Below are 64,760 nucleotides of genomic sequence, written 5' to 3'. Positions count from 1 at the left end.
CCCAAAAGGGCCAGAGGAAAGAACTAGCGGCTGTGAAATGCTTGTTATGTAAATAGTAAATGAACTGCAGTTATAATGTGCCTTACAGAGTTATACAAAGTACCATGCAAGACCACTATGCTACTCCACTATTCTACATCGGATCAGTCTGATCTCATCTTAATCCACCATGAGCAGAGCACTTTGCAGCATTTAGCAAGTTACAGTGGCAAGGACAAACTTCCTTTAACAGGCAGAAACCTCCAGCAGGACCAGACTCATGTTAGACCTCCTTCCTTTCTTTCTGCTTTCTTTCTTTCCCTCTGTCTTTCTGTTTTCCTTACTTGCTGTCCTTTCTTTCTTTCTTTCTTTCTTTCTTTCTTTCTTTCTTTCTTTCTTTCTTTCTTTCTTTCTTTCTTTCTTTCTTTCTTTCTTTCTTTCTTTCTTTCTTTCTTTCTTTCTTTCTTTCTTTCTTTCTTTCTTTCTTTCTTTCTTTCTCTTTCTTTAAGTATTTTATTTTGAACTGTTGCATTAATAAAGTAGTTTGAAAGTCAAAAGTCCTTCTTTCTTTTCTTCTATCTTTCTTCACTTCTCTATTTTCTTTTTTCTTGTTTCTTTCTTCCTTTCTTTCTCTCTTTCTTTGTTCTTTCCATTTTTCCTCATCCTTTATGTCTTCTTTTCTTATCCCGTCCTTTCCTTGTGTCATTCTTTCACCATTTATTCTCCTCTTTTTCTTTCTTCTGGTCTCCCTCTCTTCTCTCTTTTCTTCAGCTCTTAGTTATGCTGCTATAGGCTTAGACTGACACACTGGGATCCTGTCTTTCCCTCTCTCTCCTCTCTCTGCCTGTCTCTCACTTTAACTCTTCCTGTCCCATTAACGTTACTAACCATAGACCTTTCTGGAGTCCCTGAGCTCCCTTGTCTCGTAGGTTCCTCTGGATCTCTGCTGTAGATTCCTTTTTGGGGTCTGTTATTCATCCTTTCTTTCTTTCTTTCTTTCTTTCTTTCTTTCTTTCTTTCTTTCTTTCTTTCTTTCTTTCTTTCTTTCTTTCTTTCTTTCTTTCTTTCTTTCTTTCTTTCTTTCTTTCTTTCCTTGAAATGCTTGTTATGTAAATAGTAAATGAACTGCAGTTATAATGTGCCTTACAGATTTATACAAAGTACCATGCAAGACCACTATGCTACTCCACTATTCTACATCGGATCAGTCTGATCTCATCTTAATCCACCATGAGCAGAGCACTTTGCAGCATTTAGCAAGTTACAGTGGCAAGGACAAACAGCAGCAGAGATCCAGAGGAACCTACGAGACAAGGGAGCTCAGGGACTCCAGAAAGGTCTAAGAAAGAGAGAAGAGAGGGAGACCAGAAGAAAGAAAAAAAGGGGAATAAATGACAGAGGGACAGGATGGGATAAGAAAAGGAGACATAAAGGATGAAGAAACATGGAAAGAACAAAGAGAGAAGAAAGGAAGGAAGAAAGAAGAAAAGAGAGAAGTGAAGAAGGAAAGAAAGAAAGACAGAATGAAAGCAAAAGGGAAAGAAAGAAAGAAAGAAAGAAAGAAAGAAAGAAAGAAAGAAAGAAAGAAAGAAAGAAAGAAAGAAAGAAAGAAAGAAAGAAAGGATGAATGACAGACCCCAAAAAAGGAATCTACAGCAGAGATCCAGAGGAACCTACGAGACAAGGGAGCTCAGGGACTCCAGAAAGGTCTATGGTTAGTAACTTTAATGGGACAGGAAGAGTTAAAGTAAGAGACAGGCAGAGAGAGGAGAGAGAGAGGGAAAGACAGGATCCCAGTGTGTCAGTCTAAGCCTATAGCAGCATAACTAAGACCTGGTCCAAGCCTGATCCAGCTCTACCTATAAGCCTACTCTTAAAAGTACTGTGCTATAACACCCAGCACAACCACCCGGCCACCACATGGTGATTCTTGTCATGAGAACTGCTCAGGGTAACTGTCCCCAGGGTAGGACTGGAACTGGAACAGCTCTGGTTTCTGATTCAGCCCAGACCACAACAAATTGGTTTACCAGAGCTCCTGCCAGCAGTGATTTAACTCAATGATATGATCTTTATTTATGATAGGATCCAGGAATCACAATACCACTGATGTTGACTGGATGTTGCGAGCAAACTACAACTTTCAGAAGTACAATTTAACCAACCCAAGAGTACAATATGTGGTTGGGAATGAACTATCTGACTCTGAAGTATCACTTGCTATCACACACAAACCACATGTTTTCATCATTCAACCATGATCATGGAGAAAGCATGTTGATAACAGAGAGCATCACACTGCTTGGGTTTTGTTAACTCATCGTGGATTCCTCTGCAGTGACTGTGGGCTCAACACAGGCTGCCTTGACACTTACTCACCGCCTGAGTCCGCCCTCATCTTGGCTCATGTCGCTCTGACTGTCTTCCTCCCTCTCTCCTCTTTGTGATGACAGTCTCAAACAAATCAATTATATTCAACCAGATAAGGACACACATCAAGATGGAAATCAAAGAGAGAGCGTGTGACATATATAAAAGGAAGAAAGGAAGATCTCTTAAATAAAATCAGGAGTCATGGGACAGGAGAAGCTGCCTTGGCACTGTCACTCTGTAGTCTTGGATACCTGTCCACATCTCTCTCTATCCTCTCCCTTTTTGTGCTGTCAACCAAAAAATAACCTAACACAGAATTAACAGGAAGTAGAACTTTAACCATATCAATTTGTGACACTTAGTTTGTCTTTTTAATATTACACTCTTGTTGGTAAAGCAGTCAGGTAACAACATACTTGTTTGATTCTCTTACCAATTCTATAATGCCAAGCACATCATATTTGAAACATCAGTTTTTGAGACCTCTACATCATCAGTGTGATATATTTGTTCTGTAAAAACCTGATCTATACGATCAGATACATGCAGTGCACAGATAATCCACCAGGTGTGAGTAAGTCATGCACCAGAAGGACGTCACCTGAGACATCCAACATGTCAGCTGTGGATCAGAGACCCCCTCCAGGATTCTCAGGGATATTTTTACCAAGTTGAAAATGTGTGCATCAAAATTGATACAGCAGGTATATAAGGTCATTTATTTACAGATCTGTCAATCATCATGTTATTAAATTTCATACATTATTCCATAAAGCAACATACAGTCTTTTTATTATTTAAGAACATGTTTAAATGACATCATCAGGTATATTTAGAGGAGAAATTTAGATATTTATAATGTAAACTCCATGAGCTCCCTTGTCTCGTAGGTTCCTCTGGATCTCTGCTGTAGATTCCTTTTGTGGGTCTTTCTTTCTTTCTTTCCTTTTTTCTTTCTTTCTTTCTTTCTTTCTTTCTTTCTTTCTTTCTTTCTTTCTTTCTTTCTTTCTTTCTTTCTTTCTTTCTTTCTTTCTAACTTTCTCTTTCTTTCTTTCCTTTTTTCTTAATTTCTCTCTTTCTTTCTTTTTTCTTTCTTTCCTTTTTTCTTACTTTCTCTCCTATCTTTCTTTCTTTCCCTCTTTCTTTCTGTTTTCCTTACTTGCTGTCCTTTCCTTCTTTCTTTCTTTCTTTCTTTCTTTCTTTTTTTCTTTCTTTAAGTATTTTATTTTGAACTGTTGCATTAATAAAGTAGTTTGAAAGTCAAAAGTCATTCTTTCTTTTCTTCTCTTTCTTCACTTCTCTATTTTCTTCTTTCTTGTTTCTTTCTTCCTTTCTTTGTGCTTTCCATTTTTCCTCATCCTTTCTTTCTTCTGTTCTTATCCCGTCCTTTCCTTCTGTCATTCCTTCACCATTTATTCTCCTCTTTTCTTTCTTCTTGTCTCCCTCTCTTTTCTTCAGCTCTTAGTTATGCTGCTATAGGCTTAGACTGACACACTGGGATCCTGTCTTTCCCTCTCTCTCCTCTCTCTGCCTGTCTCTCACTTTAACTCTTCCTGTCCCATTAAAGTTACTAACCATAGACCTTTCTGGAGTCCCTGAGCTCCCTTGTCTCGTAGGTTCCTCTGGATCTCTGCTGCTGTGGACGTGTCAGACTCCAGCTGCTACAACTACTACTATCCGTCTCCCCACTATCATCTCTCTCTCTCTCTTCACCTCCCTCTATCCCTCTCTCCAACACGGTCTCAGCAGATGTGTGTCTAACATGAGTCTGGTCCTGCTGGAGGTTTCTGCCTGTTAAAGGAAGTTTGTCCTTGCCACTGTAACTTGCTAAATGCTGCAAAGTGCTCTGCTCATGGTGGATTAAGATGAGATCAGACTGAGTCCTGTCTGGAAGATGGGACTGGATCTGATCCGGTCTTGATGTTGGGTCTTTGTTAATAATAGAACATAGAGTACAGTCTAGACCTGCTCCGTTTGGCTCTCTTCAATCCTTCTGACTTTGGATCATTGAAGATAATTAACATTTGATCCATCACAGTGTTAGTTAATAAGTGTTCTGGCTCTTCTTCTGGACCTTGGTCTTGGAGTGTAACCGGTTTCATGAAACCACAAAATGATCGAATAAAAAAAAAGGAGTCATTGTTTTGTTTTTTTCCCCAAACCTTTTATTGCAGGTAGCAACAGATTGTTTACAGAGAATCGTGACACTTCATGACTGCTTTACACAATCCATCATTACTTCACAATAACTTAGTCATCATAAGCATCTACAGGATGTCATTCCACCTGTAGACAGCACTGTTAGGCAAAGACATGGGTAGTTTTTCACCATCAATATTACTTCCCCCCCATAGACCGGTGCAGGCCCGTGTGCTGCACAGATCCAGTTCGGTGTGTTTGGTAGAAAAATCTGTCCATTTCATTACAACCCCTTCCCGAACATATGCATGACTTCTGTTCGAACGTTGGTAAGAAGAAGAAGCACAAACATCTGTCACCGGGGCCGCTCGGCTGCTTTTTGAGTGTTATTGCTCTTCCGTTTTCATTCCTTGGAGAATTAAGTGTTTCCTGAAGTAGCACTGCCTCTTTAACCTGCCCGGCACAAACCGTGAAAGCTTCACAGAAAAGCTTCGAATGCAAGAGTTGTTTTTTTTTTTTGTTTTTTTTTCCTCGAGTCCTTTTTAAAAATGTTCCTTTTCAAAAAATCTAGGTTATTGTCTTGGTTCTTATTGAAATCTTAGATCTTAAAAAGCTTTTACAGTTCACATTGAATTGAAAAGTGTGAAGAAGTAGAAAAAGACTAGCTATCATTACGTAGGAAACAGAGAGGACATCTTACAAAGAGCTACCGCACAACACTGGAATGTGTCACATCCCTAAAGATATCTGGTGGAGACAGTATGTCAGGGGGGCGAGAGAAACACACTAGACCTGTTCGTCCAAGTGATTTCATTTTACAGTATGAGGAACTTCTTCTTCTTCTTCTAACTGTAGTGTTTTCTTAAATCAGATCTATTTATAGTATCAGAACAACATCCACCGTGTTGCACCAGTTGTTCCAAAACTGTGTGTGTCACATGTAAATACACTCTTGGAGAGTGAAACCTGCACGTTTTTGGACATCATCTTCAAAACAACACACAACATGGGTGTCGTCTGACCTTCAGTTCAGTCCTGTGATAGATGAAAGATGATCTGATCTATGAGCCTGCAGGAGGAGGAGGAGCTGCGACCACGGATCAATGTTTACAAAAACAAAACAGAAAAAAAAGACACCAAGACGCTAAAGAGATGAAGCAGAACGTATGGGAACGAGTCAGCTTAAGTTTCCCTTTGAGACAAGAACAACAGGTAGACGTTTTATCAGAGGGAGTGGAGCTGTGGAGTTTCACCACTGAAGAGGAAAACAGGAATCAGAAGTGTGTGGAATTTAAAAACGCCTAAATCTGTAGGACTGGATCCACGCGTCGCTGGATTATCAGAGAAAAAAAGAAACGTTTACACCAGAAATGATCAGCTTCCTCTGTTCATGGTTCCCTCATGTATGTCACAGCTTAAACAGACAGAGCTGAAGTTTCAGTGAAAGACTTCAGTTCAAAGTTCTGACTAGTTTTCGATGGTCTTAGTATTTGTATCTGAAACTAAAAAAAAAGAAAGTAAAGAAACAGCTAGGAATCTACAGAACACAAACACACTGAGGTACAGATTAAAGAACAAAAAAAACAACAACACTATCTTTAAACTGGACACGGTATCTACGGCTCACAGAGTTATTATTCAGCAAAAAGAGATTTCAGAGTCACACGTTCGCACCAGAGGGAGCGCTCTCATTGAAGGTTACACACACTCTCAAACACACACACACGTAAACACACACACACACCAGCTTTATCTGTGAAATTCAAAAAAGGTAGTACGTGGCTCATTCAGGAGTCGACACATACGAGTGGTAAGTAATAAACTGGCAGACTGAAGGGTGGAGTCGGGGAGAAAGGGGAGAGGGGGGGATGATGGACATCAAGACAGCTTTGCATAGCTTTAACAAGACCGAGCAGAACTCAAGGGGGAAGGTGGAGGAACTTCTTTGTTCTAAAATAATGTTTGATACCTCAGTGGAGACCTGATGCACTGTTCAGAGCAGGACTGCCTCTGAACCTGCAACGCCAGAGACGCAGCTCAGGTGTGAGCTTTGGGCTTCAGTACTTTAAGCTGGAGAAAGCAAAGCTACGTCACTAAAAGACTTCAAGGTTCCAGACTGGTTCAACGTTTCAGCTCTTGCAAACTCAAGACCCTGCTGGGGTGGCTGCAAGACAAAGACGAGGGGAGGAGGGGGCAGTCGTACAAGCTGTCTGGAACCAAACGAGCGCTCCAGGTGTGGAGCGAGAAAGGTCAGAGGGTGGAGGGTGGAGGAAACCGGGGGTAAAGGTGGAGGACTTATGGACAATTCATCATCTCATTCATTCATATCAACAGAAAGTTTAAAGGTGTGAAAACATGAAGAGGGACAGAGAGAGAGAGAGAGAGAGAGAGAGAGGGGAAGTCAGAATGACTCAATCATTTTTCAGGAGATGGAGAGGTGCATCATCGCTCTGAGTGTCCTCAGGTGGTGCAGACGATGCAACATCAGTGGGTCCCTGCTCCGTCACCATGACGTCTGCAACAGCCTCTACGTTTCTGAGAGGGGGGGGGCAGAAACACAAGGTTTAGACTTTACATCATGAAGGTGTCTGAAAGTTCTCAAAGACATTAAAGGATCATCAGGATTTATTACAGCACTGCTCCTTATGATCAGAGATTCATCACTTTCAGATCTCAGCCTGACATTACACCAACATGGTATCAAGACCCTGACCATCATCTGGACTTTAACAGACTCCTTATCTCCATCTCTCATCTAAAACTGACCAGCTCGATCCTCACTGCTCTTTTAACATCTCCTTTGTGAAGGCCGTGGGAGTGAGAGATGAAGATATATAGACCATCTCAATAAGCGTTACATTTTATAAATATTAATAAGTATCTGAGCCACTGAAACTACTGAGACCAGGGAACATGAACGATAGCAGAAGTTAAGTCTTAGTTTCTCAAAATCGAGAGGAGAAGAGAAATGAATTAAGGGAGAATGGAAGAGAGAAATAACAAAAAGATGAGAATAGAAAAAGGAAAAGGAAAAGGAGAAAGGGAGAAAAGAAAAAGAAATAAAAGGGACAAAATAATTTAAAAGAGGAAATAAAAAGACAAAAAAAAAAGAGCCAAAAGAAAATAAAAGTGAAAAATGGAGAAAGGAAAGACAGAAAGGGAGAAGAAAAAAAGAGGGAGAAAATAAATAAATTTTAAGAGAAAATAAACAAAAAAAAGGAACAAGAAAAAAGAGAAAATAAGTTAAAAAGAAGAAAAAAGGGAGAAAAGAAAAAAAAGGAGAAAAGAAAAGAGCAAAAATAAAATAAAAATTGGGATAGGAAAGACAAAAAAGAAAGGGAAAAAAAGAAGAAAATGATTAAGAGAAGAAAAAAGGGAGAAAAGAAAAAAAAGAGAAAGAAAGAAAACAGGGAGAAAAGAAAAGAAGAAAAAAAAAGGTAGAAGAAAAGTGAAAAAAAAGAAATCAAAAAAGGAGAAAAATTTGAGAAGAAAAGAAAGAAAATGAGAAAAGAATCTACAAGACAAAGAAAAAAAGGAGAAAATAAAAGAGCAAAAAAATAAGAAAAGAGAAGAAAAAAGGAGAAAAGAACAGACGTCATGTGACTCGTGTGTTCAGGGCAGAGTTTGGGATAGACACTGATTGTCATGTTTATTAATCTTGAACCTGAAAACTTTGATTTAAAATTTAAGAAGAAACTAAAAAGTGAGAGAGAGAGAGGAAAACATTTTAATAACCTTTAATCTCAGGATTATTTATTCAAAGTTTAATGAACCAACAGAATAATCATCAAACTGGAACCTTCATCACGTTATTATTATGAAAGTTAATATTGCTTATTAATAAAATATCAGACTCTGGTTATATTTCCTGATCTACAAACATTCATACTTGTTTTGGGACGTGATGTTAGGATCTGATCAGAGTTAAGTCTTCTGGTTTTGTTTTGATGAATGGTGATCAGTGCAGATTTAAAGTTCTGTGTAATAAAAACACATTACTACTTTGAAGCCGTGCGTCCTCTGAAGGTGGTTTACCTTCCCCGCTCACTGATGCAACTCCTTGTGTAATTGATAAAGCTTCAGGGAACTTTAAGAAAGGTTAAAGCCCGGTTACAGATAATGTGTTCTGAAACGCTGCCAAAGTGCAGCTGATAAGCAAATACACACAGACTAGAGCAAACATCCTACTCACAGACGGCCACTCTGGCCATATGCCATAACCTCTGGATTATATAATGTTTCATAAGTTTTTTAAACATTGTAAACTAAGTCCTTTTAAAGTATGTAAGAGAACATGTTTACCTGTGGGCTCATCCAGAATCTGTTCCATTGTCTCGGCAAACTCTGCTGCTACTGCAAAGAGAAACACAGACCCAGGTTAGAGCACCAGATCACACAGAGCATCACCTTATCCCTTACAAACCTCACCATGCACAGGGCATCAACTGGAGACCTGAGACCTTCTGAGTGTGTGTACACATCACAAAAAAACTCCTGCACTGTTGTTGCAAAAGTAGCATGTTCTGCACTTCTGTATATACAGAAGGACACTGCCGAGGTGCCTTTGAGCAAGGCATCAAACCCCTAACTGCTCTGGGTGCGCTGGTTGATGGCAGCATCCTCACTCTGACTTCTCTCCTTAAGTGCATGTCCACTGCATGTTTGTGCATAAAATTGTCTATATACTGTATACCAAACTATGTGTAGCAGGACCAAAAATGAACACAAGTGGAAAAATTGAATTTCCCCCATGGGGATTAATAAAGTACTCTTCTTCTTCTTCTATACTTTAATATTTGATTTGATTTGATTTGATCTTTATTTGATTTGATCTTTATTTGATTTTATTCATATGTAACTTATTGGATCTTGATTCTATTTTAATTTTATCTTTATTTTATTGGACCTTTATTTAATTTTATTCATATGCATATCTTATTTTATTTGATCTTTATTTTATTTGATCTTTATTTTATTTGACCTTTATTTTTATTTTATCTTTATTTTATTTTATATTATCTTTATGGTATTCTATTTTATTTTATTTTTATTTTATTCTATTTTATTTCATTTTTATTTTATTCTATTTTATTTGACCTTTATTTCATTTTATTCATATGTATATCTTATATTTTATCTTTATTCTATTTAATGCTATTTTATCTTTTTTTTATTTGACCTTTATTTATTTCATTTGATCTTTATTGTATTTTATATTATCTTTATTTTAATCTATTTTATTTGATCTTATTCTTTTCTATTTTTTTAACCTTTATTTTATTCTATTTTATTTATTTGTGTCTTATTTTATTCCTTCTTCTATTAATATCTAACTTTCTCACATACTGTTTATAAGAGCTCTGTAATGACTGAATTTCCCTCCCTGTGATAAATAAAGTATTTCTGATTCTGATTCTTATTTCCCTGATGTTCGGTTTTAAAAGTATAAACTCCATCAACCTGTACTGTGAACAACATCCAACACAAGTCCTGTCATAAACCATAAAACATAATCATGAATGTCAACGACAGACCACATGATAATTATGGATTGTACTGGGCTGTGTACCTGCTGTGTAAGAACATGTGTACACAGTGGTGTGTGTGTGTGTTTACACCAACACCTGTGTGTTCAGAGAGGTTTGGGCGGTACCCAACCGACCGCTTTACTCCTTCAGTCACTCAGCCAGGCAGTAATAACACCAATATGAGAACTTCTCTTCACAGTGGTTCACTTAAATCTGCTCAACTAGAACTTCTGTTTGATTCCTCCTCATCACTGGATGATCACCAGGACTCATCAGGCTCAGGGGGTTCCTACTTTTACTCTTGATTTTTAAGTTATTATTTCTGACAACAGGGCAAAGGATATTAAGAAGAAGGCGTCAAACTTAAACTTTGGACAAGCCTTCACCTCATAGAGAGTCCTCCTGTATTAGACCAGGCTACCAGGCAGCCCTGCAGATGCACAGAGGCACAGTCCTGGGTGCTCGTCAGCGCTGGCAGCATCATTTGATTGAGGATATGAGTCAAGAGATATCCTTCTACTAGAAGTCACATGTACACACACACTGACTGTAAATGGAGTGTAATAAAGTGATTCTGCACTGGGAGGATTATCTGATATCAAATATGAGTCTATTATTATTTTTATCCTTCCCTGAAGTCTTTAAAGTTTTTTAGTTTGGTACCCACCTTCTTCTGCTGCCTCCTCTTCCTCTTGTGTGTCTTCTGTTGAAACAAAACAAATAAAACAATTAAAATAATAATAATAAATAAACAGTCTGAACTTTCCTTTAACATGTCTGAATATTTCATTCATTCATTGTGTGTGAGCTGTTTGACTGGAGGAGCAGCGAGTGGTGGAGATGGATTTAAACCAACAACCTCAGCACCACGGTGACTCCTGAATATCTCCACAACACCTCCCCGGATGTCTCATGTTTCATTCTGCTCGTGTGGCTCTGAGCCTCTCACATCCAGCAGACATGAGACACAGGTTACACACATCTGTTGAGGTCAAGTCTACTTTTGCATGACTTACTGTTTCTTGATATTCAGGCCTGACCCTCTAACTCAAGATACTGAACCTCAGGTCTACAGACTTCCTTGAGGACTCTAATGAAGTGTTCTTCCTCCTTTAGCATTAGTCCTCTGTGCTTGTGTAAACAAACTGATATTTGAACCACCTTTCCTTTCCCTTCTATCTTTGAATCCTGAATGTCGAACTTTTCCTTTAGACTGTTTGTTTCGACTTTGATCTGAACTTTCAAACAACCTTTAAACATTTCTAACATCCTTCTCTCGTTACCTGCTGCTGCTTCCTCCTCTTCGGCGGGCTCCTCAGCCGCTGCTTCCTCCTGTACGTCTGAATCCTCAGCGGGCTCCTCTGTAGCTGCTTCCTCTTCCTCCTCTACTACTTCTTCGGCTGCTGCAGGTTCCTCTAGTGTTGCTGCCACCTCTTCTACTGCTTCCTCTACTGCTTCCTCTACTGCTTCCTCCACTGCTTCCTCCACTGCTGCTGCCTCTTCTTCTTCTGCTGCTGCTTCCTCTTCTGCAGGAGCGGCCTCTTCTTCTTCTGCTACCACTTCAACAGCCTCCTCTTCCTCAGCTGGCTCGACAGCGTCTTCTGCAGGAGCAGCCTCCTCTTCCTGTGCAGCCTCCTCTTCCTCAGCAGGTGCAGCCTCTTCCTCAGCAGGTGCAGCCTCCTCTTCCTCAGCAGGTGCAGCCTCTTCCTCAGCAGCTTCTTCTGTAGCAGCAGCAGCCTCCTCTTCCTCAGCTGGAGCCTCGATGGCTTCTTCGACAGGAGCGCTCTCTTCTGCAAACAACTCCTCGGCGACCTCCTCGATGGCCTCCTCGACAGCCTCCTCGACGGCCTCCTGGATCTCCTCCACTGCCTCCTCAGCAGCTTCCTCCTCCTCCTCCACAGCCTGCTCTGCTGCTGCTTCCTCCTCCTCCTCCACCTCTTCTGGAGCTTCAGCTGCTGCCTCCTCTTCAACTGGAGCAGCCTGAATCAAACCACATTTCCATCAGTTATTCATTTAATACTTTTCTTTTTGACAGACTCGCACTCATTTCAAACTTTGATGATGTGTCGGCCGTGTTCCAGTGTGTTTCTGCTCGTGTGAATGTGTGACTGGTGTGCTGTTTGGTTTTTATTCCTGCTTGTTTTTAGAATAAATTCTCTGATGTTTTTTTACAGATCCTCACAGTGAAGCAGATGGTTTTGAGTTCCTATCATTGAAGAGGAACAGACTAGATTCTCCCTGATCAGTCTTGTTAGACGTCTTGCTTTGAAAACCATCGACTGTCACATCCCGTCATGGAGAGCATGATCAGATGTTCTTAAACTCCTGCATTGTTGACTTTAACCTCTTGATCAGGGTTTCATACATTAGTATCTTTTAGATCTGATTGAAGCGATTCTTTATTTTCAGGCTGCTTCAACGATACTCCAACACCTCTCGACACTGCAAACACTTCATCCAGAGATTGTTTTCCCCTCCTCTGTGGAGCTCCTACATTTATATTCCATCATAGCTAATGCTAATTTACAAACATGACACGGTCTCATTCATAATAAGGTGTTTTGTGTCTCTTCACTTCTCTTTCTGTCCTTCTTCAGATAAATCTGATCCATGACTCCAACCACAACTGCTGCTTCATCTGTTATCAGTGGTCTTGTTATCTTCACCTCATTATCATCTCCTCTCCTGGCTCTCTCTTACTACAACCATACAACCTTAAACCAAGAATGCCTCATCTAAATGTGGACTGATGATCTGTAACATGCATGAAAGTAACTCCACTGATAAACTTGTTCTTTTAGCTGATGGTGTGGAGGTATTTCTGCAGACACAGATCCAACAGAGCAGCTTTAAAAGGTGACATATCATGCAAAATGGACTTTTTAATGGTTCTCTACCTGAAATATGTGTCCCTGTCTACAAACCCCCCCAGAATGAAAAGAATCCATTCTGCCCCTGTTCTGATTTCTCCACCTTTCTGTAAATGTGTGTGAAACGAGCCGTTTCAGACTTCCGTGTTTTTGTTACGTAACAACAATATCCGGTCTGTCACGGAGTCAGAGCTCGGAGCTTGTTCAGCCCATAGACTGTATAAAATACAACTCAACCCCTCCTCCGTTTTTCATTCCCTGCACACATGTGTGCTAACAAGGAGCTTAGGAGGGAGGCATGCTAGTTGTCTAGCGCTAGTTAGCATAGCTACATAGCTGTAGCTGTGTACCAAGACACACGTCTACATGCTGACAAATAAAACAACAAGAAACACTAAATCTGTGACCAATGGTTCAGAAAGGTCCTGCTGCAGGCACCTCTCCGTCAGGATCAGATTCTGGATCAGATTCAGAGGGTTGAAGTAACGCGGGTCTGTGAGCAGCCGTGTATATTCAGCCAACATGTAAACATTAGATCAACGTGCCGGAGAGCCGAGGCCACATCCACTTCCTGAGGGGGCGTGGTCAGAGAGAAAACAGACTGTTCTGAGGAGGACTGAAGAAGAGGGGTTTTCAGGCAGACCAAAATCTGATTTCAAAGTGTTTTTTTGAGCATAAACTTTAAAGACATGTTTTGGGGACCTCTTAGACTGATATATATTGATGAAAAAAGCGTGATATGTCACCTTTAAGTGGTGACTAAAGTTTCATTCTGCAGAATGTTTTTTCTCTGTGAAGGGATAAAATCCTAAAACTCTCGACCTGATCACTCATTTCAAACTTCACCTCGTTTAAGAGAGACTAGATCCTTAATAATTCAGCAACAAACCTGCACTCATGTCTGATGCTCTGTATGATTCTTCACAGCCAAATGGGGTTAAATGTATCTTGCTGTAATTATCTCCTGTAAAAGCACATCAGGTATCCTTCATACACTGCTTTTATTCTGCTTTTAGGCAGGATTTTATATTTAATCTCTAATCTCTAGTTTTTTTTGTATTCTTCTGACTTTGTTTTATTTCTTTTTATTGAAATTGTTGTTGGTTTTAGCTTTTTAACCTTCTTTAAATTTGGCTTTTATGTTACTCAATTCCCTGCTGTTTTAGTTTAATTTAATTAATTTATTATATTTATATTATTTAATATTTTCATTTTTTTCTATTTTGAAATTGTACTTTAATTTATTATTTTTTTAACATTATTTTGTATTTATTAATTTTTATATTTTAATCATTGTATTCCTCACATTTCTCTTTATTAGTTGAATTTTCCCTTCATTTTTCATGTGTACAGCACTTTGCAACCCTGTTTTAAAAAGTTCTACATAAATTAAGTTTATTTTTACTATTAATATTTTATTAATTTGAAATGTATTGCTTCACTTTTGTTTTAAAGTCCCTCTAGGAACGGCTGCTGCAAATTAGCATTTGCTACAAACTCTCTGATACCTGCATGGGACGGCTGTTCTCAGTTTGTAATATAAACCATAAATAATAAATAAATAAATGTAGTCACTTTCATAACTATTCTAAATCTTATTCTAAAACCCAGTTCACACTTCCTTTTGATATCCGTGTCTGATGAAGCTGAAGTTCTACTCATCTTTTTAACTGGACTGAGTTAGAGGCCTTGTTGATTCCCTTACCTCCTCTGTGGCTTCCTCGCTTGCTGCCTCCTCCTCCTCCTCCTCCACAGCTGGAGCTTCTTCCTCCAGCACCTCTGGATCCTCCTCAATCACCTGAAACAGAAATCATCCCTTCAGTGTTACTACATGTGAAGTGTGTCAGGATTATGTTTGATGAACATTTGATTTGAAAGTTTAACTTCCTGAGGTTAAAAAAAGACAAACAAAAGTTTTTTAAATGTGTACAAACCTCAGGAGTCTCCTCGGGCTCTGGTTCAGCCTCAGGTTCTGGTTCTGGTTCAGCCTCAGGAATCACCTCTTCAGGTTCAGGCTCTAGAAAGAGAAACATGTTGGAGTTTTACAGACTCTCCATGAATCACAGAGTCCATCCTGCAGGACAAGTTCTGATTTTGCTCCTCGTACTGAGCCCAGTCCTGTCTGCTGTTTCACACAAACAACAACACATGAAGCATCCAGAACTAAGACTCCAGGCAGCTTGTTGGATTGAACGGTTAGTGGTCTGATGTGAATGCACTAGAACATGAAGGTGGAACACTGAAATACTAACGTTCTACTGTGACTGGTGAATATATGACTTCTGCAGAATACCATGTTTAGGTGGGTCTGTGTTTACCAGAACTTTAATGTCTTTGAGTTCACAGTTTGCTGTTAGATGAGGATCAGATCTGCCTCTGGTGGAAATAATGTAAACGTCCTTAATGTAACATAAAACCCAGATTTTGAAAATTTACTTTGATTTAATCCCATGTGAGTTATCTTTGACTGAGCTCACTTTAAGAACATCTCCGTTATGAGATATTAACCACTGCATAAACACAGAACTGACGACCTCGTTGGACCTGCTCTGTGTCACTTTGGCAGCAGAATCAAATCCATTCAAACGTTTAACCACAGAACTCCACGTGTTCCCGTTACGGCTCGTTGACATTCCTCTGACACAGTACGGGAGAACAGACGAGCATGTTTCAAGATTCATGTGGAGTAAGGAGAGACCAGGGGGGAAATATCAGAGAGATCAGACTGTGAAGTGGATCTGCTGATTTTATATAAACACTGTAAGATGCTAATGTAGAACAGAGCTCTGTCTGGTTTCTCTTCTTTGTGCAAATTAAAAATATGTTATTAAATTGGGTTCAGTTGTTCAAGAAATATGTCTCATGATTGGCCGGAAACACTTAAAATAGATATTTACAACTCAGGAAAAACAGCCCCACAGCGGACTGTATCCTGCATTTCTGCATCTCTAAATGATGCAACACTGACCTGGAATAATAAGATAATATTAGACTCTGACCACTTTTAGATCCAGACTAAAAACAATCCACTTTTATGCTGCTTACTCTACTCTCTCATGGAAGCAAACAACATTTTAAACCCAAGTTTTTATTTCTTTACTTACAAAGTTTTGCCATTTTTCATAAACTCAAGGATTTCTTTTAACAAACTGAGTTCTAATTTAATTTAATTTCATGTTCTTTCTTGATCTTACATTTCAAAAATATAAATATTTTATGCTTTAATGCTAATGTCTGTTTATTTGTCATATTTTAATCAAGATATTTTACAATTTAATGTCATTTTTAAAATGAGATATTTTAAAGTTTTGTCATATTTCAAATTAGATATTTCACAATCTAATCTCATATTTTAAATTAAATATTTTACAATTAATTGTCATATTTTAAATTAGATATTTTTGAAATTCAATGTCATATTTTAACTTAGATATTTTAAAATGTAATGTCATTTTTTAAAATTGGATTTTTTTCAATTTAATGTTATTTTTAAAATAAGATATTTTAAAGTTTTATGTCATATTTCAAATTAGATATTTTACAATTAAATGTATTTTTTTAAGTTACATATTTCACAATCTAATTTCATATTTTAAATTAAATATTTTACAATTTAATGTCATATTTTAAATTAGATATTTTAAAATGTAATGCCACATTTTTTATTTTTACAATTTAAAGTCATATTTTTTAATTGGATATTTTTCAATTAAATGTTATTTTTAAAATAAGATATTTTACAATTGAATGTCATATCTTAAATTTAATATTTCACAATTTAATGTCATATTTCTAAATGAAATATTTTACAATTTAATGCCAAATTTTAAATGAGATATTTTTACAATTTAGTGTCATATTTTAAAGAAGATATTTCATCACTTACTGCCACATTTTAAATTTAATATTTCACAATCTAATGCAAAATTCTAAATGAGATACTTTTCAATTCAATGTCAGAATTTAAATTGGATGTTTGGCTGTCTGGCACCCTGCGGGGTGTCAAGAGGTCTGAGCCAGCTTCAGGCTGCAACTCAACACTACAGATTCAATGTGGGAGTCTTAATCTTGGGAAGATTTGGTTTTTGTTGGTTGTTGATTTTGTTTTTAACTCTGTAAAGCACTTTGAATTGCTCTTTGTATGAATGATGCTTTCTAAATAAACTTGCCTAAATCATTCACACTCTCTTATTCTCTCTGGTTTCTGCTTCAACAATGAATCAAAGTCACTCAGACACATTTACCATCTGCCTGTATCAATGAAGCGCACACAGTTGTCACACTGTCCTGTCGAATGAAAGCAGTTACATGCATACACACCTGGTGGAGATGAAGCAGTGTCATCTGCTGCAGCAGCTTCAATCACTTCTTCCACAAGCTCTGGTTCAGGCTCAGCGATGTCTGACGGGGAAGAGGGTGATGCAGGAGAACAAACGGGCGGTGAAAAATCTTCTTAATGTTTCTTTTTTATCCATCACAGGAGAGAGTTAGATTAAGACGCTCACGGTTTGATCACCTGAACACTTTCAGTAACACAGATTCTGAATCTTTCAGTCTTTAAAGCTGCTTTAAGTGAGAGCTGAATACGTCTCCTGAACTTGTGCAATTTCTAGTTTTGCTTCATCTCATCAGAGTGACTTTATGTTCCCATGTGCTCCTGTGGTGCAGTGACACTGTGAAGAAAGCGTGTGAGGTAATGTGTGTAACAAACGTTAGTGGTACCTTCCGGTGTCAGCTCAGGTGCAGGAATCTCCACGGGGGCGGCGGCTTCTTGAGATCGGGAAGTGACCACGACAGCTTTCTCTTTCAGTCCTACATGAGACGATGCACAAGGTGTTGGCAAAGGAACGTGTGTTTTGCAGGATGCGTGTACACACCCAAGTTTGTGACAGAGTTTAGGATAAATCAAACAAGATGTGAGCTTTATTTGATATACAAAGAGTGTACATCAGAAGGGAAGAGAGTTTGACCTCCTGCACAAATTAAAACATCATGACATCTAAACAGAGGCATGGGTTCTTTTGCTGACTTACAAGTTTCCCAGAGAGTCATTTAGGATCCATAATTTAGAAACAACAAATCACATTTTGTTGATTTGTCACATAAAATGTACAAAAAAGTTGATTTCAGTCATCCTAGTAAAATCCTAAACACAAGAGATGAAACCGAGGATGGTCTGAAGAAGAAGAAGACTCGTGACGTGGTCTACTTTCTGTTAACCTCACACACTCACACACACACACACCTGAACCCACGTCCGCATGCCAGAGACGACACACTAACACAGATCCATGAACTTTATTGACAGATCACAAAGTTGTATTTATGATGACACAGATATTCCTAAACTAAAAAGAGAGAGAGAGATGATTTCACGTCTTCAAATACTTCATTAAGCTCGCCCTTCTGTCGCTCACACACAGAGATTTCATTTAAAGGTAATGAAGCGATGCATTTACTGATCAATGATTGTATTGTACCAGAAAGAGAGCTCACATGATCACACCAATTTTAAAGTCTCTGCATTGGCTTCCAGTATCTTTTAGAATAGATTTTAAGATTATTTTATTGGTTTTTAAATCTCTTAATGGTCTTGCTCCTTCTATTTTATCATATGAGCCAGTGAGAGCCCACAGGTCTTCAGGTAGTGGACTTTTAATGGTACCAAAAGTAAGAACTAAGACTCACGGTGAGGCAGCTTTGAATTATCAAGGCCCACACATGTGGAACACCCAACCTGAAGATCTGAGGGCTGCACAGAGCTTAAATATATTTAAAAAGCAAACTTAAGTCCGACCTTTTTAGTCTCACTTTTAACTGAGTTTTATTTTTATTCTTAATAGTTTTATTTATTTAAAATGTATTCACTTTTATTCTACTTTATTTATTTATGTACTCATTTTGTTTTTAAGTATAGTATCTTATTTTCATTTAATTGTTTAATATTTTAGTGTTTTATTATTTTAGAAATGTATTTTATTTTGGTGATTTTAATTTCCTGTGTTGAGATTTATTTTTATTCTTAATATTTTTATTTATTTATGAATTATCTATTTCAAATGTATTCACTTTTATTCTACTTTATTTATCTATGTACTTTTTTTTTTTTTTTAAGTATTATTTTCATTTAATGGTTCAATATTTTAGTGTTTTATTATCTTAGAAATGTATTTTATTTTGGTGAGTTTAACTTCCTGTGTTGAGTTTTAACATCTTATTTTACCCTCCAGTGTTTCCTCATTAAGATATCATGAGAGCGTTTTCTCAACTTCTTTTTTATTTGTATTTTTTTATTTTATTTGTATTATTTTATTATTATTATTGTTGCATATATTGTGTTCTTAACCTTAGGATTGTGTTTAAAATTTATTCTATTTTAAGTTGTTTTTATTTACAGCACTTTGTGTTACAATGTCATTGTATGAAAAGTGCTTTATAAATAAAGTCTGATTGATTGATATTGATAGAAGCTGCACTATATAATCAAAGACCAAATATGGGCGTCGTTTTAACCCTTTAGAGACTGAGCTGACGATTCATTTGATGCATCACATGGAGAAATGGTCAGAAACCTGAAGTAAGATATTAGATTAAGAGTCTGATGTGTGATAAATTATTAGATTAAGAGTCTGATGTGTGATAAAATATTAGATTAAGAGTCTGATGTGTGATAAACTCTGATATTGATCACCTGCCTGATAAGATATCGTTGTTTGACGCCCTCAAGTTGAAGCCGGACAACACGCCCTTCCTTTAACTCCCCTACGCCTCCCTCACTTCTTCTTCTTGATGCCTCCTCGTTCAGATTTATCAGCCCTCCCTCTCTTCTTCTTCTCCTTGGCAGACTCTGTCCCTCTCCCTTCGTCTTCCTGCTTCACCTTCTTTCCCTCCCCCTCCTTCTCCACCTTCTCCTCGCCTACACTCTTCATCTGCTTCTCCCCCTCCTTGTCCACCTGTTTTGTTTTCTCCTTCCTCAGTTTTTCCAGAGCCTTCTCCATTTCTACTTTTTCTATCTGCTCCTCTTCCTCCTTCAGCCTGGCAGCCACTCTTTCCTTCACCCTGGATGTCATTTCCTTCCTCCCCAGCTCCAGCTCCTTCTCTTCCTCCTCTTTCTTCAGCAGCTCCCTGACCTCGAACAGCGCCAACTTGGCGAGCTTCCTGGCCTCCACGCGCTCATGGATGACGGCCAGCTGCTGCTTTAAAGCCTCGCGCAGCTTCCAGCCCACGTCTTTGGTCGAGGAGGGTTCTGGGATGAGTAAGCAGCGACATTGTTTGATGCTTTCACCACTTAGTGACTTTTAGGGAACGTGCGAAATCCACTCTGTTATCAGATGTTACCACACATCAGTCAGGCGTGTGAGTGAAGACATCCAGAGCATACTGAGCCACACTTACATCACGCCACTCTCATGATAACATCCAGGCTGTGAGTAGACTGAGCTCATCTTCTCTACTTAGTTTCAAACAACACGACCTGCATTCATTAGATATTTTACTATTTAATGACATATTTAAAATGGAGGTAATTTAAAATGTAATGACATATTTTGAATTAGATATTTTAAAATTTAATTTTGGATATTTTACTATGTAATGAAAGATTTTAAATTGGCTATTTTACAATTTAATGTGATATTTTGAATTAGATATTTGACAATTGAATGCCATATTTTAAAATCTGTTTTTTTTTTTTCAAATTTAATGATATATTTTAAATTAAATATTTTATAATTTAATGACATTTTAAATGAGATATTTTTCAATTTAATGTCATATTTTAAATTGGCTATTTTACAATTTAATGTCATATTTAAGTTTGATATTTTATGATTCAATTTCATTTTAAATAGGATATTTTACAATTTAAAGTCATATTTTAAATGAGATATTTTACAATTTAATGTGAAATTTTAAATTAGATATTTGACAATGTAATGGCATATTTTGAATTAGATATTTTACAATTGAATGCCATATTTTAAAATCAGTTTTTTCAAATTTAATGATATATTTTAAATTAAATATTTTATAATTTAATGACATTTTAAATGGGATATTTTACAATTTAATGTCATACTTTTTAATTGGATATTTTATGATTTAAATTCATTTTAAATTGCATATTTTACAATTTAAAGTCATATTTTAAATGAGATATTTTACAATTTAATGATATATTTTAAATCAGTTTTTTTCAAATTTAATGATATATTTTAAATTAAATATCTTACAATTTAATGACATTTTAAATTCGATATTTTTCAATTTAACGTCATATTAAATTGGATATTTTACTATTTAATGAAATATTTTAAATTGGATATTTGACGGTTTAATGTCATATATTTTAATTTTGATATTTTACAATTTAATGTCATATTTTAAATTGGATACTTTAAAATTTAATATTGTATTTTAAATTGGAAATTTAACAATTTAATGACATTTTAAATGAGATGTTTTACAATTTAAGTGATATCTAATTCAAAATATGCCATTACATTGCAAAAAAAACCAATTCAGAATATTATAAAATGTAATATCATATCTTGAATTGGATATTTTACAATAGAAGTCATATTATGAATTAGATATTATAAAATTTAATTTCATATTTTATCATCTAATGTCATCCAGAGCACCGAGCCACACTTTAATCACGCCACTCTCACAATAACGTCCAAGCAGTGAGTAGACTGAGCTCATCTTTACCACTTAGTTTCAAACAACACGACCTGCGTCTGTCTAAAGATCCCTGACGTCACTCTGTCACACTTTATGTCTCAAACACACGCACACAACACAAGGCCAAAGACCATCGAGTCAGATCAGACTGTTAAAACAAGCCCACGACGTATCCACAGAATGATGTCAGTCATTATTTAAAAAGAGAAACATAATGAATCTCAGTTAGAGAGAGAGCGACTGTAAGAGTTAGTCCAGTCCTCACTAACACACAGCACAGCGTCATGCACGGTCTGCACGCTGATACCTCTCTTAAGTCCCGGCCCGGCTGAATCTCGGGGTTTCTCATCTGATGTTTCAAACAAAGAAGACAGATGTTACAACACCGCTCTCTAGCTTTCTACACTGCACCCACGACTCACAAGCTATCATTACACAGCTGAAGATGTGGTGCAGGGAGAATCTTAGCTGGAAGCTGCAGTAAGCCAGCTTGATCTCTGACTGTAGATGTTACGTCTCTTTCTTTAAGAGTGAGAGCGGAGAGTTCTGCAGAGAGGAGGTGTAAATCAGTCTGATGTGTCGAGTAGAAACACCGCAGTGATGACATCCAGACCTCCAGTCAGCGGTGAACTGACAACGAGCTATCTCTAAAAAGTGTGTTGACACAGTAACAACACAGGCTGTCACAAAGGAAATAAACATGGGACGAATAAAAGGAATATCTGATCTGATGTTAAAGCTGGGGTTGGTGTTCAGATTTAGATCCACTTTTTGTTATACTGGTTAAAATGATCTTTATGTTCTGATGGTAATCAATACATAATGTGTTCCTAAAAAAGAGTGAAAAAAAGCTGCTATCTACAGCCGGAGTAAACCTGGGAAAACACCAACCAATCACCGTTTTTGGGGTCCAAAATTTTAAACCAATGAAATCCCATCCTGCCGTTCTGCCCGCCTCCTGCAGAGCATACATTTCCCCGTCCCCTGCCTCTGCTTCCCCTGACTCTACTAGGGATGGGTACCGAATTCGGTACTTTTAAAAAGGTACCGACCGAATTCCGCCGGTACTACCGAGTACAGACTCACGTAAAATTAAACGGTTCCATGTTTCGGTACCTGAACGCATCCCTGTGACTGTGAGGGAGTGGAGGAGTAGGTGATTTTCCATACTTTCACCCTGTAATAAAGTCAGACTGACCGGGTGGACGTCTCTGCTCTCTGCTTTCTGCATCTGCACGGGAGCACGCCAAACGGAGCCTGCAGCTGACGGGCGCACGCACTAACCGCGAGTCAGAACTTCATGAGGATTAAGTTTATTTTCTACAGTCTATGGTTGAGACTGACCCTCTCGCTCCGACTACCTGCCCTGTTTTTAACCGTTCCTGTGTGCGTGAATGCCCAACAAGTAAGTTTTCCGTCTGCAGGCGTTCACGTGTGTTCATTGATAAACTCCCGATAGAGCAATTAGACGCCACAAGCACGTGTCAGCTAATATATCTAATCACCTATATAATCCTGTTTCTGAGATTTTTTTTTAAATTAATATTTATTACTACATAAAAACACAAAAGTACCGAAAATTGGTACCGTTGAGTACCGGTACCGATTCCCAGGTACCGGGTATCGGTACCGTATCGGTTTGAATGTGAAAGGTACCCATCCCTAGACTCTACTGACTGCCCCTCTCGCTCCACCTCGGGCCTGTCCCCTCTGACCCGATGAGGGGCTTTGCTCAGGACTGTAGTCCGGATCAGAGTCTAAAAAGCTCTCACCATGGAGGCTCTGACAAGCAGAAGAATTAATGACATTTTGGAATAAGAATAACCGGTCACTGTCGGCCGTGATCACGCCAACCAACAAAGCAACAATCAATGTTTGAATGAATGAAGAACTTCTCCTCTTGTCTCTCCTCTCTCCCGCTCACACACTCTACACCTCTCCTGATGCCTTCACTGACTGTCAACACTGTAGGAATTAAGAACATCTACACTGAACAGGTTTAACAAACAGTAGAGCTGTTACAGTGTTATATATGTGTTATAACTTTTCTCCTGATATCGTGTCACCAGGACAACTGGATAATGTTAGCATCACAGTTGTGAGTGCTAACAGCAGCCATGTTTGTTTGTGTTTTTAACTTTCACTATGAGAATGTTTTGGTGAGGACCGGTTTTGAATCAGTCACCATCATGTGGTTACAGCGGGGAGGGGAGGGGTTAAACGGAGTCCTGAGGAGATGCTACATTCAAATTCATGCTAGTTTTCAGAGACTACCAACCCTAGCTTTAATAACTGATGCTGCATGACATGATATAAAATTCTGTATTTTTCATAACCAAATACACAAAGTAGAAATATTGCATGTCAGCATTTTCCAAAAAGGTAAAGCCCAAGTAGGGGGCAGTGTCCTATGTTTTCTGAATGAGTACTTCTTGCAATGCATTGTGCTTTCTGTCTTCATCTGCCAGAGGGAATGTGCTGCAAGCTCACGGCTCTACATGTGGATTGAATGAGTACACCTTTAATCCTACAGGAAAGACTTGATGCTCACTGCACGGGTGAAACAGGATGGGTGAAAATAAAAGCTCAAAAGAGGTATAAAGAAAACATTCCAGCTCATCCCTTCCCCTTCTTCTTTGTGCTCCATCACGTGGACTCATTCTTCTAATACTCTGAGCTGGAATCTCTCCACGGCGGAGCAGGAAGAGCCTGTTTTTAAATCAGGTGTCATCCATGCATTTCAAACAGCTCATAGCTGCGTTACAAGCCAGTTAACAAAGACACACACATACACACACACACACACACACACACACACCCTCCACTATAGTCCTGTTGATGATCTCAGTCTTGTAAACTTGTAGTAACAATTAAGAAGACTGGGGCATAACGATTCAACGTTCCTCTGGTCTGAATCACCTCTCACAGCGGCTGAACGCACGCAGCACACTTTTATTTGGCACTTCTGTCTAAGCTCCAGAGGAAGACGAACAAAGCTGCTCAGTCAGAAACCTAACACAGCATTTAAAGAACGCTGGAGGCTCCTGATATACCCGTTTAATGCTTTCAGGAAACACAGTCAGTAAAAAAATGAAGGTTGATTTCAAAAGGAGCATTAAAATCATGAACAGGGCCGAGTGTGGGCACAGGTGATAGAAATGTTATGGCTTTGAGATTCCTCTGTCACCTTATATTAAGATGCAATCAGTCCCTTCATGCATTACGTGTGTGTTGACATCTAGGCTTCGTTGTCAGACCTGATAATCCTGAGTGTGCTTGCAATGTGATCAGATTTCGACAAGCTAGTTGGAACCATATTCTTAAACAGTCTGCACACGTTGAGAAGCACGTTCAAGACCAAAACAGTTATCCTTAAACTATTAAACCCTATCCTCAATCCACAACTTCAACTTCTCTTCATTTACAATGTAAGGCTGCATAAACGGACAGGATCGAGATACAAGATGACGACAGAGGCATCGACTATAAAACCAAGACAAGCACTGAGAACACGAAAATGTAGTAAAGGTTTAACATCCAGGCTTTCCCTGACACTGAGGCGATCTGACACTAACACGAGACGTCCACCAGATCCGCTGCAGTCCGGCACCGTGCTCTCTCGTCCCTCAACACCCACCGGATGCGTTTTTGGAATGCAGCACGGAGCAGGACCGCCGGACAGCTGGAGTCATGTGACCGAGGTTTCCCCGCGGTAATCACTGAATCAACGATTCTCCTCCTCCTCCTCTCCTCATCCGTGTTGTCTTTCTGGTCCACTGAAAACCTCTGACCTGTTGACTCCAGTGTTTTATTCTGAAAACTAACTTTTGTTTTGGTGCCTGACTTCCTGTCCCTCTCCATCTGCTCTGTTGAGATTGATGCGTCGCGCTCCGGCATCCGGCAAAAATAGAAGTCTTGCATCTCTGATCCGGAGGACTCCGATCTGCCGGATCAGATACGCAGCTGGAACGCAACGGCGCGGATCCAGTGGAAGTTAACACATTGACTAGAACAGAAACCTATCAGATCTGGTGCCGTGGCAGATCAGAGAGACGGACCGGACACAGATCTGGTGGAATTTGGCCGTAAGCTTATAGCAGACTAGGCCTATTGCAGATTAATTAAGACCTGGTCCAAGCCTGATCCAGCTCTAACTATAAGCTTTATCAAAAAGGAAAGTTTGAAGCCTACTCTTAAAAGTAGAGAGGGTGTCTGCCTCCCAGACCCTGACTGGTAGATGATTCCAAAAGGAGAGGAGCCTGATAACTGAAGGTTCTACCTCCCATACTACTTTTAGAGACTTTAGGTACGATGAGCAGGTGCATCAGATCTGGTGCTGTGACAGATCTGAGACGGACTGGACACAGATCTGGTGGAATTTGGCCGTAAGCTTATATCAGACTAGGCATATTGCAGATTAACTAAGACCTGGTCCAAGCCTGATCCAGCTCTAACTATAAGCTTTATCAAAAAGGAAAGTTTGAAGCCTACTCTTAAAAGTAGAGAGGGTGTCTGCCTCCCAGACCCTGACTGGTAGATGATTCCAAAAGGAGAGGAGCCTGATAACTGAAGGTTCTACCTCCCATACTACTTTTAGAGACTTTAGGTACGATGAGCAGTTGCATCAGATCTGGTGCTGTGACGGATCACAGAGGGACCGGACGCGGATCTGGTGGAATTTGGCCGTTAACACTGCAGGTAGGAAGTTAAATCTCAGCTCTCTAAATCAAACTGGACAAACAAGGCAGCAGCTCATCACCTTTGTTCCAGTGAAGGAAGCTGTTATGAAACATCTTCCCCCCCACCCATAAAATACAAGCTGAAATTCAGAGCAGTGATATGCAAACAGCTTCTTCAAATATGAGGAAAATGAAGCTAAAGGGATGCAATGTTTGAAACCACAGGGGGGTTTAGTTGGAGGATTTCTTTTAGAAAACTGGTGAACAAGCCGACTTGAAGCGCATCCCTTCCTTTTAGAGTCACTGTGCATCCATCAGTGCAGCCTTGGCGGTTCATGTAATCTTAACCTTGTCCATGAACACACCGCTGATACATCTAACCTCTCAGAGAGCGATCTGTGAAAGTTAGACTGTTGGGGAAGTCTCCTACAACATTGATAGTGTCTTTCTGCCGTCTCTGCTTTGTGTCAAAGAGAAACTGAGGAGGAGGAGGAGGACACGTTTCAACGAGCTAGGAAGATTTCTTTATTATTATTATTATAATGATGATGTGATTTAATGTAAAATACTTCTCTACTGTGATGCCGATCAGTTTTCATTACTCTGTTCTAGTATTTACAGACACCTGATGCAGGCTCAAGCTTCTGGAAACACACGTTCAGTCATGTTGGAACACTTTGGGTGCAGTTTACAATATATTCTCCTTATCTACATGTTTGCATGAAAAGCAGGTAGAAATACAGCCCAAGACAAAACCTGGGTTTGATAAAAGGATTTAAAAAAAAAGGTACAAAGTCATGCTTGTAGTCCGATGGTCATCACTGAATATCTATGTGTGTTTGATGGCATGCAGAATGAGGAAAAGACAGAATGATTGAAGAGCAGCTCGGCGAGGTAAATCCTCTTCATGTCCGTCAGCGAACAGTTGGTCCAAAAATAAAAGGTATAAAAAAAAAAGGTATAAAAGTGTTCCTGAGGTCCAGGTCCATATGTCCAAACGAGTACAGGATTAAAGCCAGACTTCATCCCTGTCATTGTTCTGTTGGTTCAGTTCTGCAGCTTGTTTGTTAAAGTCTCATCTAAAGCTCCTGGCTGGGTTCGAAACCCGCCCATGAAACAGTGACCTCTGTTTCCCAACGCTTCAGCTCTGAATGTTTGAAGCTTTTAAAAAGGAAATGTGTCATGCACCGTTACCCTGAGGCTACTGGTTCTGGAGGCCGACTATGACTATCTTCTGACCCTGATTCCCATTCTCTGCGGCTCCTTTTCTTCTGACCCTGTCCTCATCTTCGTCCTCCTCGTCCTCTTCCTGCGCCTCCAGGACTCCTCCTCCTCCTGAGTTACCGCGCTCCTCCTCCTCCGAGGGCTCCAAGGGGTTAATCAGACCGTATAGGAAAGTGAAGAAACCGTTCAACCAATCAGTCCCACTCTCCTCCACTTCTTCTAACCAATCCAGAACCTGGGATTCTCCCTGACCACCGCCCTTACTGGTCAGGCCTACGCAAACAAGAGGAGGGAGGAGGAGGAGGGATGGAGTTGATGGAGGGGGGGGGAGGTTTGAAAGCATAACTCGAGGAAGAGAGGGAGGTGGAACAATGAGGGGGGTGCAAAAATCCAAAAGAAGGCGGGGAAGGATTAAAAGTGTAACGTAAAGATGGGATGAAAGAATGAGAGGGTTGAGAGCAGAAGGGAAAGAAATAAGAGGAGAAGGTAAGAGAAGTTTTTAAGCGTAGGTTAGGCAGCTAGGGAACTACTCAAGCTTTATATACAGCAACCAGAGGCAGGCTGTCTACACATGATAACCAGGAGACGTGCACGCTGCTACCTCCACTTAACTTATGGGAAATACAAAACATCTTTACATCATGAAGCCGAGCTCGTACTGCTTATCATATGGAGACAGCCTTAGAATGAGAGACAAAGTTAAGACACAGAAAACAGAGGAACGCTGGAGGTGTGTTTTTAAACGCTTTGTTCTCCTCTAAAGACGACGGCGGGAGAAGAGAGGGACGGCGCACTAAAAGAGGAACTGTGTGACGTGAGGAGAGCTCTGCAGACATAACGGGCTCCTCATAAAGCTTTGACTTAGAGTCGGCGTGAACACATCTGATTATTAAAACACTGAATGACACAGATTCACATTCAAACATCATCCACATCAGAAGCTGCTGCTGCTGCTGCCGGCTCATCACTTCCTGCTCAGCGTGGGTTTAAGTCTTTACGGTTCATGAGCTTTGATTGGCCTGTTCCCAAATATATACAGAGCTGCTTTAACATCAGTAAGAACACTACATGTAGAAGGTTCTCCGGTCTTTAGGAGGCGCTTTTCGACTGGAGGAACTTTACCCTGGAACTATGTGCGTTTCGACCGGTGGACCCAGGGTCTAAATTCAGTTCAGGGGTAGATAATCTCCCCCCCTAAAAAGCCCCTGCTCAGACTGCTGGGAGAACTGACGCACTGGGATCCTGTCTTTCCCTCTCTCTCCTCTCTCTCTCTGTCTCTCACTTTAACTCTTCCTGTCCCATTAAAGTTACTAACCATAGACCTTTCTGGAGTCCCTGAGCTCCCTTGTCTCATAGGTTCCTCTGGATCTCTGCCTTAATTCCTTTTTTGGGTCTGTTATTCATACTTTCTTTCACTCCCTCTTTCTTTCTGTGTTTCCCTTTACCTTACTTGTCATCCTTTCTTTCTTTCTCTCCTTCTTTCCTTTTTCCTTACTTGCTGTCCTTTCTTTCTTTCTTTCCTTTACTTGCTGTCTTTCTCTTTCTTTCCTTACTTACTTTCACTCCTTTCTTTCCTTCCATTACTTGCTGCCTTTCTTTCTTTCTTTCCTTTACTTGCCGTCCTTTCTTTCTATTTCTCTCCTTTTTCCTTACTTTCTCTCCCTTCTTTCTTTCTTTCCTTCTTCCTTAATTTCTCTCCTTTCTTTCTTTCCTTTTTCCTTTCTTGCCGTCCTTCTTTCTTTCTCTTTCTTTCCTTCCTTTACTTGCTGTTTCTCTCTCTCTTTCTTTCCTTACTTACTTTCATTCCTTTCTTTCTTTCCTTCTTCCTTACTTTCTCTCCTTTCTTTCTTTCCTTTTTCCTTAATTTCTCTCCTTTCTTTCTTTCCTTTTTCCTTAATTTCTCTCCTTTCTTTCTTTCCTTCCATTACTTGCTGTCTTTCTTTCTCTCTTTCCTTTTTCCTTACTTGCCGTCCTTTCTTTCTCTCTCCTTTTTCCTCACTTTCTCTCCTTTCTTTCTTTCTTTCCTTTTTCCTTAATTTCTCTCCTTTCTTTCTTTCTTTCCTTAATTTCTCTCCTTTCTTTCTTTCCTTTTTCCTTACTTGCTGTCCTTTCTTTCTTTCTATTTCTCCCCTTTTTCCTTACTTTCTCCTTTTTCTTTCTTTCTTTCTTTCTTTCCTCTTTGTTCTTTCCATGTTTCTCCATCCTTTATGTCTCCTTTTCTTCTCCCGTCCTTTCCCTCTTTCATTTATTCTCCTCTTTTTCTTTCTTCTGGTCTCCCTCTCTTCTCTCTTTTCTTAGACCTTTCTGGAGTCCCTGAGCTCCCTTGTCTCGTAGGTTCCTCTGGATCTCTGCTGCTGTGGACGTGCCAGACTCCAGCTGCTACAACTACTACTATCCGTCTCCCCACTATAATCTCTCTCTCTCTCTTCACCTCCCTCTATCCCTCTCTCCAACACGGTAGGTCTCAGCAGATGTGTGTCTAACATGAGTCTGGTCCTGCCTGAGGTTTCTGCCTGTTAAAGGAAGTTTGTCCTTGCCACTGTAACTTGCTAAATGCTGCAAAGTGCTCTGCTCATGGTGGATTAAGATGAGATCAGACTGAGTCCTGATCTTAGTCTAGTCTGAGGAGTACTTACGGTGATATATTAAGTTATGATTCTTTTTAGGCTGCATGTTAGACGTCTATGCAAGTTTCATGAAGACCATTCTACAGATCCCAATCATGTATTGATGAGATATTTGACGGGCTGCTCTCGCTCAAGCCCTCATGTACCTGACAAACCTCACAGGAACACACCCACAGAAATGTAATCATCGCTTCAAGCTGCGCTGAACCAACAGAGCGGATAGATCATGGCTGTACCCTACCTACTGTGTATGTAGGATAAGTGACACTTAATGAAGAAGTGATCTACTCAGACACACTCAGGGAGGACTGGAGATCAACTTCTTTAAATATCTGTCTGCTGATGCCTCGTTTTTTATGTTTCCAAGAATGTTTTCTCTAAAGAACGTCACATCTTTGATCTGATCAGAGTGGATAGTGAATAAATCAAGATGAACACTATTGAAGATTTGAAAGGATGAACTGAAAATAACCTCCTAAATAAAGGTGTTTGCATTCTCTCAGTTTAGTTTCAGTGGACAAACTGACACCAAGCATGGACGAATGGACACGTAGCTACAGTTATTAATCTTTGGGAAACACTTCGTCTCTACGATTGTAAGTCATGCAAAAGAAACCCATTCAGTAGAATTATCAAAAACACAGACACAGTTATGATTGGGTGACATCAGCTGCTTGCAGAAACAGTCAGTTCAAATCAGACTTTGAGAAAACCGTCACTCAGAGGTTTAACACTGGGGGGTCGAATTAATGAATAACTTTCTGCAAGCCACTGGTGATCACTTAGCTGTAGTATTGGCTGTAAAGTGGAGATAAATCAATCAACTTGCCTAGGAGAACTTTAGCATCTTCAACGTCAAAATCACCATCGCCATCTGTATCGTATGCCACCAGTTTACCTACAGCAGCAACAAACACAGGTGAGCTGAGTGCTCCTCTCTTAGTGCTACAAAGACACATTGATTATTGGAACATGCAGCATTCAACATGTAGGATTGATACTGAGGAAATGCACCAAGATGAGTTTCTTCCTAACACTTATTACCCGGCTGTGATTGGTCAAAACCTGATAAACAAGCTGATCGCACATTAATCAAATCAGTCCACAGAGAGGATCTTGTTTCACTCCCACTCAGCCTGTTGACACTGTGGTATAACCGTTAGTGTGGTCTCAGGCTGGGGGACTAATGACAGTCAGCCTGAGGAGCTACTGGACCCCCAACCATCTCTGATAGAGGGGGAACATCCAGAGCTGGAGAGAGCCTCTCTAACGGCCCTTTTCCACCGGCCCTGCTCTACTCGACTTGACTCGGCTCTACTCGGTTTGTGTTGCGTTTCCACGGGGCGCTGTACCTCGTGTCAGATACCAGCTTTTCGTACTCTGGTTCCAAGCGAGCTGAGCCGATACTAAAAAGGTGACGTCGACAGACTGCCGCTGATTGGTCACTGATTGGTCAGAGAATGTTGGCACCATTTAAAAAAAAACGGCATCTGTAGGGGAGAACGGGGTTGGTTGTCACACGGGTTGGTTGGCACACTCGTTATATCTCGCCACTAGAGGGCGCTGTCTCTCAAATTGGGGTATGGACATTTCTAGTTCTGTCTTCTTGCCTTTTTAAAAAGATTTTTCCCATTAAAATACCATTGTGACAACCAACCCCATAGTGTGTGACAACCAACCCCATAGTGTGTGACAACCAACCCCATAGTGTGTGACAACCAACCCCATAGTGTGTGACAACTAACCCCATAGTGTGCGACAACCAACCCCATAGTGTGTGACAACCAACCCCATAGTGTGTGACAACTAACCCCATAGTGTGCGACAACCAACCCCATAGTGTGTGACAACCAACCCCATAGTGTGCGACAACCAACCCCATAGTGTGTGACAGCTAACCCCATAGTGTGCGACAACTAACCACATAGTGTGTGACAACCAACCCCATAGTGTGTAACAACCAACCCCATAGTGTGTGACAACTAACCCCATAGTGTGTGACAACCAACCCCATAGTGTGTGACAACTAACCCCATAGTGTGTGACAACTAACCCCATAGTGTGTGACAACCAACCCCATAGTGTGTGACAACCAACCCCATAGTGTGTGACAACTAACCCCATAGTGTGTGACAACCAACCCGATAGTGTTTGACAATTAACCCCATAGTGTGTGACAACTAACCCCATAGTGTGTGACAACTAACCCCATAGTGTGTGACAACTAACCCCATAGTGTGTGACAACCAACCCCATAGTGTGTGACAACTAACCCCATAGTGTGTGACAACCAACCCCATAGTGTGTGACAACCAACCCCATAGTGTGCGACAACTAACCCCATAGTGTGTGACAACCAACCCCATAGTGTGTGACAACCAACCCCATAGTGTGTGACAACCAACCCCATAGTGTGTGACAACCAACCCCATAGTGTGCGACAACCAACCCCATAGTGTGTGACAACTAACCCCATAGTGTGTGACAACCAACCCCATAGTGTGTGACAACCAACCCCATAGTGTGTGACAACTAACCCCATAGTGTGTGACAACTAACCCCATAGTGTGTGACAACCAACCCCATAGTGTGTCACAACTAACCCCATAGTGTGTGACAACCAACCCCATAGTGTGTGACAACCAACCCCATAGTGTGTGACAACCATCCCCATAGTGTGTGACAACCAACCCCATAGTGTGTCACAACTAACCCCATAGTGTGTGACAACCAACCCCATAGTGTGTGACAACCAACCCCATAGTGTGTGACAACCATCCCCATAGTGTGTGACAACCAACCCCATAGTGTGTGACAACCATCCCCATAGTGTGTGACAACTAACCCCATAGTGTGTGACAACTAACCCCATAGTGTGTGACAACCAACCCCATAGTGTGTTTCAACTAACCCCATAGTGTGTTTCAACTAACCCCATAGTGTGTGACAACTAACCCCATAGTGTGTGACAACTAACCCCATAGTGTGTGACAACTAACCCCATAGTGTGTGACAACTAACCCCATAGTGTGTGACAACCAACCCCATAGTGTGTGACAACCAACCCCATAGTGTGTGACAACCAACCCCATAGTGTGTGACAACCAACCCCATAGTGTGTGACAACCAACCCCATAGTGTGTGACAACCAACCCCATAGTGTGTGACAACCATCCCCGCCCACCGTGAGACGGTACTCAGGCTGGTAGAAAAGAAACCCAAACTGAGTAGAGTCGAGTCGAGTAGAGCTGGAACGGTGTAGTGGAAAAGGGACTTTAGCTGCTGATCTCTACAAAGTCACTGAAACCTGAAGAGATAACAGCAACAATGTTCAAAGACGAGACGTTTGACTCGTTTATGTTTAAAAGGTGAGTCAACGTCAAAGAGAAGGAGGAAGTCCAGCTCACCCTCGTTCACTTTCATGTGAATCTTAAGAAATAAGCAGGATCAGGTTTTAACTTGACTGTGCATTGAAGGGTCAACTTGTTAATCTCTAGAGTTAGTGGCCGGATAATAAGAGAGATGATGAGATGCAAATTTGGTGAGGCAGAAGAAGCTCTTTAAGAGGAAGTGAACTCGCCAGGGTGCATTTCCTAGCAGGTATGACAGAGAAGTTATGACAGCCTAATTGATCTACTTAACTAGTTCAAATGAAGTCTTAACATCTTAAAATCAACACACAAACATTTAAATACTAACTGAATAGGTTCACAGATGAATGTAAATAAAGGGGTAAGGTGAGATGAGTTGGGTTACAGAGAAACTTAAAATATCTTCATGATAATGGAACATTTGGGCCACAGATGTTTCATCAGCATTAGGTGTTTTTCGACCACAGGAACTTTACCCCTGAACTATGTGCGTTTCGACCAGAGGTACCAGGGTCTAAATTCAGTTCAGGGGTAGATAATCTCCCCCCTGAAAAGCCCCTGCCTGGTGGGTAGTTTTCAGAAGGTCCTGGGACTTTCGGTTGAACATAATGGTGTTTGTGGAGTTTACACAGCTGTTGAAACACAGAGGGAGTTCCTGGTACCAGCCTGTGGTCGAAACGCAGACAACAACTGGGGCACAGGAACCTAGTTGAGGGGAAAGTAGTTCTGGGGGTCGAAATGCACCTATTGAAATCCTCTGAAGCCCTTTTCTGCTCATTACTATGACCTGAAGCTTCTCTTTGGAGGTGTTCACTAAAAGTGTTTGAGTCTGTCAGCTGTGTGGAGTTATGGGTCCATAAGACGTGATTGACGTCAGGTTGGACTAGACGAGGCTTTCGTATAAAGAAGCTGTTCCAACTTGGAACTGGTTCTACATTTTTGAGATATGTGGATTTGATGAGGCACGGTTCCAATTTTCTGTTCCTAGGAGCAACATAAATCCTCGTCACATTTTCACAACTCACTGTCAAGATTCACTGTTAATGTGAACCTGATGAATCTTTAACTTTACTCTCCAAAGATTTTCAAGAATAGACCAGAGGACACACTAACGCTAAATTTAAATGGAACCCAACCCAAGACAAGTCCCCTGGATATAAACCATTAAATATGTTCACCTAGTGCTGGGCGATATTAAATATTTTATCACGATAACATCCTTTTTAATATCAGCCGATATCGATAATTATCACGATAAATATCAAATCATGATTTCATTTAAATTTAAAGTCAGATTTTAGCTCCTGAGTGAAAATTGAAGACGGTCTGTTAGCTTGTATCTGGATTTAGTTTTGTGATGAGCTTCTTGGTCCAGAACCAGCAGACTGAGGGACAGTTTTATCCACTAGTCAGTCAGGATGCTGAACTGTCTCCCTTTTCTGCCCCCTCTTCCAGACTTAACCCGGTCACTGATATAAACTGTATTTTATCCTTTTTATTAGCTTACTCTTTTTAAGTTTAGCTTATCTTTTTCTAGCTACTTCTATGTTTATCGGTTGTTGTTGTTGCTAGGGTCAGAGAAAGAAACGTAATATCAAATCCTCTGTACGTCTGGTGCATGCTGCAGTTTTTGACAATAAAGAAGACTTTGACTTTGAATCCATCATTTCTGACGGTGCTAACAGGAAGCAGGTTTTTAATGTAAGATGAGATTTTTTGTGAAGTTTTAGTTTATAGAGTCTTATTTTATCAGATTGAGGTTATTTCCATAATTTGATTTAAATTACAACAAACATATATCAAGTTGCGTTCTGTGTATCAGTTTAGTAGTTTCGTTTAGAGTTTTGCTCTCCCCTTTTAGATTACTGAGGGTTACAGGCAGAGTGATGTCGTTTCCCACAGTGCAGTGAATGCATCACGGCCATTCAGTGCTTAGAAATGCACAGCAGGAGTTGTCTCTGTGCTCTTCCTTTACTCACATCCTGAAAGTATATTTAATGAAGCGTGTGAAGTTAATAGTTAATGTGGAGTTGACTCAGTGTCAGACTAACCACTCTGCTTTGAGCTGCTAGGTTTTACATTTTCTTGCTGTGTTTACATTCCGCTCTGAACGTCTTTAAGCCCCGCCTACCTCTCACCCTCCAACATGATTGGCTGTGCAATGCAGTCTTCTTCTTGTGTCTAATGTTGGGTGGCAACTAGCGTTTAAGGCTCATTAGCCCCCCCCTTTCCAGTGGTTGGGAGGTGTAATTACAGGTTTATTTATATCGAACATTTGTTATATTTATAGAGAAAAATGATATCAATATTGAATTATCGCCCAGCACTATGCTCTCCATTTAAAATACATTTTTACAGTCTGTTGCAGTTAGTGAAAATATTAGTGTTTGGTCTGAAGATGTGAAGGTTGGGTTCACTAAAGGTCGATTCATTGAACACAATCTGAACTACTAACAGTCTATGAAGGAATCAAATGAAGAAATGACTCGACACTTAGACGACAACAAGAACAGAATCATTTCTGTGAATACAAGACCAACGTGTCCTGTGATTTTTACCTTGCAAGGCCTCAGACAGGTTAATTTGTAAGCCTTTAGCCTTGTCTGCATGCAAACACAAAACATACAGAGTACCATTAGAAGATCACAAACAGAACAGAATCATCATTTGTACGCAGATCAGAGTCACAGTCAGAGGAGAGTGTGTTTAACATTCATTATTACAGGTGCAGATTATTGACAGGGAGCTGGGGATCATGCTGCTAACAGAGGAATGCATTAGAGACGGTGAGTACATGTCGGTCCTTGTGATAACTGAGAGGTTGGTGGCTCCGAGAGATGTTCATGAGATGATGCGGCAATGAGTATCATCAGAGTGAAAGATGCTGTTCTAAAACAGGGGCTGAGCAGGGGCTATTTCCTGATCCTTGTTGCTTTGTGAGGATTTATTTTGGATAAAAATCCAGAGAGAAGAATAAAGGAAACTGAAGGTAACTAATAATTTAGCCTCTTAATTCATCAAGGCATCCAATTTATCATTTCTCTCAGTCATCAGTCTGCTGTTACCCCCCCCCGCCCCCTGCTGTTATCTTTGCTGTATGGCCAGACAAACACCACATCAGAAGGCCGACTAAGACAACAGTAAAGCCTGGCTTAAACCCCTGAGTCTCTGTACTCTCATGTCTGACCTGACTCTCACAGCTGCATGTTTGTTGGGCACCAACGAAGGCGTCAGATAAACAAACACCTGATTAACAATGAAAGCATTATGTGTTCCGATTCGTCCTCGTTAGGCTCCTGATTGTAAAGACGTACCTTTAACGTATTCACTGATGTAAGTGTTCATCCATAAATGTACCTGAATGTGTCTGTAGGTGTTGTCAATGACTCCTTTGAGAAGGTATGGCTGACTCTGGCTGTGTTCATAGATTATCCCCCTAATGGCCCTGTCACGCCTTGATGATTTAGCCAGCGTCTAAAAAAAAAATGATGCACGCTGTTATACGCCGTAGTACGGCGAGTAAGTCTGCAGCGTATGGATCGATCGTTCACACACGTAGAGCTGTGTGCCTGCATTTGTGTGTAAGTGTGAGAAGCCTTGGAGCGCTCACTCAGTGTCAAACAGCAGAGCCTCTGAAACAGAAGCTAAAGCCAGCATAGGCGTTTTTTGACCGCAGGAGCTTTACCCCGGAACTATGTGCGTTTCGACCGGAGGAACCAGGGTCTAAATTTAGTCCAGGGGTAGACAATCCCTCCCCCTGAAAAGCCCCTGCTTGGTGGGTAGTACTTTTCAAAGGTCCTGGGACTTCCTGTTGAACGTAACAGTGTTTGTGGAGTTTACACAGCTGTTGAAACACAGAGGGAGTTCCTGGGAATGCAAACTAGTTTAGTTTTTTATTAAGATTTCAAAATATTTTATATCACTTTTTTCCCTCCATACGTCACTGGCCTGATTTGCACAATCTACCCGGGACTTCAGCCCGCGGTTGAAACGAAGACAACAATGGGGGAACAGGAAGTCTTGGTGAAATGCACCGCATGTCAGAGTCTGGTGGTGTTCAACGGTAAAGCTGCTGTTGTTGAATTCAATGAAGTTCAAAATGTGACGTTTTTGAAAGCACTGCAGTCAATAAGTGTAACTCCTTCTTGTAAAGAGGCTGTGTTCCTGCTGGTTTCACTACTCTGTAAGAACATGATGAGCCGTTGAGAGTGTCAAAGAGAGACTGCAGAGTTTTTAATAACACACACCTTTTTTTTTTAATCACCAATGAAAGTGCATCTCGTTTCAGAACGTATGCATCGTCACTAAAGGAGCGGCAGCCTTTTTTATACATTATTAAGCTGCTGCACGCTTTGCACAAGTGGACTATAGTTGGGCATAAGTTATGAATATGTATACGCCCAACAATGTCAGCATTTTAGAGGCGTTTTCATACGGCGGGAAAACGCTGGCTAAATCGTCAAAGTGTGACAGAGCCATTATAAATGATCGCCTCAAGCGTGTGACGTCTATCAGCTCCACCATCCCTAGGGTCAATGAGTTGCTAATGAGCCAGCTGGGCGGCACACTTGGGGAGCATTATTCTATTTAATGCATTTAAGCAATTCCATCACTGTCACATGTTGCACAATGCACGGGTAAGGAAGCCATTAAAATGATCAAACTGTCAGTCAACATTGTTCGTCTGAGCTCAAGTTGAAAAAGCATCGTCACAGAAGGCAGACGATGACTCCACTGACTCTTCTGTCTGCGTGTTAGCGGCTGATTTGCACACTATAAATGATGAGTATGTTAAAGATTGGAATAGTTGCAATGGAGAAAGATTGCAACTATCACTGCAACACATGCATGGTTGAGAAGCTTCATGTATGTTTGCTTAGGACTGCCACAATAAGAACGTTATGGTTTGACTGGTTGAAGCTCATGTCATGGACGGATGGCGTGTTCACGTGTTCGTGGACATGAGATGTGAAAGCAGGGAATAGCAGGTCGGACATCCTGAGAGGAAAGGTGCATGAAGAGGAAAGACAGATAATGAAATACACACAGCTTCAGTGTAACCTTTATATACTCACCGAGGACTCCCTGATAGTCGACCAGATCGAAGTACACCACCGCTACAGACGTCCAGACACCCAGCAGGGCGAGCACGATGAACCAGGTGAAGAAGCTGCCGCCGCCGGACCCAGACTCGGACTTCTTCCCATTCTTATTGGCTGATTGGGCTTTAGCACCATCTGAAACACACAAAGGAGAAATGATGCATGAGCTTAGAGTTATCTCTTTCAACACACCCACTGACATGATGGTTATATATTAATAAGGAAGAGTTAAGTGTAGAATAAAGTCATCAGTAACGGCAGACTGGTTAAAATATGAACGTTTTAGATGCTCAGTTCTAAAACTCTTTTCAACGACAGCTACAAAAAAACTCTTCCTTTTAATTCAACAGACAAATATGCGTCTGGGTAAAGTTTGGGGGATTTTTTCACCAAAGCACCATCTCATACACACTTAACATGAACTAAACATTTACACACAGGCACAAAAACAACTGTATGCAGAGGCAGCAGAGTGTGTGCTTTGCCCCTCCCCTCAAACATCATCATCAGATCCTCCTAAGGAAGCATCATTCCATCTGTGGTGTGATTATTCAACCTTAATGTGCAGAATGCAACCTAAAGTATATCTAATCAGAGCGACGGGTCTCTGTGTGATGGAGGTGAGTGGTGAGGAAAACTTGAGGTTGGGTTGTTGTGACTGGCCCGATGCTAACTGGGCTCACGCCATCACTGAGACGCAACAGGTTGAGTCCAGCTCAGCACAAACATGAGCACAGTTGGGACCATGGACATGAAAAGGAGAACAGACTTTAGCCAGTGGATGTCCTGAATTCTCTGAACGTCACTATGTAGAGTTTTGAATATAGATTGAGCTGCTCTTGAGGTTAGTCTGAAAGCCAGGGATACAGGAATGCTTCTGCAACTAAATGCAGTAAAAACTGAGTAAAATAGATATGAAGATTGAAGTTGGACTTTAGCAGACAGCTGGTGATTATTCCTTTAGTGTGGAAGAAGAGACACCTGATATCTCCAACTGTAGTGAGCTCTAAGAGCCTGAAGCAGAGAGGCCGAGTCGACAGACTGTCAGAACCATCTTATGGCTCGTTTCCACCAAGCGGTCTGGTATGGATCAGTACAGTTCGGTACAGGTCAGATCGGTAACGCCTGATCCTGTTTCCATTTCCACAGCCAACTGTGCACTACAGGGCAAAGTCTGCACCTCCGCGGTCGACCATGGAACGCTGTTTCTTGACGCCACTTTCCAAACAAAAGAGGTTCTCTTCCTGAAGTCCACTGGAGATTTAAACATGGCGGAGTTATGTGCTGTTCTTTATTACCGCTGTCACACAGGAAGTAACGATTCCTTCGACCAATCAACGGACTGCAGTGTTTCTAGCTCCACCTTCTGGGGTCGGATCAGTATGTCGGGAACCCTAAACAGAAGGGTACCAAAGAGGGGGACGGTACGGCTCGGTAGTTTGGGGACCTGTCCCGGTTTTAGTCGATGGAAACGCCACAAAATGCGTGCCGTACCGAGAGGAACCGAACTGAACCGCTTGGTGGAAACGGGGCTTTAGTAACACCCGATATCTCCAACTGGTAACTCGTCCTTCTATATCTCTTTTACTCTACTCATCACATTCACACACCGCTGAACAACAGTGGGAGCAATTTGGGGTTCAGTGTCTTTCCCAAGGACACAGAGATCGAACCGCCAACCTTCCAATCGATGGTCGACCGACTCTACCCACTGAACCACAGCCGCCCCTACTGCAGCTTCAGGCTTTGTGGAGCTAGCCAGGCTATCTTCAGCTTCATGGTGCACCCATTTGGTCTACTACCATCCAGGATGTGCAGCTATCAGACACATCTTCCCCCTAATTAATATGAAATGTTTTATTAGTAAACTTCAGAATCACAAGAATCTACTGTACTCTGAACCCTCAGCACTGACTCTGGGGGAAAAGGCCACGAGGCAACTGAAGCAGAGACAAATAAACCCCATCCAAGAAGCTATTCCTGGGCTGTAACGGCATCCCACAATGAACGACGGGAGAAAATAGTGACAAAGGAAACGAACAGGTGGTGCAGTCGGGAGGCATGGTGTCGGGTCAAACTCAGTGACTTTCTGAAAGAGCAGAGCTCAAAGTGATTACATGGAGCGAACACTCCAGAGAACCACTCTTGAAAATCATTCTGCACGGACGAATATATACACCGCTCAGCAAAGAGAGAAGAAGAAGACAGAGGGACCTTGATCCTCAAAATATGACAAAACTCAAGGACGTCTTAAAGGTACAGTGTGTAGAAATGGGAATACTCAGATGATAGAAACGCACCCTTGCTCACCCCTCCTGTCAGTGAGGGGACGGTGGCCTCACAAAAACAACAAAAAAGGAGGGTGCAGTGATGAAGTATGTTTGCCAGATATTTGCTCACACACAGTCCATCAATGTCCTCCAACAAAACACTCACTGAGCCAGCAAACATCACACACAACAGGTTTAGCAGAAGACTCCTGGAGTCTCAGAGGGCGACACCCTGACCCCGCTCTATACCTCAACTTCACTCCATCCTTCAACCGAGTCATTAAGCCAGCACAATGACACACACACACACACACACACACACACACACACACACACACTGCTGTCCTCGTCAGCTCGCTCGTCACCCTCCAACCAAAGCTGCCTTCACCTTGGATTTCCCCGGCTATCAGCGTGGGGATGGCCGCGGTCACCGGAGGGATGGCGGTATCGGCCACGGTTGCTGGATCGCCCATCCCTGCAGGTCGACGTCTCGGTTATCCGACTAACTGAGCGAGAGGTGAACCCACGTTATAAAAAAAGAAGCACAGCCGTCTGCTTTCTTTCTTTCTCCTCTCTGTCCACACTTCTGCTGCTGCTCCTCCCCTCTTTCCTCTGCTATCTGCCACTTCTCCCTGCTCGGTCACTTTATTTCTCAGATCCTTTTTTAAACTCTGGAGGTCAAAGACATCTATTTATAGAGCTGTTGCAGCAGCTGGCCCTGACACAATGAGAGAGAGGGGAAAGAAGTGATGGGGCTCTGCCAGCGTTACACAGCTACCCCAACAGGGGAGGTATTTCGCTTCGTAGTGGCAGAAATTAAAGTCCCACTGGTGACCCTCCGTGTCTGAGGAGGTACGATGGAGGTTACAAACATGCACGGTCTCACTGAATGTGAAAGGTGTTGAAGGAATGAACGGTTTTATGATCAGCCTGTTAAGCAACAAGCACCGCCACCAACGTGGTCCAGGTGGAGGACCACCTGTCCCCCCCAAATGAAGGATGAGGACTTGTTAATGGAGTTGTTTGGGAAGGATTCACTTCACGGTGTTGCTGGTTGGTTACTTAAGAATTATGTGGCGTCTCCAAAATCTAAATTTGCTGTATATTTCGACATAGTCAGACTTTTCCAAAGGATTCGTCCAATCTCTAAATATCCGTTGTCTTTGCATATTTCATCCTAAACGTTAACACATAAGCACGACGTCCTCCATCCTCTAAACAGCCTAACAGGTCCTGTAATCCTGCAGTTAGCACCTGTAATGGTGGGGTCTACCACCATTAAATGTAATGCTTTGTTGGGGAGTTAACCTGGCTCATGCAGACTGCTAATCGAGTACAAACGGCCCGTTTTCATCGCTAATGGCTGGACGTGCATTCAGGCCCTCATACGTGTATTTACCTATCATATAACAGAAATGCACGTATTTCTTTGTTTACAAAAACAACTAAAGTTATCTAAATATGTCCGTTTCATTTACTTTAGTCCAGCTAGCATTGTTGTGAATCTTGCATACAGAATCTAGCTGAATTAGCTTAAAGTTGTTTAACATGCTCTGCTGAATGAGACCCACCAAACTGGTGTGCATGCATACCTCTGTGGATACCGTGGATCCTCAATATGGCAAAAACCTGAATTCCCTGCCTCAGATAAGGGCTGGTCTTAATTGCGTTTGGCTCTTATCTATCCCTGGTTTTCAGTCCAGTCTGATGCTCTCGTGGTTTTCGTGCACGTTTAGTTTTTGATATATCAAATTAGGGGTGTTGACTGTTGGTAGTATGCAGTATGTACTTCATACTACATACTATGTTTAAAGGTAGTCTGCAGTATGATTGTTCTGTTGGATCTGGTCTGCAGGATGCTGGGTCAGGCGTCGCTGGATTTCAGGTTTTGGAAGCTTCTTTAATCTTTAGCATCACTTATGATTTAAAAATTAAGAAGTGGTTTATGTGGAATTTAATAATTTTCACAGCACCTAAAAACAAAGAAGAAGAGTAACCGTGGCGCTGTGCATTGTGGGAAACTGTGGCAGACTGGTCTGCTGCAACTTTCCAGAATCAGTAGACATCCAGGTAGTTTTGGCATACTGCAGATTTTGCTCTTGTTCACATACTATACGAGTACGTACTGCTAGTATAGTAGGCGGTTTTAAAAACAGCAGCTGTCCTGTGTTTGGTATATGTTATAGTCTTAACTATATGTCTGTGGAGAGTTACAGTAAAGTGGTTGTTACTGCTGTAATGTGGCTGACTGTGCACAAGTGTGTTTGTAAAAATGAAGTATCTCCTGACAGACACACAAATCTATAGGATTCAACCAAGAAGCAACCTCAGGCCAGGAGAAATTAAGCTAATGCACAGGAGCTAAAAACTGCAGTTCCTCAAGTGTCCACTTGAGGGTGGCTGCTGAAACATAGACCACATACACATCCATTCAAATAAACATGTTTACAGCCTGTTTCAAAAAAGTATTTAGGTCTTAGAGCTCATTTTTCTTTTGACACTGTAGGGGGAATTAATGTTTTCATGACTCAGTAGTTTTTAAGATACTAAAATTACAGCTTTTGCAGCGGCTGATTTGACTGACAGGCCGGCACACTGTGGCTGTAACTGAGCAGGCTAAACCCGGCCTCAAATCCACCTCTGTGCCTGTAGTTCAGTCATCCAAAGTTTGGCTGAGTCAGCGTTTTCAATATGAGGCATGCTGGTGATAAACTCAGGAACTCAGCTTCAAAAACCAAGTCAGTCTACGTCCAGGTTTTAATGTGAGAACATTGAAGTCCACAGAAGTTGTTCTTATCTGTCGGAAGTAACATTATGTCATTAGTGACGCAGTGTGCCAACAAAGTGAGGAAAAGGGATCAGGTTTGACAGTTTGGCTCAGCTTCACCAAAAAAAGATAACGACTCAGCAGAGAGACTCACTTCACAGAGCGTCCACTCCTACATGCTGATTTATTTAACATGAATGCATATTTATAACTGACATAATTACAGCTGAAAATTGTTAATGCTATAAATAAACGAGTCACTGAGGAAGAGAGAGTGAGGGAAGTAAAGGTGTGAGGTCCTAATTACACAGAGAGGAGTTGTTGAACAGGTCATGAAACAGGTTCTAATTTCTTTAAGAGCCAGAGGGGAGTATTATAAAAGGCTCATGTTTAAAGTGGACTGACTTACACTCAATATCTGTACAAACTACATTTAAACACCTTGAGATGATTAGACTGATGAAGACAATGGGACTGAAGATCTCACATGACATGACAAATTGGTGCAGAAGACACAAAATAAAGAGTTTCATGATCAAAATTACAGATCTGACTGTTTTAACATAATCTTGCTTATTTTTTAAAAAAAATTGGTAAAAATGTTCTTGTGATGAACATCTGCTGACTCAGCTTTACTGCAACCCATCCAGTTAAGACAAATGAGCCACATTCAGCTGATCTCTGGCTGCTCTGAGGCGAGCACTCCTGCAGGAACGCCACCTTGGAAACACTTCTCAAACTCAAGCGGAGACATCCCCACAGAGAGCATCACTCAACAACAGACAGACCCGAAAATCATGCAGAAACATACCTTTCTGTGCTTCTATACAATCCATGGTGACACTGCCTCAGAAGCTGATCCACACAAACAAACCTCCTGCACGATGAGGAGTCGACTGAAGTGAATAAACCTGAAGGCTCTTCCACCAAACAATGTAAAACAAAAGAAACTCTCTCTCCCTCTCCCTCTCTCTCTCTCCACGCCCTCCTCTCAGAGAGGCATAGTACACATAGTTCAGTTTCTCCTCTCAGGTCTTATGTAAGCCAGAACGCCTTCCAGCACATCTCACTTTCCTCTGCTGTGCATTATCTTACCGAACCCGACCCTGCACTCGCTTCAATTAAACATCTGCTTTGAAGAACTGAAGAGAGAAGACGGGGACTCAGCAGGGGACCCCTCGAAATGGTTTCACGGTCTAGATTTCATGCAGAGGGAGCTGTGTGTGTAGAAACTGTTGGAGGGCTTCATGCAACAAATTCCAGTTCTTACATAAAGGTGGCCTCGAGGGCTTACTTATAGCGAGCACGTATACATTTAACCGAGGTAGAGCTCAATATAATCATTCACAGAAATGGATTACAGACGTCCACCAAGGAGGCGACTGAGCAGCTCTTTAAGTCGGACTAATGCTGGTGGTCTCAGGATGATGGCGTCCCCAAAAAGGCAGGAGAGAAATCTACAGATATAACAAGAATTAGCCCGAGCGGTTTGCTGCTCTGGAGAACCTGGCTCTGATTCAACAGCTGTTAGATTTGAAGCCGTGCAGCATAAAGGGCAGTTCTGCGTTTTACTCCTAGTTTAAAGCTAGGGTTGGTAGTCTTGGAAAACTAGCATGAATTTGAATGTAGCATTTCCTCAGGACTCCGTCAAACACGGCTGCTGTTAGCACTCACAACTGTCATGTTAGCATTATCCAGTTGTCCTGGTGACACGACATCAGGAGAAAAGTTATAACACGTGTAATAATGTAACAGCTCTACTGTTTGTTAAACATGTTCAGTGTAGATGTTCTTAATTCCTACAGTGTTGACAGTCAGTGAAGGCATCAGGAGAGGTGTAGAGTGTGTGAGCGGGAGAGAGGAGAGACAAGAGGAGAAGGAGGAAGGAAGGAAGTTGGGAACATAGCGAAGAGGAGGAGGAGAGGAAGGTGGAGGACGGGGTAAAGGTAGCTGAGTGGAAAAGGGCGAGTAAGATTTGCTCAAGAATGAGGAAAGGAGGTAAGGGAAGGAAGGGATCAGGAGATGAAAGAAGTGGATAGGAGACAAAAGATGAAGGAGGAGAAGTAAGATATGAAGAGGAAGACTGAAGGAGGGAAAGAGGAGGAAGATGGAGGATGGAAGAATTTAAGAGTACATTAAGAGAAGGAGAGGACACAGGAGTTTGAGAAAGAAAGGAAACAACAAAAAGGAAAGAAAGAAAGGAAACATCAGGAAAGAGATAAAAGTAGAGAGCTTTTTAGACTCTGATCCGGACTACAGTCCTGAGCAAAGCCCTTCATGGGGTCAGAGGGGACAGGCCTGAGGTGGAGCGACAGGGGCAGTCAGTAGAGTCAGGGGAAGCAGAGGCAGGAGACGGGGAAATGTACGATCTGCACTCTGAGGCGGGCAGAACGGCAGGACGGGATTTGATTGGTTTAAAATTTTGGCTCCCAAAAACAGTAATTGGTTGGCGTTTTCCCAGGTTTACTCCGGCTGTAGATAGCAGCTCCTTTTACCTCTTTTTTAAGAACACATTATGTATTGATTACCATCAGGACATAAAGATCATTTTAACCAGTGTAACAAAAAGTGGATGTAAATCTGACGACAACCCCAGCTTTAAATCTTACTTTGGTGGATGCATTTGTATTTATTCAATTTATTTCCAAGAATGCATGAAGTAAGACAATACTGGTCTTTCATTTGAGATGTCAGTGAGTACGACGTCCCACTGGTTAATGCATTTAGGACAGCAGAGCAGGATTTTGTGGTCACGCCGAGCCCTTTACAGGAGATATTTGACGTGCATCGCTCGTCATCTCTTCTTGTGACACAAAGACTACTTCAGAAAATCTTTTAAACCACTGATCTAAACTCAGCACAGTAGAACCAGTGATCAACTGTGGACTTTTGTGCACACCAGGAAGCTGCATCTGAAACCGTCACTCATTGGTGCAAATGTCTGAAGACGTAATCAATCAAACTATTACACAAGTCTCTTTGTGATGCGTTCAGGATCCGGTCGCTCTACCGGTTCTCTTTCTACTTGTTCATGCAGGTGTCAGGAGAGTCACGAGCGACAGGCAGAGGCCTGAATTGAGAGTGGTATCAGCACAGGGTGGGGTCTACGTACACAAGTCTACATTTCAATAGATGCATTAAATAGATCAGGCTGATTCTGAGAGAGCAGGTTGGACCACCATGAGCTTCTCTCCAGCAGAGGAAGCTGGGAAAGACTGAAGTTTACTTGAAAAGCAAACTCCTTCAGGCCAGCGACCAGTAACCAACAGCTTGGGCGTGTGTGCTGGAAGTACAGGTTTGGTTCAGTGTGCATGTGTTTCACATTAACTGGATATCTGTATCCATCAGGGACGTAAAAGGTACACATTCGAACTCTTACAGGACAGCATTTTCAGGTTGGTGCAGATGTGTACTGAAGCGGTTTGGTGCCAAACTACAAAGCTGTTAAAATCCAAGGTCCCCATATGGACTGGGAAACAGGAGCAGTGATCCTGGCTGTGTGTGTTTCAGTGAGGAGTGGGAGGGGCAGAGCGAGTGGAGCAGGGAGTGCTCTCTGTGATTGATTGATGATGTCTGAGGAACACTGAATACGAGGTATTTATTAGAGTTAAAGTTTCAGGGGGAGTAAAGATCATGCAACTCTTCTTAAACTCCATTCTGATTATAATCAGCTTTGTATGAATTTTATGACAGTTCACTGTTTTGTTTAGAAACTAACGAATGTGTGTGATCTGTTTTACGGTCTGTCTTTTTCTTTTTTATTAAACTACAGTGATGTGAAGTTTCAGAGAAGTCTGAGCATGACTACAGGAGCATCAACAAATATGAATATAACACAACATTTGTTTTTTTCCATTAACTACTTTAGAAAGTGAGCGTATAATAGAACATACTTTTAAGATAAACCTTTAAAATCCTTTTTATTGCATTCTAACATTCTAATACATTTTCAATTAGAAGCCATTATCATTGAAATTAACATGAAATTTGGCTCCAAATATTTCACTTAATGTGTGAAAATATGGAAAGAAGTTATAAAGAATTTGACTTTATTCATGAAGCTCCAGTTTGTTGAGATGCATCAGCATTATGTGACGAATACATCCACCTACATTTGGCACTCTGCTGCGTTATTTTTAGATCCTGCATTATTCTATTTTTATATAATTTTTCAAATGTTTCATTTAAAATGTTAAAATGAACAAACTGTGAGCACACGAGCTTGAAGCTGCACTTTATATAATATGTAAGTCCTTAAAGTTCTAAATAAATAAAAAACATTTTATATGTTGTGTTTGTTTACCTTAATTAACCGAACTGAGACAAATTTAATTAATATTTTAATTCTAATAATTAAATCTCTAACGTTCCTTGTTTTTCTATCAGGGGTTTGATTGGCAAAGGATACAAATAGGAAATGCATGGATGGTGAATCACAGCACACCTCAAAAGTTTAACTTCATTATAAAATAACTTCCTAGTTGTGCATACTTGAAACAGTATCTGCATCCTCAGCTCCTTCTGCTTCATAAATAAATGGTTTTAGTAAAACTGTAGACCTTGAGCACAGAAACATGTGTTAGGTCTGTTATGAGAGTCCAAACTATGCACATTAAAACCTTCATTTCCAGCCTTTTTGTGACCCTCTGTGTCTTTTTGTTGTTTCCAGCAAACTGGAGAATCAGGAAGAAGTTAAATTAAATGAATATTTGAACAAACCTTTTAGCACAATTACAACATTTATTTAAATAGCTTGTCTGTAGTTTAAAAGTATATATCTGTTGATTTATATCCGATAAATTATTTGATTCTCATGGAGGAGAAAAATACCCAAATTGATCCTACTCAAACAGTATTTATTTAAATCATATTTTATGGTAGTGTAATGAAAAGTTAGACCGGGCATGTCTCTAAATCAGTGTGTGAAGAAAAGAAAGAGACGTTCTTTTTCTGCCAGCTGAGTATTTTTCTATCAATAAGTTCAGGAGTACAAACATTATAATTAATATTTAGCTATATAAATTAACGTTTTCAAATTAAGTAATATTAACTGAAGAGTGGACCTCACTGACATCACAGCTGGCGGCCATCTTTGTAACAAAACATGCAAAAACAAGGCGACCATAAAAATGTCCTCACACTTTTAGCTGTGACATATCCGAAGCAGTTCATTTAACATTTCCAAAGATCGAGCATGGAAAATACTTGAAATTTACATCCCTAATTTAAAGAGATTTACCTTATTTGTTTTAATATTTAACACTTTCATTTGGGAATCGTTCACTTTCCATTTCTCTAGAATTGCTCTGAAATTTTCCAACAAGGTATTTTTGTACAAGTTGCTGAAAAAAAAAGTGTGCAGTGGTTTTATTTGAGTTACAACACCTTAAAAATGAAAGAGGATTACTTTGTTTACAAAGAAATATAAGAGACAAAATATATATTGCAACTGTCCATATCTGAGGACTGAAATAAAATAATAGTTATTTAAATTTTGAGTTTAATCCAGTTTTCTTGGAAAAAAGTGAGTGAATCGTATCGTGGGTTGAGTGTATATCAATATGACTTTTCTAGAGTTCTGATCTCTCATTAATGTGTTCATCCAGAGCAACATCTCCATGCACTCGTTTAAATACTGTCCAAACTGTAGAAATATCAGCTCAACTGTTTTACTGTGTCCACTGTCCAGCCAGCTGTGGTGACTGTACAGATGAGTTCAAGGTGGCATGTTATTATGTAACCCGAGCACATCAACTGTTGCAGCATGCTTTTCAGGCAGGCGTTTGTTTAAACAGTACACCCCATGCAGAGGGGCCACACATGGCTCAGCATTAAGCTAACGTGTCTGTCACATATGTTTGACCTGAAGAACCTGAAGGTGTCTGAGGAACTCAAACTCAGTGCAACATTTTCAATTCTCTAATAAACAATCCCTGAGCAGCAGTCTTCTACAACCTGATGAGGTCATGAAAAACGTGCTGTAAGATTAAAATGCAGCACCAAGCCAAACATGAACCCTGACACACACACACACAGAGATAGACACACACAGCTCAGCAGTAACATGCAGGGGTGACATGGTGATGTTTCCATCTGCAGGGCTGAATTCAAAACAACTGCAACTCTGCAAATGCAAGGAACACAACACAGCATCACACATCTGTCCCAGAGGAGCAGACCAGGCTGTTACCCTTTCTGCTTTCCATACTTCCAGCCCTTTGGAGAGGGGAGGAGGAGGAGGAGGAGGAGGAGGCCTGAGGGAGTGAAATGATACACAACGCAGAAAAGTTGAAAAAGACGAACAAGGAGAAGACACAGCGACCAAACGCAGAATATTCATCCCACTGTGATCTATAATTGAATCAGTGATAAGCTTATCTGGACACAGTTGAGTGTGAAAACCTCCTCAGTGTTTATCGGCATGTTTGATCACCTGACTTTAAATTCAGTGTTTACTCTCCTCTCAGGCTCGACTGTGCAAACAAGAAGCAAATGTTTGAGGAGAGGCACAGTCGGTGTTTGATCGTGCAATGTAACACAAATAAATTAAGTCTGGAGTGTGTGAAGCTTTTCTCTTACACTCTTTCATTAAAAAAAAAAAACACACACCAAGCTTTAAAAAAAATGACTGCCTGAATGAATAAATGAAGTTCCTGCAGACTGCTGAACTCCAGCCTCTCCTGGACCGTGAATTAGCCTCACATTGTTGGTACAAAGAACTTGCAGCCTGTCTCATTATGATAACCAGCATGGACTGTTGGACTACACATACATGCATTGGGTGCTGTGGTGGGGGGGGCGGGGCTACGAGAAGACTCTCACAACTGAACATTTTGTTCCCTGGGCTTTCTAACTAAACTGACTGCACTTTGATCTGCAACATTTGACATCCTGAACTCTGCAAATCATGCTTTAAAATCATAGATAAGGATGCTTTGTGGTGAGATATACTGCCTTTTAGTGTGCGCCGACCCTCCATTCATTTATATGGATGCGTTTGGATAAACAGACGCACGAACCATAATCCAAACAAAGCTTCATAATGTGTGTGTGAGAGAGAAAGGCCCCTAACAGTGTGCTCCACATACACTCAAATGAAAGCAGGAGGGGACTTTAGGGTGATGTGCAGCCTGTAAAGGACAGAGTGTCCTCAACATGGACTACATCCTCCTTATAGTTTGAATCCACGACCACGCGTAAAAGCCAGGGTTTAACTCCTGCACCATGATTCAAGAGAAATGCAACATGCGACACATTTCATTCGACTAAATGTGTTTCATAATCCTCCCCACAGCAGCATGGAATACATAAATCAGTGGTGGACCATGTGCACACTGCTTTACTGAGGGATTCTTGTTTATTGATGTGCTGCAAAGATGCGCAGTGAATGTAGGCCACACAGCTGAACACTGGAGTAGCATTGCGCCACGTTAGCATAGCCTGGGAGTCTAACAATCTCCCCCCACAATGGAGCTTTGAATTACAGCATATAGCTGCTGGAGTACAAGGCTGAGAGAGACCCCCACGAGCCACGTATAACCCCACCCACGGCATCTTATATTGACACGTGAGCATTTAGAGAGGGGCTCTACTGAATTGGGGGCGGGGTGCCTCGCAGCCAGTTCGCAGCCTCGCAGTGCATAAACCTCCTAATGTTGGCGCAACTCGACGACCCATCAAACCCCCCCCCCCAAAAAAGAGAGAGCTGAGATTCTGCACACAGAATCCTCCCAGGCCGTGGAGCGGAACTCTGGGAATTAAACCCCGCACGAAATAGGCCAACTTTAACTCTGTCGTGCGAGTGGGTGCTCCACTATAATCCCAATGAGCTGAAGTCGCCATTGTCACTCAGCAGATGAACAGCTGGTGTGTCCACGAGCAGAGGGTGTAACTCTAACAGTAGAGTTTAAAATATGTAGTAAAGACACACTATGTGATGCCTGACGTCGTGCGTAAAAGGTGGGCTCATATTTGACCCCCTTTACGCATCAGGCTGCGTTGGAATATGTGTTGACATGCACCAAGCAGAGAGTTTAGGTAACGCCATAGCTGGACCAGAGCGCGCAGGACGCACAGTTTTAACCTTAAAGGTCCCCAGCAGGGTGGGACTGGATGAATTCTGAATGACCACCCCCTCTGACCCTCGCTTAACTTTGCGAGGCCTTGCAAGTGAAAGCTAAAACGCACATCCATTACTGCAACACACACATACATAAGAGAGAGAGAAAGAGAGCTGCTGACACGCACCTTTAGCTTTGAGCACTTTGGCGTTTTTCTTTGCAGCCATGGCGAGTCTCTGGAAACTGGTTCTGGTTCGGGTTCTGCAAAAGGGGGGAAGCCGAGGAAGATGGGCTTGAAGTGGCCGAGGGCTGTACTTGCAGCAGTCAAAAAGAAATAGAATTCTCTACCTCCTGCCTCATAAAACTCAGGCTCACAGGAACGCCGTCCCCTTAATGAGTGGCAGTTCTCTCCTCCAATGGAAGAGCTGCTGCGTAAAGGTGGGCGGGGAGGGAGGGTTTCTGGACCAATGGTGTTCGAGAGGCGTCGAGCTTATTCAACTGTGTGGATAGTCTTATGTTGGCCCCTCCCCCTCCACCTCTCTGGAACGTGGCAAGATGGTAGACGTCTGTCCCAGCAAACTGCTGCTGCCATGCTGAGATCACATTGTTAAACCATCACTCTTTTAGAAACGACTTAACAGACCTCCTCCTTTTGGGTAGAGGACACTGAGAGCAAATGACCCCTTTCATCCCCTCACATATCTGACTCATCACTGCAGGATTAGAGCATGTTGAATCAAAGTGACTGAGCTGTGTTACATACTCCACAGAGTCTGATACAGCAGCTGAATTAAACTCAGAGGTGAATCCAGCATGCTTAAACTCAGCTCTCTGGAGGTAATTGCTCCGTTGATGTTATCCACAGACCCTGAAGCACATTCTCTCTAAACAGTCAAACCAAAAAGAAGAAAAGCAGAAAGTTGACTTATGTAGATAACTTTCTGAGCAACCTGTTTCTCACACACACAAGACGCCCTGAAGACCAACAACACAGTGTGTTTTGTAAACTGGTCATTTCTATGCATAGCTTAATATTCTACACCGGCTGCTGCTGGACTATCAGCGCACACACCCTCCCTCAGAGCAGGGAGCATTTGGTTATCTCCCAGGCCTATCTCACATTTGGTCAGCTCACAGACATCACAGCCCCCGGGGCTGCATGTGGGAGGGGAGGGGGGGGGGCTGCTGCTGGGAGGACAATTGTTCTCATATGATAAATGCTTTGAGTACTCACAGTGAGTAATCACTGTGTGGAGAGGAGACTGATGTAATCACCTGAATGAAGTGGAATTTGCATTTTGGTTGAATGTCTGAGTGGAGGAGTTTGAAGGGCTTTAAGTAAGCACTGTAACCCAGATGTAGACTCTAATGTGAAGGGATCCTGTCAGCCTGAACAGGCTGATTTTAGGGAGGGATACATGTCACAGAAATCCTGCAACAATCCTGTCACCTGTTACACTTGATAAGTGAGGAAATCTGGGACACTGCAGGAAATGTTCTTCTACTAAACTTATTCTAAGGAGGTCAAAGTGGATCCAAAAGCAAATAAAGAGCAGTTAGTGACTTTAGAAAGAAGAACCAATGTCTGTCAAATGTTCTTCACAGCTGATGTGATCTCTTGCTCTTTACGACAGATTCCTCTTCCTCATCATGGCAAAAGTTGGATCCATTTTTAACCAGGCACTAGTGTGGTTGACAAATAAGGAGACATTTAACTTTGTTCAAACCATAGACTGAATAAAATATGGATGTAGTATCCTTGATGTCACCCATCTGTTTCTGAAGCGCTGTTTTGAGGCCAATCTGCTGCTGTTGAGCATTTGCAATTTAAAGAGGTGGGCTTTGAGCCTCCTAGCCAACAGCTACAGTGTCCCCACCTGTCAATCAAGTCAGCTGTGCCTCTCATTGGAAGACTCATACTCTTAATATCTTAGAAAGTGCCGCATTAAAAAAAATTCACCCCCTCACAGTGTGTGCCGATCAAGAAATGATCTATCCAGTCTACCCTCGTCTTTTGAACCAGGCTGTAAACATGTTTATTTCTGCTGTAAAGATCGGCTTCTTTGCATTGGTGTGTATGTGGTTTCCGGTACTTCCTGGCGGCCAGCCTCAAGTGGATCCTCGATGAACTGCAGTTTTTAGCGCTTCTGCATTGGACTCATATTTTTAGACCGGAGGTTGCCGCTTGGTTCAAACCTTAAAATATGAAGCCCATGTGGATGTGTTGGAACCTGTAGTTCATGGAACGTCCACTTGAGGCAGAAACACAGGAAACCACATACACACCCATTCAAAGAAGAAGATCTTTACAGCAGAAATAAACATGTTTACAGCCTGGTTCAAAAGAGTCTTCCATTACAAGACGCACAGCTGACTTGATTGACAGGCGGGAACACTGTAGCTGTTGGCGAGGAGGCTCAAAGCCCGCCTCTTTACGTCCCACTGGCTCGACAGCAGTTTGGTTGAGTTCAACATTTCCAATATGGCTGCCGCCGATTGGCCTCAAAACAGCGCTTCAGAAACAGCTTGGTGACGTCACAGATACTACGTCCATATTTTATACAGTCTATGGTTCAAACCTTAAAATATGAAGCCCATGCAGAAGTGTTAAAGACTGCAGTTCATCGAGCGTCCACTTGAGGCTGGCTGCAGAAACAGAGGAAACCACATACACACCCATTCAAAGAAGACGATCTTTACAGCAGAAATAAACATGTTTACAGCCTGGTTCAAAAACGGCTTCAGTCTGAATAGCTCATTTCTCTATCGGCATAACTGTATGGGGGTTGATTTTTTTTTATAACTCAATATTAAACTTAAAAGTTTTGCCCAAATAAGGGCGTGGCTGATTTGACTGAGCTGTTAGCAAGGAGGCTGAAGGCCCGCCTGAACTCCACCTATTTGCTTCCCACAAGGTCGTCTGAAAGTTAGGTTGAGTCAGCTTTTCAGGCAGGCATGTCCAAACTACGGCCCGGGGGCCAATTGCGGCCACAGGTCCATTCATTTATGGCCCCAAGCTTCCATCTTAAAAAGTGTTATTTATAGCAAAGAAATTAATCTCATTCTGAATCATCTGTACATTTGCAGCTTATTCCAAGAGCACAAACAAAACTAAAGTCAATCCAGAAACGTCTCAAAAAGCTTCATATGGACTACTTGAATAAAAGCCAAAGCTCTGGGAATTCTGCAAGATGGAAATAAAGAAGAAACACAAGAACTCTTAAAGCTGACAGGTTTTCAAATTAATGATTTTATCATGATGTGAAAATGTTCTTGATGAACACTGAAAGTTCAGAAGACACAAAAGAGGACACAAGACAAGATCAAAACTATGAAATTGTGCAGAAAAGGGAAAATTTGGTGCACAAAAAATGTTCAGAATGCAGGAAAATAATTATTTAGTTCTTAAAATGTTGTCTGCTGGTCAGAAAATGTTAAAAACAACATGAAAAAGAAGTGTGATGAAATCCAGATCGTGATCCTGCCATAGGAAAATAATGAGACAATATTTTTCCTCCAGAAGAAGATAATGTTTGCTAATGTTTACATGGCTTGTGGAGAACTGAGGACTACCTAGTTACTGATTTATTGAGGGAAAAAAAGTAAAATAATTGTTATTAAAGAGATTTCATATAAAACATTTATGATTGATAAGTCTCAGTAGGAGTCACTGGCCCTGAGGTATTCTGACAACATCAAATGTGGCCCTCTTTGAAAAAAGTTTGGACACCCCTGGGTTAGGGTTAGAGTGGCGTGCATGTATGAAACACTATGGTTCAAACCTGTTCATGTCTCTGAATCCTTTAAGTTAAAAAAAACAGCATTTTCTGTTATTGTTTTTATTATTTATTAAAATAGAGAGGAGGCAGAGTCGATGTGGAAGCAGAGATGTGGATCATTTTGTATTCTTCTGGTAGTTGTAGTGTCATCATAGAGTCTTCACTTTAGTCTCTCCCATGGTGACTGTGCAACAGGCCCCCCTACTCGTCCCATCTCTCTCTCTCTCCCTCATTAGCTCTCTTATGCCCTCTGCTGCGAGAACACACCAGTTATTCACGGCTTGGATTTTTTCTGACCCACTTTATCCATACACTAGATACTACCAGCCGATCTGGAGCCGTAGCCTGAGGCTGATTCAGCTGAGCCATCACAATGTGAGTCCTTGCCATTAAAAGCCCAGATCAGTACGCTCGGCTGGTCCTCCACAACAACAAGAACAGATACCCTTCATCGCAGAGCGCCTGAGACTATGAGGCAGTGCTTCTAAAACTGTGGTACACAAGGGCTGAAAGGACTCAGGGAGACACTCTGAGTGGCCTCAGATTGTCTTTCTTTACAGACAGCTGTTATAATAAAAACACAGCAGATACAGATGAACTCTTATACTTCATGTTTTGACCCTCCTGTTGTGTTGTGGGTCAAATTGACCCTTTTTAAAGTCTATTTTAGGAAATATCTGCCTTCCTAACCAGCTAAATGAAGCTGAAAAATCTGGGCAGCATGTGACTGAAGAGGTGTCGTGTTAATTTATCAACATCACTTCATAAAAAATAAAAGAAATTTAAAATTTAAAATAAAATAAACAAAAATCTATGTCATGTAAAACTATTGTATTTATATTTAGGTCTTTCCAATGTACATTTAAAAAAGTTTTAACATGAATTTTAATGTAAAATGAGTGAGTTATCCTCATTGAGCCATGACCTGTGAGGATTAAAGAACACCAATGGACTAAATATTGATTTAAATGGTTAGAAATGGAGTTAAACATGATATTAAAAAAATGTGCATTGGGATTTTTTGGGGTTTCTGACACTTTTGGATAATTGAATACACCCCGGGCAGTTTACTGTCTTAGGGATCAGATTTCAGAACAGAGAAGGAGATTCATGAGCTGACTTCAAAGCAAAAGAAGTGAGTAACTAGAGCACTGATAGAAATGTAGAGGAGTAAAAGTACAATGATTGTCTTCTGACTGTAGATGAGTAAAAGTAATAAGTTCCCCTAAAAATAATACTCAAGTAAAGTACAGATACTCAAAAACTGTACTTAAGTAAATTTGCTCTGTTACTGTACACCACTGTATATGATCACCTGCTGTGTTCTCTGTAGTTTCAGGCCGTCATGGTAAGAGAACATGTGGTTATCTCTATGTACCACCCATGACCATCCTGTTATCACCTGCACCTGTATTTGACATGTCAAAATATCTCATGTCCATTCAGCCTTCATGCATTTAGCTCCTGGCTGGCTGAGAGGATAATATATAATAAGGCTCATGTTCATTAGAAACCATTCCAGGAGACCACTTCATGAAGCAGACTGAGAGAATACCAAGAGTGTGCAAAGCTGTCATGAAGGAAAAAAGGGGGCTACTTTACAGAATCTAAAATATAAAACATATTCTGCTTTGTTTAACACTTTTTTTGTGAATTAAATAATTCCATATATGTTCTTTCATAGTTTTGATGTCTTCAGTATTAATCTACAGTGTTTACAATAATGAAAATAAATACAAACCCTTGAATGAAGAGGTGTTTCCAAACTTTTGACTGGTAGTGTAGTTTAGTTTTGGTGTTGCACAATAATCTACAACTCATAAAAAGATAACACTGCCATCTCTGAGCAATTATCAACGTCATTATTTTGTAACGATGACCTTTGACCTATAAAGATTGATTTTCCATTTATAACTGATATAAAAGGGGGATTCTGTTCTCTTTATTACAGCATGTCTAATAGAGATCATGAAAAGTTTTTATGTATGTGTGATATTTAATTTTGATGTCTTTGAAACCCTGAGAACATCACTCAATGTTTTGATTATGTAAACTTTAGAAATCTCTGAGCTAGCTGAAGCGTTTGACTCAACTGAGCCATCTGGTAAGTTTTTTTTAAATACATACAGTAGTCACACACAGACACTTAACTTAGATTTAACTTAACCTGCTGTATTCAATTATTCTGCATCATTTCCATACATCAATACTAGTCTGATTGATCTGATCTGAGCTCTCTGATACCCTCAAGTTAAAAGGTCTAATACTGTAATTCAGTCTCAGTAAAACTGAACCATGTTGAACTGTGTGCTGCGGATTGATCCTCAGCATTTGCAGACTTTCAGAGTAGATAATGTTTACAAGGTTAAGCTGATAGACGTGTTTACTGAGCTGCCAACGCTGACCAAAGGTCCACACAGTGACGGTGTACAGAGATAAAAACCATGAGATAGAAACCAGCAGAGCAGGACTACAGTAAAACCACCAGTCCTTTAAAACCAGCATGACGGCCTTTAAACGAGGAAACACAAAGGATCCTTCATTGAGGACATGCTGAGGAAATATATTCATTTACTGTGATCAGAGGATCAATGTGAAGGATGTGGTGACACCTTGTGGTATTGTTGTGTTATAACCATCTATCTATCTATCTATCTATCTATCTATCTATCTATCTATCTATCTATCTATCTATCTATCTATCTATCTATCTATCTATCTATCTATCTATCTATCTATCTATCTATCTATCTATCTCTCTCTCTCTCTCTCTCTCTCTCTCTCTCTCTCTCTCTCTCTATCTATCTATCTATCTCTCTCTCTCTCTCTCTCTCTATCTATCTATCTATCTATCTCTCTCCATCCCTCCCTCCCTCCCCCTCTATCCCTCCCTCCCTCTCTATCCATCCATCCTTCCCTCGCTCTCTATCCCTCCCTCGTTCTGTCTCTCTCTCTCTCTATCCATCCATCTCTCTCTGTCTATCTATCCCTCCCTCCCTCTCTATCCATCTATCCCTCGCTCTCTATCCCTCCCTCGTTCTGTCTCTCTCTCTCTCTATCCCTCCCTCCCTCTCTATCCATCTATCCCTCGCTCTCTCTCTCTCTATCCCTCCCTCGTTCTCTGTTTCTCTCTATCCATCCATCCCTCCCTCCCTCTCTCTCTATCCATCCATCCTTCCCTCCCTCATTCTCTGTCTCTCTCTCTCTCTATATCCATCCATCCTTCCCTCCCTCATTCTCTGTCTCTCTCTGTCCCTCCCTCGTTCTCTGTCTTTGTCTCTCTATCCATCCATCCTTCCCTCTCTATCCCTCCCTCGTTCTCTGTCTTTGTCTCTCTCTATCCATCCCTCCCTCCCTCTCTCTCTCTCTATCCATCCATCCATCCCTCCCTCCCTCTCTCTCTCTCTATCCATCCATCCTTCCCTCTCTATCCCTCCCTCGTTCTCTGTCTCTCTCTGTCTATCCATCCATCCTTCCCTCTCTATCCCTCCCTCGTTCTCTGTCTCTCTCTCTCTATCCATCAATCCCTCTCTCTCTCTCTATCTATCCCTCTCTCTCTCTCTTGATCCCTCCCTCCCTCTCTCTCTATCTATCCATCCATCCCTCCCCCCTCTCTCTCTATCCATCCATCCCTCCCTCTCTCTCTTTCTCTATCGATCTATCTATCCATCCATCCATCCACCCCTCCCTCCATGCACCTACACCTACACACACATGCACACTTACAGATGCACGCACAACTACACGTACACGAACACACACACGTTCATGAGCACGTACGCTGACAAATAAACGGACTCGTACACACACATGCACACACACACACATAAACGTGCAGGCCCACGTACATATATTTGTTCATGTACACATATACATACAAATACAGATACACGAACATGAACACGTACAAACACACATATTCATACATGTATACACACACACACACACACACACACACACACGTACATGTACACGTATCTTATCTGGTCATCTATCCAGGAAGTGGACCACAGCTGTTAAAAGTGATTTATCTTCACAGTTCTCCTCCTTCTCTCCGGCTCAGTTCTCAGGTGATAAAAGCATTTTTAAAAAGTTAAGCTCAAGTCTCTGAACATTTACATCGTCTTATACACAAGATTTGAATTTCCCATTCATGCAAACAAACTGCATCAAGTACAATTCTCTACCTGATCAGCTGATCCTCTGAAACTCTTCACAGCTTAAAAACATCCTTTCATCGTTCAAACATCACACGCTGAATTATCCATCCAACTGTTAACATCTCTCAGAAACATGTGAGCAGGCTTTAAATATCCAGGACATGGAGGGGTTGTGACGTCTGACTGAGATGTGAGTAAAATAACCTTCCAGGTGAGATTACTGACATCACAGTCAATTCATCACATCAACTCTGAACACATTTTTAATGTAACTAAACAGAGACAGGTTTTTTAATATGTAATACTATCATTTTATTAATAATTAAAACTGCAAGAAGATATGAGCGGGCCCTCGCACAAGCATAGCCTGATGTGTGCCACTGCCTGATGTCCAGCAGGTGTTGCTGTGCTGCACTTTAAGAGCCCCAAGATACATAAATGGGATGACTTTGGGACACATTTTGGTGAGTTTTGGTCCACGTTGAGGCATGCAAATTTGGCTTTGGAGCGGCGGAAGAATCCTAGCGATCCTTTGGGATATAATAGGGCCTCGCCACCACTGCGTGTCAGTGCTCGGGCCCTAATAATAATGCTATTTGTGGCTAACGTGGCGAAAAGGCATCACTACATTTTGATCAGTGTGGCTCACATGATAACAAAACAACTTATGTCTCTCTGGCCGATCAAATGACAAATACTGAGCTGTGAAAATCAATAAAATGTTCTGTTTAGGAAATATTAAGACTCTTTCAAACATTCAGCATTATTTGACAAAAACAGTCAAATAAAGAAATATCTTAATGTGACGTTCGTACAGCATTCAGCATTCAGCATCATTACTACAGGAGGGAGGGAGGTTTGATTACAAGCAGAGGTTACACATACATGGCTGACTTCCAAGGCCCATGACATCTAAAGTTTTATCACACTGATGTTTGTTGAGTTTTCAGGCACCTTTAACTCATTTGGAAAGAGAATGAGATCGAGATCCACTGCTTGCAGCTTGGACAACAGTTAAAGGTGAATCCAGAGTTTGATGGGCCGCTGCACTTCCAGGCACGTCGGGGAGGGCTGGAGCCTCAGTGTGGCTACGTGTCACAGTGTGCTTCACTGGACACTAAGGCTGGAATATTTACATGGTGATGTGTCCAGACCAGGACTCTTATAAACTGCATATATATGAGCTTCCATAAAACTTCATAGAAAACACTGACATGTGGTGTGCAAACAAAAGCCACTTCAAGGAGCAATATCTAATCTCTGTAAAGTCTAACTCTCAACATGAACTGAGTCTTTCTCCTTAGGATCCATGAGAAAAATCTGATCTGGGAGAATACAAAAAGAGACATTCATCATGCCAGGGCAGCACCGTCCCTACGCTGCTGGGATCCCACATGAACGACTTCAGTGTTATAGTCCTTAAAAAACTCTGCCAACAGAGTCCAAGGTTGGTCCAAAAACAACAAAACAACAGTCCTTGTTTGGGCCGATGGTCCAAAGTTCAAACATGGTCACTCTGAGAGTCGGTCTGTGTCCACGTCCTCCAGGATCAGGGAATCCTCCGCTGTGACGGAGATGTCTCCTGTAGGGTGAGCAGCGATCTGCTGGAGGAGCTTCTCAGACTGGAAAAGATGATTGGTCCAATCCTGACACGCCTTTTCTATGTCTGGCCCTTCGCCGCCATACTCAGGAGGAAGGACGTGCGGCGAGAAGAAGTCGCATAAACTCTCATGGAAATCAGAACCGTGCATGTGGATCTACAGGAGAGAGAGTGTTTGAAATGATTCATTCTCTTAAGTGTGTTAAACGTCTGACAATTAGTTTCTCAACAAACTTTGATCATTGATGAATTATTAAAAAGTTTATTCATTACTCAGATTTCAGATAATAAACACACAAATCCTAGACCAGAATTTAAAATCCTTCTTCTGACTTACAAAGCTCTGAATGCTCAGACACCTTCATATCTTAAAGAGCTCATAGTGTCCTATTACCCCTCTAGAACACTACGCTCCCAACACACAGGCCTGCTCATCCTACCTAAAGTCTCTAAAAGTAGTATGGGAGGTAGAGCCTTCAGTTATCAGGCCCCTCTCCTTTGGAATCATCTACCAGTCAGGGTCCGGGAGGCAGACACCCTCTCTACTTTTAAGAGTAGGCTTCAAACTTTCCTTTTTGATAAAGCTTATAGTTAGAGCTGGATCAGGCTTGGACCAGGTCTTAGTTATGCTGCTACAGGCTTAGACTGACACACTGGGATCCTGTCTTTCCCTCTCTCTCCTCTCTCTGTCTGTCTCTCACTTTAACTCTTCCTGTCCCATTAAAGTTACTAACCATAGACCTTTCTGGAGTCCCTGAGCTCCCTTGTCTCGTAGGTTCCTCTGGATCTCTGCTGTAGATTCCTTTTTTCATTCTCTCTTTTCTTCTTTCTTTCTTTCATTCTTTTGTTTTTTTTCTTTCTTTCTTTTGCTCTTTCATTCTTTCCCTTTTCCTTTCATTCCATCTTTCTTTCTTTCTTTCTTCTCCCGTCCTTTCCTTCTGTCATTCCCTCTGTCATTTATTCTCCTCTTTTTCTTTCTTCTGGTCTCCCTCTCTTCTCTCTTTTCATAGACCTTTCTGGAGTCCCTGAGCTCCCTTGTCTCGTAGGTTCCTCTGGATCTCTGCTGCTGTGGACGTGCCAGACTCCAGCTGCTACAACTACTACTATCCGTCTCCCCACTATCATCTCTCTCTCTTCATCTCCCTCTATCCCTCTCTCCAACACGGTAGGTCTCAGCAGATGTGTGTCTAACATGAGTCTGGTCCTGCAGACACCCTCTCTACTTTTAAGAGTAGGCTTCAAACTTTCCTTTTTGATAGGAAAGCTTATAGTTAGAGCTGGATCAGGCTTGGACCAGGTTTTAGTTATGCTGCTATAGGCTTAGACTGCAGGGGGAACTGGCGCACTGACACACTTGGATCCTATCTCAGCCCCCGCACCCTCATCACTTACTAAAGTTACTAACCATAGACCTTTCTGGAGTCCCTGAGCTCCCTTGTCTCGTGGACGTTCCAGACTCCAGCTCATACAGACGTGCTGGACTCTAGCGGCAACAGCTACTACTACTCGTCTCATCACTATCACCTCTCCCTCTCTCTTCATCTCCCTCTATCCCTCTCTCCAACACGGTAGGTCTCAGCAGATGTGTGTCTAACATGAGTCTGGTCCTGCTGGAGGTTTCTGCCTGTTAAAGGAAGTTTCCCCTAGCCGCTAAATACTGCGAGGTGCAATGCTCATGGTGGATTAAGTTGGGTTTAGACTGAGTCTTATCCTGTCTTGGTGTTGGGTCTCTGTTCATAATTTGACATAGAGTGGTCTAGACCTGCCCTGTTTGTGTTTTGCATCCCTAAAACCCCAAAATGGAAAGGTAATCAAAGTTTGCGAGTGATTTTATAAATAGATTTAAATACAAATCTGCCTCTAACCTGCAGCTTCCAACACAGTGCTACATGATGACACATTACAAGTGTTAAGATCAGAGATGAGGATCTCAGTTTGTCTTTGCTCCATGAGTTAGTGTGTTAAAATATGGACTGACCCTTCGTTTGATCTTTTCTGGCAGAAGAGGAGAGATCATGGCGAAGACTGGCCGGAAGAACATCGGCTCATTGACCAGATGGATCCCTCTGACCTTCAATGGAAAAGATTCCTGCACACACACACACACACACACACACACACACACACACACACACACACACACACGGAAGGTGTAAAAACAAACATTGAAGTGAGGGAAAACAAGGCTCCAGGCAGATTTCTCAGACATTATTTTAAAAGTCGTCTCTAATATCAAATCGTTCTTCAAACCTCTGAGATTTAATTCTAAACATGTTAACAGTTATTGATCCGTTATTTTAAAAGCTCTTTATTGAACGCTGAGGTCTTTGTTTCTTAAAGTCTTCCAGCTCTGCTGTGGGTCAGACCAATGATCACGTTAAAAGAGGACCTGAAGTGAGATAGAAAGCTGCAGCAGATACAGCCCATTACTCATCAAATGTATGCAAAATGTCGATCATAAGTACTTCCTGTGGTGAATCACATCTCTTGCTGTTATTCTCAGCATGTGTGGGTGTAGTCCTCAAACTGTAGCAGGCTGTGCACAGAACTGTGGGACAATCTGTGTTCCTCACTGAGAGTGGGACGGAGCAGATCTCTGTCACATATGCCCTCCATGAAACATCTGTCTCCTCCTGTACTGCAGTATGATATAATATGCTCATGTTCTCAGTGTGTATTTGTCTGTCTGGACTCTAAAGGCGTGTTTTGATTGGTTATTGTAACATGAGAGGTATACTACACACTACACACTGTCACTTTGCACAAAACAACAACTAAGATATTTCTTCTTTCCTTTCTTTCTTTCTTCCTTCTCTCCTTCTTTCCTTTATTCTTTCTTTCTTTCTCTCCTTTCCTCTTTCTTTCTTTTATTCCTTATTTATTTATTTCTCTCCTTCTTTCCTTTCTTTCTCTCCTTCTTTCCTTTCTTTCTTTCTTTCTCTCCTTCTTTCCTTTCTCTCCTTCTTTCCTTTCATTCTTATCTCCGTCTCCCTCTCTTCTCTCTTTTCTTAGACCTTTCTGGAGTCCCTGAGCTCCCTTGTCTCGTAGGTTCCTCTGGATCTCTGCTGCTGTGGACGTGCCAGACTCCAGCTGCTACAACTACTACTATCCATCTCTCCACTATCATCTCTCTCTCTCTCTTCACCTCCCTCTATCCCTCTCTCCAACTCGGTCTCAGCAGATGTGTGTCTAACATGAGTCTGGTCCTGCTGGAGGTTTCTGCCTGTTAAAGGAAGTTTGTCCTTGCCGCTGTAACTTGCTAAATGCTGCAAAGTGCTCTGCTCATGGTGGATTAAGATGAGATCAGACTGAGTCCTGTCTGTAAGATGGGACTGGATCTGATCCGGTCTTGATGTTGGGTCTTTGTTAATAATAGAACATAGAGTCCGGTCTAGACCTGCTCTGTTTGTGAAGAGTCTGAGGAGAACATTTGTTGTGATTTGGAGCTTTATAAATAAAGATTGATTGATTGATTTTAGGCTTACCGATAACACAGAGGATATCTTTCTGGCGATGGAAGGGTTAACCTGGAACGCATGACCCAGAC

General features: G+C 41.3%; 2 protein-coding genes across 4 annotated transcripts in view; both read right to left on the bottom strand.

The window, feature by feature from the left end:
• Positions 1-4,499: 4,499 nt before the first annotated feature.
• Positions 4,500-52,068, bottom strand: asph (aspartate beta-hydroxylase). 3 transcript variants are annotated; one of them, XM_034703950.1, is made up of 12 exons: positions 51,862-52,068; positions 38,551-38,712; positions 36,034-36,078; positions 30,934-31,002; positions 17,612-17,701; positions 17,210-17,290; positions 14,824-14,906; positions 14,595-14,687; positions 11,303-11,999; positions 10,687-10,722; positions 8,794-8,844; positions 4,500-7,026 (listed from the first exon to the last, which is right to left on the bottom strand). In XM_034703950.1, exons 1-12 carry the CDS (start codon positions 51,899-51,901, stop codon positions 7,019-7,021), a joined length of 1,455 nt encoding a protein of 484 aa, XP_034559841.1. In that variant the 5' UTR covers positions 51,902-52,068; the 3' UTR covers positions 4,500-7,018. The 3 variants fall into 3 exon arrangements, with proteins under 3 accessions (XP_034559841.1, XP_034559842.1, XP_034559843.1); XM_034703951.1 differs by lacking the exon at positions 36,034-36,078 and having other exon boundaries at positions 51,862-52,062; XM_034703952.1 differs by lacking the exons at positions 30,934-31,002; positions 36,034-36,078 and having other exon boundaries at positions 51,862-52,061.
• A 7,396-nt stretch (positions 52,069-59,464) lies between these two features.
• ttpa (tocopherol (alpha) transfer protein) overlaps positions 59,465-64,760 on the bottom strand; it is a 5,495-nt gene continuing 199 nt past the window's right edge. The window contains exons 1-3 of the mRNA XM_034702956.1: positions 64,699-64,760; positions 63,192-63,302; positions 59,465-61,370 (exon numbers count right to left, since the gene is read on the bottom strand). The exon at positions 64,699-64,760 is cut by the window's right edge and continues 199 nt beyond it. Of these exons, the coding sequence (XP_034558847.1) occupies positions 61,125-61,370; positions 63,192-63,302; positions 64,699-64,760 (419 nt within the window). The 3' untranslated portion in view covers positions 59,465-61,124. The remainder of the gene's footprint in view (positions 61,371-63,191; positions 63,303-64,698) is intronic.

Source organism: Notolabrus celidotus, chromosome 15, assembly GCF_009762535.1.
Source record: "Notolabrus celidotus isolate fNotCel1 chromosome 15, fNotCel1.pri, whole genome shotgun sequence".
Taxonomy (NCBI): Eukaryota; Metazoa; Chordata; class Actinopteri; order Labriformes; family Labridae; genus Notolabrus; species Notolabrus celidotus.
The sequence above is the reverse complement of the archived record's forward strand: the minus strand, read 5'-3'. Positions and strand labels throughout refer to the sequence as shown.

Coding starts and splice junctions, on each gene's coding strand:
- asph (XM_034703950.1), bottom strand. CDS start 51,901: ATGGCTGCAAAGAAAAACGCCAAAGTGCTCAAAGCTAAAG. Junction 17,291..17,611: donor ACCTGAGCTGACACCGGAAG/GTACCACTAACG, acceptor CTTCCCCGTCAG/ACATCGCTGAGCCTGAACCA. Junction 12,000..14,594: donor GCGAGGAAGCCACAGAGGAG/GTAAGGGAATCA, acceptor GGTTTGATTCAG/GCTGCTCCAGTTGAAGAGGA.